At 42.7% G+C, this 52,804-nt stretch overlaps 2 protein-coding genes across 2 annotated transcripts in view; one reads left to right on the forward strand and one right to left on the reverse strand.

Annotated features, from left to right (window-relative positions):
* The first annotated feature begins 11,306 nt into the window (after window positions 1–11,306).
* NOX1 (NADPH oxidase 1) lies at window positions 11,307–48,682 on the forward strand. The gene is made up of 13 exons (XM_073600716.1): window positions 11,307–11,569; window positions 16,840–16,935; window positions 18,417–18,527; window positions 24,108–24,192; window positions 25,071–25,204; window positions 28,592–28,773; window positions 30,596–30,755; window positions 32,177–32,269; window positions 34,588–34,823; window positions 36,611–36,773; window positions 40,122–40,268; window positions 43,497–43,621; window positions 46,476–48,682. Exons 1-13 carry the CDS (start codon window positions 11,525–11,527, stop codon window positions 46,600–46,602), a joined length of 1,704 nt encoding a protein of 567 aa, XP_073456817.1. The 5' UTR covers window positions 11,307–11,524; the 3' UTR covers window positions 46,603–48,682.
* A 3,922-nt stretch (window positions 48,683–52,604) lies between these two features.
* Window positions 52,605–52,804, reverse strand: part of CSTF2 (cleavage stimulation factor subunit 2) — a gene marked incomplete in the record, with an annotated part of 26,433 nt that continues 26,233 nt past the window's right edge. The window contains 1 exon segment of the mRNA XM_073600717.1: window positions 52,605–52,655.

Consider the following 52,804-nt stretch of genomic DNA (forward strand, 5'->3'; position numbering starts at 1 on the left):
GGACCTCTGTTATGTTCTCGATCTTTGTGACTCCATTGGGGAGACTTGCTTCACTTATTACCCCAGTGGCACCAACACGTGAAATGAATGTAACTGAGGTCACCAGGACAGGAAAGGCAAAATGAGCAGTAAAACCCAGAATGAGGTTCTACAGTATATTCAGTCTAGTGTTTTCTTGCTGTTTTTGTAACATCTGGAGTAGTTCCCCATTTTTTTTTTTTTGTCGTTCTGACCCACTGACCCTGAGACAGGAAGCAAAAGGAAATGCTCCCAAGTTAATGTACCTTGGTGAGGGGAGCCTGAGATGATGGTGGCCTCACCTACTGCTCCAGTCCAAGCACTCCCTGAGTAGGAGGACAAGGAGTGCAGGAAAAAAAAAGAGTTGGAGCTACTGTAGTGTCAGTGGATGGTGATGTGACTGATGTCATTGGAACTCAGAGGCACTGTCATGTAGCTGCTAAATGTCAGAGGAGATGTGGATCACCGATGCAAAAGAAGTCAGGAACAGGCCAAGTTTAGTAACAACCAAGCAAGACGGTACGAATATGGCAGGCAGAAATAGTCTAGGACAGGCTGGGTCAGCAAATGGCAGGCACCAGAATTCAAGAATGGCAGGCAAGAATCCTAGTTCGTGAACAAGCCTTGGTCAATACAGGAGCAGATAAGCAGACAGAGGTGAACCACAGATGAGTTGGGGAATAAGGGGAGTCATCTTACTGTCTGCTCCCTGAACTAACCTACTCCATCTATAGGTTTCCAAGTCCTCCAACTGTCCACTACCTGAACCAATCTACTCTATCTACAGCCTTTTTAAGTCCTCCTACTGTCCACTTTCTGAACCAACCTTCTCCATTGACAGACTTTAGAGTCCTCCTACTATCCACTCCCTCAACCAATCTACTCCATCTACCGCCTTCCAAGTCCTCCCACTGTCTCCTTCTTGAACTAACCTTCTCCATCTATAGTCTTCTGAGTGCTCCTACTGTCCACTTCCTGAAACAACCAACTTTATCGACAGACTTCTGAGTCTTCGTACTGTTCGCTTCCTGAAACAACGACTCCAACTATAGCCTCCCGAGCCATCCTACTGTGTGCTCCCTTAATTCACCTAGTCCATCTACAGCTGTCTGAGGCATCCCACTGTCCGCTACCTGAACCAACCTACTCCAATTACAGCTTTCTAAGCCATCCTACTGTCTACCCCCTGAACCAACCTACTCCATTGACAGCTATCCTACTCATCCTACAGTCTGGTCCTTCAACCAACCTACTCTACAGCTATATGGGCCATCCTACCGTCCACTCCCTATACCAATCTATTCCATCTACAGCTACCTGAGTCATCTTACTGTCCGCTACCTGAACCAACCTACCCCATCCACAGCTATCTTACTGTCCACTCCCTCAACCAAACTACTCCATTTACAGTTATGCTACGTATCTTACTGTCCACTCCTTTAATCAACCTACTCCATTTATAGCTATCCGAGATATCCTACTGTCTGCTCTTTTTCATCCAACCTATCTACCTTAGTCATCTCACTGTCCGTAACCCATACCAACCTACTCCAATTACAACTATCTAAGCCACGCTACTGTCTGCTCCTTAAACCAACCTTCTCCATCCACAGCTATCCAAGCCATCCTGTCCGCTCCCTGAACCAGCCTACTCCATCTGCCTTCAAAGTCCTCCCACTGTCTGCTTCCTGAACTAACCTTCTCTATCTATAGTCTTCTGAGTCGTCCTACTGTCCACTTCCAGAACCAACCTACTCCATCTACAGCTATCTGAGCCATCCTACTGTCCACTCCGTCAACCAATCTACTCCATCTAGAGTTATCCATGACATAGACATCCCAGGCGGCAGTTTTCAGGAACTTGCTCATGTGCAGAAAAGTCATGGGGGACTCCCGAAGAGACTCATGGCATGGCCGCACGTGCATGGTATCTGTGTACATCATTCTTGTGTTGGCGAGGTTTATGGGTATGAATGTAAGAAAAAAAGTGCTAACTTATTTTAAAAATTATTTTTTTTGCAATTGTAAGTGGGATGGCACAGGGTAAAGGACCTTAAGAAAGGGGGTGAAGGTCCACTTTACGTAGTTAAAGGGGACTGCTAATCCAGCAGTACATGAATAAAGGACAAGACCCCTACAAGTATGTAGGCCTAGTCACTGAGCACTACAGCCAGCAACAATATAATTAGCAAATAACCACGTGTGAAATAATTTAATTTGCTGATCTGTTCTGTACCAGAAATGGGAAGGGTGAGTACTCCTCTGTTTAAATCTTGCTGCATAGCGCCATCTATTGGTTTCACATGATGAGAAGTCGGAATTTTTTTTGGAATTGCATTTGCAATACACAATATGGCGGCATCTGGGGAACTAAGTGGAAATAAAAGAAATCTACAAATCAAAGTTTTTGGGGGGTTTTTTTGGGTGGAAGTCTCTTCTGCCAACAACTCTTCTTTTGTTTTAATGATTTTTCTGTGTGTGTTCTGTGCCTGTGACCCATGAACAGCATACACTCCACTCACAGCAATTCCCTACATTTAAGGGGGGTGCAAGGGACAGGGATTTGGTTCCAAAAGAGGGATGATGCTGCTATATCGTGTCCTCAGTCTCCCCTTCACTCTTTCCTAAATATTCTTTTCACCATTTCCAAGAGATCAGGGTTGGAGGAGCATTGGATTATGGGTATTGTTGCACCCCTGGGAGTACCCTATCATAGAAAGTCCAATCGGGCATTACATTGTGATGAAACTATTTAAAATATCTGACCCCCATAACACTGATTTCGTTTATTTAGGGCAGAATTTCTTAAACTTTTTGTAAGCTATGGCACCCTGCAAAATCTTGAGGCACCTCAAAAATGTAAACTTGTAAATGTTACTTATCAATGACAAACCTGAGGCTAGGATGATGCGCGCAACCACCTTGGTGAAATTAACTTTGCATCACAAGCTCACCCCCTTCATAATAGAGGTCCCCCATCACATCAGAGACCTCCTTCACATCAGGAGGTTACATCACATCAAAGCCCTCTTTACATCTGAGGCAAATCATCACATCAGAGGTCCACCCTCGCATTAGTGTCCTCCCTTTCTATCAGAGCCCCCTTTACATCAAAGGCCACCCATCACATCAGAGGTCCCCCCCATCACATCAGAGCCCCCCTTTACATCAAAGGCCACCCATCACATCAGAGGTCCCCCATGATGTCAGAGGTCCCTCCATTACATCAGAGCGCCCTTTACATCAAGAGCCACCCATCACAACGGAGGTCCCCCCATCACATCAGAGCACCCATTTACATCAGTGTCCTCTTTACATCAAAAGCCCCCCCATTACATCCGAACCCTCCTTTTACATCAGAGTCTCTTTTAAATCAATGACCACCCATCACATCAGAAGTTCCCCTTACACCAAAGGCCACAGAGCCCCCCTCCCGCCATCACATCAGAGGTCCCCCATCATCTCAGAGGCCCCCCTATTATATCAGATTTCCCCTCGATTTTAGGGTTACCCCCTACTTGTCGATGGCCCCCATCACATCAAAGTGCTTCCTATACATTAGAGTCCCCCCTAATCGTATCAGAAAGCCCCATCACATTAAAGCCATCTTCATGTCAGAGGTCCCCAAAGGCATTAGCGTCCTCCCATTTATATAAAAGTCCCCTTTACATCAAAGGCCACCAATCACATCAGAGGTCCCCCATCATGTCAGGGGTCTCCCATTACATCAAAGGCCACCCATCACATCCGAGGTCCCCCATCATATCAGAGGCCCCCCCATTACTTTAGCGCCCCCTTTGCATCAAAGGCCACCCATCACATCAGAGGTCCCCCCATCATGTCAGGGGTCCCCCATTACATCAAACGTCACACATCACATCAGAGGTCCCACATCATGTCAGGGGTTCCCCTATTACATCAAAGGCCACCCATCCAATCAGAGGTCCCCCATCATGTCAGATGTCCCCCCATTACTTTAGTGCCCCCTTTACATCAAAGGCCACCCATCACGTTAGAGGTCCCCCATCACGTTAGAGGTCCCCAATCGCATTAGCATCCTCCCTTTTATATAAAAGTCCCCTTTACATCAAAGGCCACCCATCTCATCAGAGATCCCCCATCATGTCAGTTGTCCCCCATTACATCATAGGCCACCCATCACATCAGAGGTCCCCCATCATGTCAGATGTCCCCCCATTACTTTAGTGCCCCCTTTGCATCAAATGCCACCCATCACATCAGAGGTCCCCCCATCATGTCAGAGGTCCCCCATTACATCAAAGGCCACCCATCACATCAGAGGTCCCCCATCATGTCAGCTGTCCCCCCATTACTTTAGTGCCCCCTTTACATCAAATACCACCCAGCACATCAGAGGTCCCCCATCATGTCAGAGGTCCCTCATCACATCAAAGACCACCCATCACATCAGAGGTCCCCCATCATGTCAGAAGTCCTTCATCACATCAAAGGCCACCCATCACATCAGAGGTCCCCCATCATGTCAGAAGTCCTTCATCACATCAAAGGCCACCCATCACATCAGAGGTCCCCCATCATGTCAGAGGCCCCCCCAATACTTTAGCGCCGCCTTTACATCAAAGGCCACTCATCACATCAGACATCCTCCCATCATGTCAGAGGTCCCTCATCACATCAAAGGCCACCCATCACATCAGAGGTCCCTCCATCATGTAGGAGGTCCCCCCAATACATTCAGAGCCCCGCTTTACATCAAAGGTCACCCATCAGATCAGAGATCCCCCATCATGTAGTTGTCCACCCCCCCAATACATTCAGAGCCCTGCTTTACATCAAAGGCCACCCATCACATCAGAGGTCCTCCCATCATGTAAGAGATACCCCGTCACATCAAAGGCCACCGATCACATCAGAGATTCCCCTCGTCATGTAAGAGGTCCCCCCCTCAATACATTCAGAGTCCCCCTTTACATCAAAGACCATCCATCACATCAGAGGTCCTCCGTCCTGTCAGAGGTCCCCCCCAATATATTCAAAGCCCCTCTTTACATCAAAGACCACTCATCACATCAGAGGTCCCACCATCCGGTCAGAAGTCCCCCCCTCCCTGCACCACATCAGATTCCCAATTCATGTTAGGTCACCCCTCCATGTTGGAGGCCCCCATCACATCAGAGCCACCCCCACCCCCCTAATCACATCAGATAATTAATCCGCCCCGACTCTCCTCCTCTGCATGACATAAAAAATTGCAGCAGCCACCATTTTATTCTCCAGGGCTCCTGCTACAATTTTATAGCTCAGAATGCTGATTTTAACACGTGTACAAAACAATTGTAAAAATTGCCCCGTTAGACAAGTCGTTAAAGGAGATTGTATAGTCTATGGGCAGCTTTAGGCTATTTTAAGCGTGACAAGGGAAATCCCATTTCCCGTAACCGTGGGTGTTTTCCATTCTCTCTAGGAACCTGTTCTCCCGGTGTGACTTTTATAGGAGGACTAACCCTTGAAATGTCAGGCGGTTGCAACACTTTGGGTAGAAAGAGCAATGTGTACATGGCTGCCAAAACAAAGTGTCAATAAAGGTTGAAACAAACATAACAATTGTATCTTCTGGTCAATAAAACTAAAATAAATACAATCGCAAACCAAACCAACTCCCATCCACATCGAAAACCCCGTCCAATTCTAGGCCAGGTTTTTGTTCCGACGAGAGCGGGAGTTGGTTTCACGTTAGTATTAAAGGCTTAAATCATTGATTCAATTATGATAAATACCGCATTTGGCCACTAGATGGAGATGACGATATAGGAAAATTCCTATGAGACTTCACGCCATCTAGAGGCCAAATGTGGTATTTTCCATTTTAAAGCAATGACTTACTTTCTTACAGCACAGGACATAACCCGATTTTACGTTTGTTTTTGGTCCTGTGTGTGTGCTTTCACTAGGCACATGGCTATGCAGATTCTTTATAAATTGACCTCTTGGTATAATGGTGCTCTTCAGATTAAAATCCACTTAAATACTAGATACCCTGTTTCCCCGAAAATAAGACCTAGCGTGAGTGTCGGTGATGGCTGCAATATAAGCCCTACCCCCCAAATAAGCCCTAGTTAAAGTCCTTGTAGGTCTTTTCAGGGTAGGGCTTATTTTCGGGGGAAAAGGGTAGGGCTTATTTGGGGGGTAGGGCTTATATTGCAGCCATCACTGACAATCACGCTAGGTCTTATTTTCGGAGAAACAGGGTAATATAATGAAATTTTCTTTTACTGTGCCTAAATTCTTATTTTTTTTTTTTTTGTGCTGTCAGTTTTCCCACTCCTAGGCCCCTCCATTCATTGCCTCCCCAAACGTCCGAAACTTCTGTTCCCCGATCTCCATCGATAATGAAGGACCCAAGAAGCGATAATGATTTTGTCACTTCTGGTTTAAGACTGTCATTCCCTGGCTGACCATTCCCAGCTAACCAAGCATGATCTGTACCTGATCAGCTGCTTTTGGAGGGTCTTAGACCCCTGATGTCTCCATAAAGACTATCCGTGGACATGCTGTAGGTACCGATCTCCCAGTACAAAGTGGAAACGGGGAGGGGAAACAACTTGGGAGCATGGGAACACCTGATGTAAAGGGGGACTCTATTGGGGACACCTGATGTAAAGAGGGACTCTATTGGGGACACCTGATGTAAAGAGGGACTCTATTGGGGACACCTGATGTAAAGGGGGACTCTATTGGGCACACCTGATGTAAAGGGGGATGCTATTGGGGACACCTGATGTAAAGGGGGACTCTATTGAGGATACCTGATGTAAGGGGGGACTCTACTGGGGACACCTGATGGGGGCAATCTGCCATCTTTGCTCTGGGCACTGGATTACCTTGCCCTGGCACTGCTGTCACCTGCCCAAAGCTATCACAAGGGTGCTTGATTAGCTGCTTTTGGAGGGTCTTAGACCCCTGATGTCTCCACAAAGACTATCTGTGGACATGCTGTAAGTATCAATCTCCCAGTAGGAAATGGAAATGGGGAGGGAAAACAACTTGTGAGCATGGGGGCACCTGATGTAAAGGGGGACTCTACTGAGGACACCTGATGTAAATGGGGACTCTATTGAGGATACCTGATGTAGAGGGGGACTCTATTTAGGACACCTGATGTAGAGGGGGACACTATTGGGAACACCTGGTTAAGAGGGGGGCTCTGTTGAGGATACCTGATGTAAAGGGAAACTCTACTGAGGACACCTGATGTAAAAGGGGACGCTATTGGGAACACCTGATGTAAAGGGGACTCTATTTAGTACACCTGATGTAAAGGGGGACGCTATTGGGAACACCTGATTTAAATGGGACTCTATTGAGGATACCTGATGTAAAGGAGGACTCTATTTAGTACACCTGATGTAAAGAGGGACTCTATTTAGTTCGACCCCCTTGTGATAGCAATAAAATAAAATGTAATAAAAATATTTAAAACAAAGTTAAAAGCACCCCCCCACACACACACACATACACACACACACGCATACACGCAAATGCAAGCGTAGGTCCGGCACGCATATGTAAGTAGTGGCTGCACCGCACATGTGAGGTATCAACACAAACCTTGGAGTGAGAGCAATAATTCTAGGGCCATAATTCTAGACTGATAACCTGTAAAGGAGTGCGCAATGCAAAATCAAATTTGGTATCTGTTTACTCCACACAAAATCACCTTTTTTTTTATTCTACCCCAAAAATTTGATATTATATTATGCTTGCATGCAATAAAATTAATTTATGTGCATTTTTTTTTTCCTAAAAAATTAGCATTTGGTAAATAGCTGCGCAAATATCACGTGACTTAAAAAAAAATATATATATATATATATATCGCAACGCCCACCATTTTATTCTTCAGGGCCTGTGCTTTCATCTCCCATCTCTCTGCTCACAGGTTTTGCTTGACAGCAGCAGGCGCCAATGGCAAGCCTCCAGGGAGGAGAAGGAGAAGAAGAGCAGTGCTGCAGATGGGCACAGTGATGGATCCAGATTGTGGTCAGGTAAGTATAAGGGGGGGGGGGGTGAGCTGGGGGTTGCTGACATGGGAAGGTGTTTGAAAAACCTTTTACGTTTACAACCACTTTAAGTTACTGACACAGTGGGGTGGATTTACTGCTTAGTAACCAATCGGCTTCCAGGTTCTGTTGTCCATGCTCAATTGAACAACGTGAAGTTAGAAGCTGATTGGTTACCATGCACCCATACCAACCAACCAATCACACCAACCATACAGACCCCCGATATCTCCATAAAGAGGACCTGTCACCTCCTATTACTGTCACATGGGATGTTTACATTCATTATAGACCCCAGATCCCTCCATAAAGAGGACCTGTCACCACCTATTACTGTCACATGGGATGTTTACATTCATTATAGACCCCAGATCTCTCCATAAAGAGGACCTGTCACCACCTATTACTGTCACATGGGATGTTTACATTCAGTATAGACCCCAGATCTCTCCATAAAGAGGACCTGTCACCTCCTATTACTGTCACATGGGATGTTTACATTCATTATAGACCCCAGATCCCTCCATAAAGAGGACCTGTCACCTCCTATTACTGTCACATGGGATGTTTACATTTATTATAGACCCCAGATCTCTCCATAAAGAGGACCTGTCACTGTCTATTACTGTCACATGGGATGTTTACATTCATTATAGATCCCAGATCCCTCCATAAAGAGGACCTGTCACCTCCTATTACTGTCACATGGGATGTTTACATTCATTATAGACCCCAGATCTCTCCATAAAGAGGACCTGTCACCTCCTATTACTGTCACATGGGATGTTTACATTCATTATAGACCCCAGATCTCTCCATAAAGAGGACCTGTCACCTCCTATTACTGTCACATGGGATGTTTACATTCATTATAGACCCCAGATCTCTCCATAAAGAGGACCTGTCACCTCCTATTACTGTCACATGGGATGTTTACATTCATTATAGACCCCAGATCTCTCCATAAAGAGGACCTGTCACCTCCTATTACTGTCACATGGGATGTTTACATTCATTATAGACCCCAGATCTCTCCATAAAGAGGACCTGTCACCTCCTATTACTGTCACATGGGATGTTTACATTCATTATAGACCCCAGATCTCTCCATAAAGAGGACCTGTCACCTCCTATTACTGTCACATGGGATGTTTACATTCATTATAGACCCCAGATCTCTCCATAAAGAGGACCTGTCACCACCTATTACTGTCACATGGGATGTTTACATTCATTATAGACCCCAGATCTCTCCATAAAGAGGACCTGTCACCCCCTATTACTGTCACATGGGATGTTTACATTCATTATAGACCCCAGATCTCTCCATAAAGAGGACCTGTCACCCCCTATTACTGTCACATGGGATGTTTACATTCATTATAGACCCCAGATCTCTCCATAAAGAGGACCTGTTACCACCTATTACTGTCACATGAGATGTTTACATTCATTATAGACCCCAGATCTCTCCTTAAAGAGGACCTGTCACCGTCTATTACTGTCAGATGGGATGTTTACATTCCTTGTGACAGCAATAAAAGTGATCAATTTTTTTTTAAACACAATTTAATAATATAAAAATAAATAAAATAAATAAGGAAAAAAATTTTTTTTTAACGCGCCCCGTCCCCGCGAGCTTGCGCCGAAAAGAAAACGCATACGGAAGCCACGCCGCATATGTAAACAGTGTTCAAATCACACATGTGAGGTATCGCCGCGATCATCAGAGCGAGAGCAATAATTCTAGCCCTAGACCTCCTATGTAACTCTAACCTGGTAACCGTAAAAAAAAAAAAAAAAAAATTTAAAGCGTCGCCTATGGAGATTTTTAGGTACAGTAGTTTGTCGCCATTCCACGAGTGTGTGCAATTATAAAGCGTGACATGTTTGGTATCTATTTATTCGGCGTAATGTCATCTTTCACATTATACAAAAAAATTGGGCTAGCTTTTACTGTTTTCGTTTTTTTTTTAATTCATGAAAGTGTCCCTTTTCCCAAAAAGTTGCGTTTAAAACACTGCTGCGCAAATACCGCGTGACATAAAATATTGCAACAATCGCCATTTTATTCTCTAGATTCCCTGCTAAATATATATATAGATATATATATATATCTATATATATATATAGATATATATATATATCTATATATAAAATGTTTGGGGGGCTCTAAGTAATTTTCTAGCAAAAAATACAGATTTTAACTTGTAAACACCAAATGTCAGAAATAGGCTAATGCCCCATACACACGGTCGGACATTCCGACAACAAAATCCATCAGATTTTTTTCCGACGGATGTTGGCTCAAACTTGTCTTGCATACACACGGTCGCACAGAGTTGTCGGAAAATCCGATCGTTCCCGAACGCGGTGGCGTAAAAAACACGTACGTCGGGCACTATAAACGGGGCAGTGGCCAATAGCTTTCGTCTCTTAATTTATTCTTAGCATGCGTGGCACTTTGTGCGTCCGGGATTTGTGTACACACGATCGGAATTTAACCGATCGGATTTTGTTGTCGGAAATTTTTTTTAGCCTGCTCTCAAACTTTGTGTGTCGGAAATTCCGACAGGAAAAAGTCAGATGGAGCCCACACAGGGTCGGAATTTCCGACAGCACAATCCGATCGCACTCTTTCCCGTCGGAAAATCCGACCGTGTGTACAGGGCATTAGGCATGAAAGGGATAAATACTAGTAATACGTCTTTATTATTATTATTATTATTATCAATAATTTGTTACATTCCATTCGTTTAGATGCGTCATTCGTTATTTTCGAATAATTCGTAACTTCGGATAGATTAGCTACACCTATTGGAGTTTACAAGTCATTTTTAGGTGGAGGGGGGTGATCTGTTTTTCAACTCGGCGATTTCTGTTTTTGATTTTGATTTATTTTTTTTTCCTGACGTGTTGGTGTTAGATCTTTCACTTGGGTGTTGTAGTAAATACATTTGGATAAAACAAAAACTGTGTCTGTCTTCATTTCAGGCTGCAAAGCAACAAAATGTGATTATTTTAAAAGGGGCGTGGGGTGGGGGGTGGGGGTGATACTTTTCTATACCCCACTGTATTTACATTGTCAAGTCAAGAGTTTAACATTTAGAAATGTAAATTCAGGAATTATTTCCTGTAGAGTATTGCCGGGATTTTACCTGTTTGGAGAGTGAAGGAGTGACTAAGAGATGCGGCATGCTTACAATGTGGTTCTACACTCGGCGTCCACGAGTCGAGGGCAGGGCCAGCCTTTGGAAATATCGGGTTGCATCACTTTGGAGTAAGAGACTCGGTGATAAATACCTGCAGACTTCCTCCACTGCCATACTGGGGACTCTACCTGTCAAAGTGGACTAGTGCAGAATCAGGATAGAAAGACTAGAAAGCGGCAGTTGATAGCAGCAGTTGGTTCTGCATAAAGAACAGGAAACCTACCAAGAGAGCCCAAAGAGAAAGGCGCCACGATGGGAAACTGGATCGTTAACCATTGGTTCTCTGCTGTAGTTCTGGTAAGAAATTATCTCTCTTTATTTTTTTATTCTTTTTAACATGCTAAAAGTGTATCTAAAGCCATAGGTAAGGGTCTGTTTTTTGCTTGCAAAAAAAAAAAAAAAATTATGTATCTTTTATACCTTGAATTTTTTAATTTTTTTTTTTTTTTTTTTTTTTTTGCATCTATGACCTCACTAAAACATTTAAAGTCTTATTTTATTTTTTAAAGTCTGAACTCTTGCAGATGTATTTATAAAAATATCAATTCACCTGTTTTGTGCGAATGAGGCAAATGAAAAAAATCGGTATTCACTCTCTGCTGTAGTTCTGTTTAAGAAATGATCTCTCTTTTTTTTTTTTTTTTTTTTTATCTATGTCCAAAACTTGCAGAAGATGCCAAATGTATCTAAAGCCATTTATTATATTTTTATTATTTATTTATTTGTTTATTTTAGGGCCCATTCACACCTGAGCGTTTTCAGCTCGTAAAAAAAAAAAAAAACGCTGGGAAAACGCCCATCTCAAAAGTTCCAAACTGCCCAACAAGCAAAATCCCATTCGTTTCAATGGCCCCTGTTCACATCCGAATGTTCTGTCGCCCGAAGCTCAAAAAAGCATGCAAGCTTCTTTTTAGGCAGGTTGCAGGCATTTTTTTTTCCGCTTTTTACATTGGTGACCTTTTGACCTGTACAAAAACACAGCAAAAAACGCCCAAAAAGAAGCGCTAAAAAACATTTGAAAACGATACGCTCAGGTGTGAATGTAAGCCTTAAGCTTAGGACACACAATGCGATTGTTGGCAGGGGATTGTGTGATGACAGACTGTTGGCCTAAAATCTGACCGTTAGTGCACTCCTTCAGACAAGGATTTTAGATTATATTTTTAATATGCACTCATTTGATTTTTTTATTTTATGTACTCATTTTTATATATTTTTTTTAATATGCATTATTTTTTTATTATCTTTTGAGTTTGTACTACTGTTTTATACATTTGTTTAAATATGTATTCATTTTATATTATTTTTTGACTATGTATTTATTTTTGATTTATTTTTTTATGTAGTAATTTTTATATATTTTTTTTTTTTTAATTTGTACTATTTTTTTTATTAGAAACAAAAATATCAGTAACAGGATGTCAGAATAGATAAAAAAATTATATCACGTTGCACCATAAGCTGCTGCTATAAATCATATAAGTCCATATATATCCAATGGTAAAAAATAAACTCATGATTATTTCAGCATTAGCATCGCTCTCCCAGTGCCAAACACACTGTGTGCTTAAAACAGTTCAATGGGTGTTGCTCCTTCTAAGAGTTCATATCCGGGAGATGGGTTATACAGCATGCATCCACCAAAGTGTTTAGGAAAGATGAGATCTCTAAATTCCATCACCACCACACCTTGTGAGCTCCGCTCCCCTAAGGTAATGAACTCACCACAAATGCCAATACAAAACGCCTTGTATCTCCAAACTCTTTTGTTTGCATGTAGTCACCCCTTGTATGGGATCCTCCTCCAATCGCATTTATTCATCAAACATGAAAAGAGTGGGGAAAAACTACATAGCTTAATCCGTTTAAATTTTTTATTCCAAACACTTCCCTAACGTGTTTCGTCAGGGACGCCAGAGACGCGATGACGAAACGCGTTAGGGCTTGACCACGTGGCTCTTCTACACTGTCGGCAGCTTGTGACTCGATAGCTTGTGACCGCAATTCAGGATTACCAGGGTAGCGGTGAGAGTACACATGCGGGCTGAACAGTACTACCTTATGATACCTAATGCGAGTTGTCTTTTTATGCTTATAAGCACATTTTAAGTACGGGGGGAGGTTGGAATACATTTTTTAAACAGGATTACGCTATGTAGTTTGTTCCCACTCTTTTCATGTTTAATGGATAAATGCGATTGGAGGAGGTTCCCGTACAAGGGGGGACTACATGCAAACAAGAGTTTGGAGATTTAAGGAGTTGCAACCCTGCCGAAAAAAGTGCATCACTTGGCTCTGAATGGAGCATATCTCAGATGTTTGGATCCATACTGGTAAAACTCTAAATAAATATGTCTGAAGACCTGTAGATCAAGGAGGAGCCGATCCGTCATTGTCTTTTTCGTTGATTTACGAGTTCCTGATCCGACCGGGGCAACAGGGTATGAGCTTGGGTTCCTTTCAAAATGGGAATCAGACCTTGAAACCAAATTTACTGACGCACAGAGGGAGAAGATTCTTCACTTTTCCCAGAAGTCCTCCATGGCTACTAAAATCCAAGAGACTGGCTACAAGAATATGACTCGCTGGTGCAGGGTCCCTGACGCTCTGCACCGTTTTTACCCTCCGGTCCCCAGTACATGCTGGTGGTGTGGCAATGTGAACAATGCTCCACATCTTTTGGGATTGTCCCAAACTTAGACCCTTTTGGCAAGAGGTGATCGGTGTTATCAAGCACCTGACTAACGTCGACCTGGAGGGGAACCACGCGGCTTGCCTGTTGCATCTCTTAAACCGCCCAAACCGCCCAATCAAGAAATATAAGGCTTCTCTCACAATTCAGTTACTGAATGCGGCTAATGCATGCATCCCCTTATGCTGGAGATCCGAGAACCCGCCATCACAATCCTTGTGGTTTTCCATAGTTAATGAACTTGGGGACATGGAGGATATCACTGCTGCTTTGCATAACCGAGAGGAGACCTTCCGCGACACCTGGAGACCATGGCAACATTTTGTCTTTACTGAAGACCTGTAGATGCTGACAGCATCTTCCACATGGAGTGGAATGTGGCCTAGCCGGTCCGAACCCAATGGGGAGGCTTTCTAGGAGAGGTTGGCGTAGTCCCTGTACTTTCCCTACTCATCCGGAACCCGGAGGCTTCCTAGAAGAGGCTTACCTACTCATCCGGAACCTTTCCCTGACTCAAAGTACTGTCTTTGACACACGGGGTCCTCTCTCTACACTAGCCACTCCCAAAATGTGTGCCAAGCCTGGGAACCAGGGCCTAAATAAGTTCTGCCCTCACCCGAAACGGCCACCAAAGTCTCATGGGGCATCAACATCCAATCGTAGCAGTCTCCCTGTGACCAAGAAAATCATTGAGGAACCAAGTTCCTTATAACTTCCTCCCCCATCTGAATAGTAGCAGTCTCCCTGTGACCGAGAAAATCATAGAGGAACCAAGCTCCTTAAAACTTCCTCCCCCCCCATCTGCATTGCCGCTAAGGTCGAGCGCCACCTGCAGTGGAGAACATAGACTGCACCTGCCTACAAGTAGAGCGATGTAGGTAGGTATATCATTTTGCTATAGGATAGGTTGTAGGCAGTCCAGTTGTGCGAAGGTTTCATCATCAGGTTTAGTTATACATTAATAGTTAGTGGATTATTAATAGGAGTACATGGGGACATCACCCCAGAGAGAAGAACCAGGAAGTTCAGGAAAATGTCTCTGATGGTGTCACATGGAGTGGAATGTAGCCGGTCCGACCCCAATGGGGAGGCTTCCTAGGAGAGGCTTCCCTACTCATCCGGAAACCTTTCCCTGACTCAAAGTACTGTCTTTGACACACGGGGTCCTCTCTCTACACTAGCCACTCCCAAAATGTGTGCCAAGCCTGGGAACCAGGGCCTAAATAAGCTCTGCCCTCACCCGAAACGGCCACCAAAGTCTCATGGGGCATCAACATCCAATCGTAGCAGTCTACCTGTGACCAAGAAAATCATTGAGGGATTAAGTTCCTTACAACTTCCTCCCCATCTGCAATCGTAGCAGTCTCCCTGTGACCAAGAAAATCGTAGAGGAACCAAGTTCCTTACAACTTCCTCCCCCCATCTGCATTGCCGCTAAGGTCGAGCGCCACCTGCAGTGTAGAACATAGACGGCACCTGCCTACAAGTGGAGCAATGTAGGTAAGTATATCATTTTGCTATAGGATAGGTTGTAGGTAGTCCATTTGTGCAGAAGACATTCAAGTCTTCGAAGTAGTGTGGGTAGTTAGAGTCAAAGAGGGCGGAGCAATTATTCATCAGATTGACACCCAGGAACTCTTGGTTATGATGCTTCCATTGATATTGGAAATTTTGCTGAAGTGTGTGGAGACGTTTTTTCTATTTTTAATACTGCCCTTTGCATGCGAAGGTTTCATCATCAGGTTTAGTTACACATTAATAGTTATTGTATTCTTAATAGGAGTACATGCGGACATCACCCCAGAGAGAAGAACCAGGAAGTTCAGGGCAAAGCAGGAAAATGTCTCTGATGGTGTCACCGTGGTGGGGGAATTCCCCTGATTAGATGCAGCAGGAAATTAAATCTTGTTTTACTCCACCTAACACTGAAATACTTGAGAGTTCAGTGATGTATGACTAATGTTACTGAAAAGGAATAATAGTTAGAGTGGAAAAAAAAGACAAGTCCATCTAATTCAACCAATAGAAAAAGAAAATAGAAAACTTCCATATACAGAATCCTATACCCTACTTTACAGTAGATCCAAAGGGAGGTAAAACAGAAAAAAAATAAAATCGGTACATCTCTGCAATATGTACACAAAGCTACATGGATAGTCAGGTTAAAGAAAGGCACACGTTTATCTAGTTCAACCAGTAAAAAAAAAAAAAAAAAAAAAATAGAATAGAGAAGCTCTGTACCTACAGTTGATCCAGAGCAGGGGTCTCCATCTGTGGTATCAGTTGGAGGAATAGTGCCCCATCATTGGTATCAGTGGGAGGAATAGTACCCCATCATTGGTATCAGTGAGAGGAATAGTGTCCCATCATTGGTATGAGTAGGAGGAATAATGCCCCATCATTGGTGTCAGTGGAAGGAATAGTGCCCCATCATTGGTATCAGTGGGAGGAATAGTGCCCCATCATTGGTGTCAGTGGGAGGAATAGTGCCCCATCATTGGTATCAGTGGGAGGAATAGTGCCCCATCATTGGTGTCAGTGGGAGGAATAGTGCCCCATCATTGGTGTCAGTGGGAGGAATAGTGCCCCATCATTGGTGTCAGTGGAAGGAATAGTGCCCCATCATTGGTGTCAGTGGGAGGAATATTTAATCGACCAAGTGAGAGGCTGAGAGCAAATAAGAGAAGTTCATTGTTCGGATTTTCATACACTTTAACTTCTCATCTGTCTATATACGAACATAAATTATGAGAAACATAGGAATGTGGTTTCCTTTTATTCTTTTATGTCACTTAAAAAAAGAAATAATATATATATACAGTGTATATTGAGAGAGAAAGAGATCATTTATATCTTCTTTTTTTTTGTCTTCCAGTTTGCCTGGTTGGGATTGAACATCTTCTTGTTTACTTATTACTTCTTAATATATGAAAAAGGGGCGTCATTTGCATACACAAGAGTTATACTAGGGGTAAGTAAGTATAGATACATACTTCCTGTAACTAACAGTAGATTATTGTAAAAATCAGACATCAAAAAACTCTAATATGGGTCTTAAGACAAGTTAGAACTATAACTAGTACAGTAATGGAAGAATATGTACATATTGTATGTGTGACAGCTACAGTATAGCTCCCTCCATAGATACAGTGGAGGAATGCGTGTAGAAACCCAGGAACAGGAAGCGTGTTATTCATTGTATTACCAGGTAAAAAAAACGGGCTGAAAAAGAACACTAATACATCCACCAACAACCAACACACTTTCAGTAGAAGGCAAAGCAATGCAGCAAAGAGCAACTGAGAAGATCTGGAGGTGCTCATTTTAGATGTGCAGACAGTGAAAATTCTGGGGTGCATCACTAGAGGGGTCACCAGCAGGAGGAAGGAGGTCCCGATCCCTCTATACGAGTATAGATCTTTTTATATGACTGGAGGGATCACCAGCAGGAGGTCCTGATTCTTCTATATAGATCTTTATATCACTAGAGGGATCTCCAGCAGGAGGGAGGAGGTCCTAATTCCTCTATATAGATCTTAATATCACTGGAGGGATCACCAGCAGAAGGAAGGAGGTCCTGATTCCTCTATATAGTTCTTTATATCACTGGAGGGATCACCAGCAGAAGGAAGGAGGTCCTGATTCCTCTATATAGATCTTTATATCACTAGAGGGGTCACCAGCAGGAGGAAGGAGGTCCCGATTCCTCTATTTAGATCTTTAAATTACTAGAGGGGTCACCAGCAGGAGGAAGGAGGTCCTGATTCCTCTATATAGAACTTTATATCACTAGAGGGGTCACCAGCAGGAGGAAGAAGGTCCTGATTCCTCTATATAGAACTTTATATCACTAGAGGGGTCACCAGCAGGAGGAAGGAGGTCCCGATTCCTCTATTTAGATCTTTAAATTACTAGAGGGGTCACCAGCAGGAGGAAGGAGGTCCTGATTCCTCTATATAGATCTTTATATCACTAGAGGGATCACCAGCAGGAGGAAGGAGGTCCTGATTCCTCCTCATAGATCTTTTAGTGAGACTTCATTTAGAATACTGTGTCCAGTTCTGGAGACCTCACTTACAAATAGATAATGTAATGAGATGGAACAAAAATGGTGAAAGGTATGAGAGATAAAATATATTAGGAGACATTGCAGGAACATAATATGTACAGATACGCCAGGTTAGGTCTTGTCCAAGCCCAGTAGTAGTTAAAAAGACCCTGTCATGCAAAGCTCATTCCAAAACCCAACTCCCTCTTGGATCCCACATCCGTATCCATTATTCCCCTGTGATGGATTCAACCCCCTTTCTGAGGTACAGCCCATGAGGAGTTGTTTACTATGGAGATCCACCACCTGGTGACCTGCTCTGAAACACAGAATCAATCATTGTGTAACACAATCTTAATGGACAGAAAATATAACTAACCTTACCCATTTCTCATCATTTGTAGTCTGCTCTTGCATGGGCTCGAGGATCTGCCGCTTGCCTCAATTTTAATTGTTTGCTTATCCTGTTACCCGTCTGCAGAAATCTCTTGTCGTTTTTGAGAGGGACCTTCTCAGTAAGTGGAAATGTTTTTTTTTTTGTGTGTGTAAAAATATACATTTTCTTTATTTATTACAAGTATTTAATTTAAAATTGTGATCTTAAAAGTTCTCATTTCCAAGAAATTTTGGCATAAAATCAGGTTCCACCAATTTAGTCAAATTATTTGGAGTCGATGGGAAACACTAAAGTTAAGGTGCTTTTTAATGGGTTTTCAAGGGTGCGGTGGGCTTTCCCCCCCCGAAGATCACAGAGGATCCTTTCAGCTATCGTGGACTTATTTTTGTGCCAAAAAAAATACCCCTTATTAGCCTCATTATTTTGCCTTTTTATTCTCCAAAACTAAAACAGACAACAAAAACAAATAAAAATATATATATATAAAATAGAATAAAAGATTAAATTAAATTGGTGGTCAGTGGGAAGAATGTTCCTTACATTGGGGATCAGTGAGAAGAATGTTCCTTACATTGGTGATCAGTGGGAAGAATGTTCCTTACATTGGAGGTCAGTGAGAAGAATGTTCCTTACATTGGTGATCAGTGAGAAGAATGCTCCTTACAATGGTGATCAGTGAGAAGAATGCTCCTTACATTGGTGATCAGTGAGAAGAATGTCCCTTACATTGGTGATCAGTGAGAAGAATGTTCCTTACATTGGTGATCAGTGAGAAGAATGTTCCTTACATTGGGGATCAGTGGGAAGAATGTTCCTTACATTGGTGATCAGTGAGAAGAATGTTCCTTACATTGGGGATCAGTGAGAAGAATGTTCCTTACATTGGTGATCAGTGAGAAGAATGCTCCTTACAATGGTGATCAGTGAGAAGAATGCTCCTTACATTGGTGATCAGTGAGAAGAATGTCCCTTACATTGGTGATCAGTGAGAAGAATGTTCCTTACATTGGTGATCAGTGAGAAGAATGTTCCTTACATTGGGGATCAGTGGGAAGAATGTTCCTTACATTGGTGATCAGTGAGAAGAATGTTCCTTACATTGGTGATCAGTGAGAAGAATGTTCCTTACATTGGGGATCAGTGAGAAGAATGTTCCTTACATTGGGGATCAGTGGGAAGAATGTTCCTTACATTGGTGATCAGTGGGAAGAATGTCCCTTACATTGGTGATCAGTGAGAAGAATGTTCCTTACATTGGTGATCAGTGGGAAGAATGTTCCTTACATTGGTGATCAGTGAGAAGAATGTCCCTTACATTGGTGATCAGTGGGAAGAATGCTCCTTACATTGGTGATCAGTGAGAAGAATGTTCCTTACATTGGTGATCAGTGGGAAGAATGTTCCTTACATTGGTGATCAGTGAGAAGAATGTTCCTTACATTGGTGATCAGTGAGAAGAATGTTCCTTACATTGGTGATCAGTGAGAAGAATGTTCCTTACATTGGTGATCAGTGAGAAGAATGCTCCTTACATTGGTGATCAGTCTGAAGAATGCTCCTTACATTGGTGATCAGTGAGAAGAATGTTCCTTACATTGGTGATCAGTGAGAAGAACGTTCCTTACATTGGTGATCAGTGAGAAGAATGTTCCTTACATTGGTGATCAGTGAGAAGAACGTTCCTTACATTGGTGATCAGTGAGAAGAATGTTCCTTACATTGGTGATCAGTGAGAAGAATGCTCCTTACATTGGTGATCAGTCTGAAGAATGCTCCTTACATTGGTGATCAGTGAGAAGAATGTTCCTTACATTGGTGATCAGTGAGAAGAATGTTCCTTACATTGGTGATCAGTGGGAAGAATGCTCCTTACATTGGTGATCAGTGAGAAGAATGTTCCTTACATTGGTGATCAGTGAGAAGAATGTTCCTTACATTGGTGATCAGTGAGAAGAATGTTCCTTACATTGGTGATCAGTGGGAAGAATGTTCCTTACATTGGTGATCAGTGAGAAGAATGTTCCTTACATTGGTGATCAGTGAGAAGAATGTTCCTTACATTGGTGATCAGTGAGAAGAATGTTCCTTACATTGGTGATCAGTGAGAAGAATGTTCCTTACATTGGTGATCAGTGAGAAGAATGTTCCTTACATTGGTGATCAGTGAGAAGAATGTTCCTTACATTGGTGATCAGTGAGAAGAATGTTCCTTACATTGGTGATCAGTGAGAAGAATGTTCCTTACATTGGTGATCAGTGAGAAGAATGTTCCTTACATTGGTGATCAGTGAGAAGAATGTTCCTTACATTGGTGATCAGTGAGAAGAATGCTCCTTACATTGGTGATCAGTGAGAAGAATGTTCCTTACATTGGTGATCAGTGGGAAATCACTGAAGCAGGCAGCTATGAAATCCTTGATGCATTTCTTAGACCAAAGGGTCTTCTTCAGGAGAGGAGAAGGATCTGGACGTTAGTATTCTAGTTTGCTTATGAAATCATTAAAAACAGTCATGGGTGCGGCCATTCAAAAAATTCCCAGAGGAGGGATTTCCCGATGTGGTTAGTATCTGGACAATATAGAGGCAAAACGCTGAATGTTCAGGGATACCTAATTACTTGGTAGCTGTTGAAACCTTTTAACGAATGTCCCGCTCTTTGTTACATTCTTGCCATTGTTTAAAAAAATTGAAAGCGACGATACAAAAACAACAATGAATACGCGCTGAGAAAAGAAAACAATAAATGAAACTAAAATACCTTAAATATGCCTACAATGCAAAAAATGCTCTTTAAACAAACAAAGAAAAATGAAAATACAACATTTTTCGTTTCCCTCCAAGCACGCCTTGCTTAAGCAGCTCAATAAATAAACTGGGAACTTTCCCCAACCGTGAAATCGCTCAGAGGTCCTGTGCCGCTCCCCTTTAAAGCTGCGGGTACCGGCAGCCTCTGGGTTCCAAAGAATAGAGAGTATAACAGAAAAGGTTAGGGCGCCCATATAGGTCACATTTTAGACTCTCAATGGCGTCATCCCGTATAACAACAAAATATATCAATCTACAGCAAAAGTTTAAAGTTCAACTTTAGTTTAGGTCAGCGGCCTCCAAACTGCGGCCCAGGAGCTGGATACGGCACTTTGCTTGCCTTTATCTGGCCCTTGGAGCACTATTCCTCCCACTGATACCAATGATGGGACACTATTCCTCCCACTGACACCAATAATGGGACACTATTCCTCACACTGACACCAATGATGGGACACTATTCCTCCCACTGACACCAATAATGGGACACTATTCCTCCCACTGACACCAATAATGGGACACTATTCCTCACACTGACACCAATAATGGGACACTATTCCTCACACTGACACCAATGATGGGACACTATTCCTCCCACTAATACCAATGATGGGACACTATTCCTCCCACTGATACATATGATGGGGCACTATTCTTCCCACTGATACCAGTGATGGAGCACTATTCCTCCCACTGACACCAATGATGGAGAACTATTCCTCCCACTGACACCAATGATGGAGCACTATTCCTCCCACTGACACCAATGATGGAGAACTATTCCTCCCACTGATACCAATGATGGGACACTATTCCTCCCACTGACACCAATGATGGAGAACTATTCCTCCCACTGACACCAATGATGGGGCACTATTCCTCCCACTGATACCAATGATGGGACACTATTCCTCCTACTGATACCAATGATGGGACACTATTCCTCCCACTGATACATATGATGGGGCACTATTCCTCCCACTGATACCAATGATGGGACACTATTCCTTCCATTGACACCAATGATGGGGCACTATTCCTCCCACTGATACCAATGATGGGGCACTATTCCTCCCACTGATACATATGATGGGGTACTATTCCTCCCACTGACACCAATGATGGGGCACTATTCTTCCCACTGATACCAGTGATGGGACACTATTCCTCCCACTGATACCAATGATGGGACACTATTCCTTCCATTGACACCAATGATGGGGCACTATTCCTCCCACTGATACCAATGATGGGGCACTATTCCTCCCACTGATACATATGATGGGGTACTATTCCTTCCACTGACACCAATGATGGGGCACTATTCTTCCCACTGATACCAGTGATGGGACACTATTCCTCCCACTGACACCAATGATGGGGCACTATTCCTCCCGCTGATACCAATGATGGGGCACTATTCCTTCCACTAACACCAATGATGGGGCACTGTTGAGCCAGTGGAAGAGTGAAGAAAATGCTGTGAGTTGTAACTAGGGGGAAAACTTCACCACCTTTAAAATTTTAAATAATATATATATATATATATATATATATATATATATATATATATATATATATATATACACACACTGCTCAAACAAAAATAAAAGATACACTTTGAAAACACACCAGATCTCAATGGGAAAAAAATCTCATGCTGGATATTTATACTGGTATGGACTGGGTAATGTGTTAGGATCTATACTGGTATGAACTGGGTAATGTATGGGGAACTATACTGGTATGAACTGGTAATGTGTTAGGATCTATACTGGTATGGACTGGTAATGGGTTAGGATCTATACTGGTATGGATTGGGTAATGGGTTAGGATCTATACTGGTATGGACTGGGTAATGTGTTAGGATCTATACTGATATGGACTGGGTAATGTATGGGGAACTATACTGGTATGAACTGGTAATGTGTTAGGATCTATACTGGTATGGACTGGTAATGGGTTAGGATCTATACTGGTATGGATTGGGTAATGGGTTAGGATCTATACTGGTATGGACTGGGTAATGTGTTAAGATCTATACTGGTATGGACTGGGTAATGTGTTAGGATCTATACTGGTATGGACTGGGTAATGTGTTCGGATCTATACTGATATGGACTGGGTAATGTGTTGAGATTTATACTGGTATGGACTGGGTAATGTGTTGGGAACTAAAGGATGCCACATCGTTTGATGGAAATTAAAGTGATCACCCTACAGAGGGCTGAATTCAAAGAAACCCCGAAAATCAAAGTGAAAAAATGATGCAGCATTGTCGTGCACCAGGAGGAACCCAGGACCCACTGCACCAGCGCTGGGTCTGATAATGGGTCCAAGGATTTCATCCTGATATCTAATGGCAGTCATAGAGGTCTGTAGAGGTCTGTGCGTTCCTCCATGGATATGCCTCCCCAGACCATCACTGACCCACCACCAAACCATGCTGAATGCTGTTAGAGGCAGCATAACGTTCCCCATGGCTTCTCCAGACCCTTTCACGTCCATCACATGTGTTCAGGCTCTCATTCAACCTGCTCTCATTTGTGAAAAGCACAGGGCTCCAGTGGCAGACCTGCCAATTCCGGTGTTCAGTGGCAAATGCCAATCGGGCTCCGTGGTGCTCTCAGGCCACCTCGGGGACTACAGGTAACAGGTCAAGTTGGTTGGTCGCAGACTTTGAATTTTCCATGGATTTTTCCTTGGCCTTTTATTGACTTATGTTGCCCTCCAATGCTCCTTGCTGCAAAGGCCAGTTATAGGTGGGGGCAGTGGGTAACATTTTGTAAAGAGGATGACACAGACAGGAAGATTTCAAGGAGGCAAATCCAAGAGCTGCCCAAGCTTTGAAACTTATTTGTAATTCAACAAAATTATATTTTTCCCCTTGCAGTGCTGTCGACGTTCAGTGAGGAAGCAGCTTGATCATAATATTGCTTTCCATAAGCTTCTGGGTTATACCATTGCCCTTATGACAGGTAAGACCACCACAATTAAGCTCAACCTCTTACTTCCTGGTTCAAATGTCCTAACATCACCAGCTCCGCTCTTACGCGTTGCGTCACAATTATTATAATCTTATATTTCATACACATGCAATAGGATTAATTGGTTGTATCATTCTTATTATTATTATTTTATTTTCAAAAAGGTGATCCTTTTGTATTCTTCAATTGATGCTCAGGAGGTGAATTGAAACAATCAGTGTTTTTCCATCATTTAAATTTTTATTAAAATATTAATAATACACCCACATTTGTTTGTGCACAACACTGGCGCACCACAGATAAAAAGCGTATACGCTTTCCCCTTAAGAGATAATTCAGCGGTAGTGCTCTGGACAAAAAAAAACTCTTCCTGGTTCAGATGTCCTGGCATCACCAGCTCCGTCCTTACGCGTTGCATTACACAATTATTATAATCGCTTATCTTTTATACACATGCATTAGGATTTATGGTTTATTGTTTGCTTGTATTATTATTATTATTTTACAAAAAGGTGCTACTTTGTATTCTCCAATTGTTTCTCAGAAAGAGCATTGAAACAACCACAGTTCCCATTAAAAATTTTCCAGTTTTAATAAAATATTAAAAATACATTTGTGCACGACACTGCGGCACCACAGATAAAAAGCGCATACACTTTACCCTTTAAGAGATAATTCAGCGCTCATGCTCTGGACAAAAAAAGGCCTTACTTTCTGGTTCAGACGTCCTGACGTCACCGACTCCGCCCTAATGCGTTGCATCACAATTATTATAATAGCTAGGATTTATGATTTATTTATTGGTTGTTTTATAATTATTATTATTTTATTTCCCTTTTTTCCTTACATGTACACCACACTATCTTCAGCTATCCACACCATTGCACACTTGTTCAACGTCGAAAGATTTTACGATGCTGCAATATCTAAGAACACCACCCTTGAAGGAATGTTATCGAGCATTAATGATGGCTGGGTCAACCCTGTCAGATCCGAGAAACAGGTACTTCATATGTTGCGGAGGGGGGATCCAATCCGTGGAAGTTCAATTTCTGTGTGGAACTCCGCTTTGAAGACATAGCGTTGGATAAGTTGAGCTGTTCCCGAGAAGACAATGTAGCCTAGAGTCACCTTAGTGTGAGTTTAGCATTAAGGCTGCTCCCTGATGGGGGAGGGGGTGTAAGACTTTTAGCATTCCTCCTCATTGTAAGGGATGCCAGGACATGATCTGACCAATGGTGGTGGGTCTCCTTTTATCTAACTTCTCCAAGGGCATTTGGAACCTATTCTACTAATCCTCTACCGTATTCAGCTTGTATGTCTGTTACTCTATTATCATTCCTTTTTCTGCATGAAGTCCCTGTCTTCTTCTTCAGGAGGGTATTTCTTGAGTTGGCCACATTACTGCCTGGGTGATGGGGATGTAATGGAGTCAATGGTCTTTTTCAGGTTATCACCTTCTGGAGGAATTTCTTTTTTCGCACTAATGTGGGGCTACTCTGGGGCATGGACTTGGGTCTGGGCAGAGAACAGGTCCCGTTTTGCAGGGTAAAGGGGGCTCAAAGAAGGTAGTCCTGAAGTCTTCTCCCAGGGGTGATGTCTGCACTTTGCTGCCTCGATATGGAGTCTCTGGGAGAGCCCATGCTAGGGAACACCACAAGGCAGTCCGAACGAAATACTGAAAGAGTTAACATCCCTGCATATATTCACGCTACATGAACACTTCCTATTGGCTAAGAAAAGGTGTATGTCAGGTGCTGGACTCTTTGGCAGTTCTACCATAAAAGTGGTCCTCCCCCCCCCCCCACCATAAGGGAAAAAGCCTCCACTGGGAAATGCAAGTGAACTCTGCAAAGAAGGACACCAAGGTCATCTTAAGAGTCCATAATCATTTATGGCTGATAAAACTGAGACAAGAGGAAGGTAAAAACTTATTGGCCATCCATGTTGGGGTCCTTTAAAGTTCTGAAGACCACAGCGGTGTAATGAGTGACTTCACGAAAAGGCAACCGGTCTAGGAAGCCACAGAATGCAGAGCTGGTTCCAGGGGCCATTTTAAGAGCATCATGAGCCCCTGGGCAAAGTGATGTACTGGAGCCCCCACCAGCCTACCCCCAACTGACACACCTACTGTAAAGAATTAAAGTATAAATAGTTGATAGAATTAAACATATATTTATTAGTAATTTCAATAAAATAAATTCTAAACAATAAGAAAACATGCCATAAATCAAAGACCAATGAACACAAAGGGCACAGTACGGGGGGGGGGGGGGGGGGGGTTAATCAGAAGGGAACAGTTCAGGTTCTGGGATGCTCCAGGGACAGCTTACTAAAAACCGTAACTGTCCCAGCAAATCCGGGATAGTTGGCAAGTATGATGTGATGCAAGATAATCATGGGGCCCCAATGCACCTGGGGCCCCCGGGCAGTGCCCAGGGGTATCCATGCATTAAGATGGCCCTGGCTGAATCCACAGTATGGCACACCCAGGAGCGGTCTTGTCAAGAGAGACAAATAGTGGAGTTAAAAAAGCAAACAGCATTTCAAAATTGCATTGTCAAGAATGATGATAAAACTGGAGATTTGAAAAGATTGAAAATTTGTTTTGAAAAGACATCAACGTGTTACTGAGATTTTAGTAATTAGTTTTACATCTACATTAATGAGCACGGACTTTATTTCATAGAATTGCAACATTTTGGTGTATATCTATACTATGTTTGGTGTATATGTATACTATGTTTGGTGTATATGTATACTATTTTTGGTGTATATCTATACTATGTTTGGTGTATATCTATACAATGTTTGGTGTATATGTATACTATTTTTGGTGTATATGTATACTATTTTTGGTGTATTTGTATACTATGTTTGGTGTATATCTATACTATGTTTTGGTGCCGATGTATACAATACTTTGGTATAGTTCTATGTAGCAACCTCCTAGTTCAGAGTCGGCCTCGAGGTAAATTTAGTTGGCTCCTCTAACAGTGGAGCAAAGTGTTGATTACTTAGGGCTGTTCAATGTCTCACAGGCTGCTGATCTGCTACTTCCCCCCCATCTTCTTCTAGAGACTTCTAGAAGTATAGTGGGAGGGAGAGCAGGACGGAGCCTGAATATTTGTGCAACTCTGGCCAATCCCTGGCAAAGTGTTCCCAGAAGGTGGCGGGAGAGCCCATAAATATTGGGAGGGCTGGAGGTCTGGGTCAGAGTTCCTAGGTCCAGTCCTTCAAGAGGAGACCCCTGCGCTGGGGGCTATGCCCCTGAGGCAGAGAGAGGAAGCCAGAGGAGCCTTTGAAGACATTGAGGTCCCAGCTAGGCTTAGCAGGGGGGACCTACTGAAGCAGGGCCAGATTAACATAGAGGCTATTGGAGCTGCAGCTCCAGGCTAGTACCTTTAAATGTAGGCCCAGCCACCCAAAAAGAAAAGGCCGCGCACAGAAAGCGATAGGGGGGACATAGATGGGGTGGGGGTTCAGACCAGAGCAGAGTTACCGACTGTCCGTTATAGAGAATATTTGTGAAAAACAGGACGCTTTACTCCCATCTGTAATTGTCAATGAACAGGAACAATGCATTTGCAGTTCTTATATCAGCCGTTTTCTGATTGGGAACTCTAATATAAGGGGGAACTCGGCAAACTCTGATATTAAGGGGGGGGGGGCTCTGGTGACCAGCGACCCCCTTACATCAGAGTTCCTCTTTACACCAGAGTCTGCAGTGTTCCCCCTTAAATTACGGTACGCAGGATTTCCTTTTATATTAGGGTCTGCAGAGTTCCCCCTTGCTGCACTGTAAGGGGGAACCCTGTAGACTCTGATGTAAAGGGAAACTTTGGGGACTCTGACGTAAGGGGGAACTCTGTGGACTCTGATGTGAGGAGGAACTCTGTGGACTCTGATCTAATGGAGAACTCTGTGGACTTTCCATAAAAAGGCCCAAGATCCTCAGGACCAGGCCCATGATGCTCTTAATCCAGCCTTGCACTGAAGAGCGGAAGACTAAGACTAAGAGACTAAGCAGAGCAGCCAGAAGCCAAGCAGTCCTCAAGTTGTTCTACAGTCCCGGGGTATCGTGACCCTCATCCCTATCATAAAAAAACCCTCAGAGAAACCCCTAGACTGGTCTTTGAGAAGAATTCTGAAAATGCTGTGTGCCTGGCTGCGCATGCTGTGAGTGCCGAAAATAGACCCAAATTACCAATGGCTCCTGTGGGGGGGTGGGGGGTAGCACTACAAGCTATACAAATGTGTATAGAAAACTTGTATATTACTGTCTGAATAGGTTATGATTGTCCTAGGATTGTCCAATTCTTTAAAACAATGAATGCACAGCTATTGTTACTTATATTGTCACTTATACTCCGTTTTCTTTCTCTCCCAGATACAGTTATATATCTGCTTTACAACCATTGCTGGAGTTACGGGTGTGGTGATCACACTGGCTTTGATTTTAATGATTACGTCCTCCACGGAGTTCATTCGCAGATGCTACTTTGAAGTTTTCTGGTATACGCATCACCTCTTTGTCATCTTCTTCGCCGGTCTCCTGATTCATGGAGTAGGGTGAGTATCTATCTATATGATACAGGATTCTGATACAGGTCACAAACTCTTTTTGTAAGATTTCAATGATAGAAGTTCAGGAGCAGAATATTTTATCCATGTGGCTCGGGTTGTGTTGGTGGGTAAAAATAGGAATTTGGTCTGAAAACCAACATATCGCTTTCAGTAACTGTCACAGTTGCCAGATGAAGGGAACCCTGTGAGCTGACCTAAAATGTTCCCGTATTTTATTTTGACTGAATTAAAGTGGTTTTTGCACTATTACCTTGGTGTGCGAAAAACCAACCCTTGTCACGTTAGGGGTCAAGCTTGGAGAACAGTAGTTATTGCAGTAGAGAGGCTCCCACCAACCAGTGGCAGGTATACAAGAAGGTCACCCTGGCGGATGACATGGGCTCACCCGAGGTGCGGGGTCTAAGCACTAACCTGATGGTGGAGTGGTGGAGATGGATTTTGCTGTGTGTTAGTACCAGGTCTTGGTCCTCAAGATCGCCCCACCAGGAGGTGAGCAAGCCGTGGTCCAGTGGAAGATATAGCAGATAGGGATCAAGCAGAAGCGTAGTCAGTAAACAAGACAAAGGTCAGCAACAAGTGGTTGCAGGTTGGGATCAAGCAGAAGCATACCTCCCAACTTTTTGAGATGGGAATGAGGGACACCTATCAGCAAAAGCATGCAGGCATAGGACACACCCCCTGCTACGCCCCCTTAAAGGAGAATTGCACAAAAAAAAAAACAAGATTGGTTAAACCCACAATTGCTTTTTTACCACTGCTATTCCTTTATATTGGCTTTTGGAATTAACAAATGCAGCAATTTAGAAATCAGATGAAATGTTTAGTGCTGTAAAACACTTTTTGATAGATAAAAAGTGCATTTTAAAAACATCCTATATAAATTGGACCAAAATAAGGGACAAATGAGGAATGAGGGATAGAGGGACATTGCTCCAAATCAGTCCCTCGTAATCAGGGACAGTTGGGAGCTATGCAGAAGCATAGTCACTAAACAAGCCAAAGGTCAGTAACGAGTGGTTGCAGGTTGAGATCAAGCAGAAGCGTAGTCAATAAACAAGACAAAGGTTGGTAACAAGTGGTTGCAGGTTGGGATCAAGCAGAAGCGTAGTCAATAAACAAGACAAAGGTTGGTAACAAGTGGTTGCAGGTTGGGATCAAGGGGAAGCATAGTCGAGCAACAAGCCCAAGGTCGGTAACCAATGATAGCGTAAATACGGACAGCAGCTGGAGTCATAACAGTGAGATATTGGCTGGAATGAGCACAAAAATCTGGCAAACAGGACATGCAAAGGCATGGCTTAAGAAAGAAGGAAGTGGGAGGGGCAAAGGGTTCGAGGTTCAAGAGAAACAAGGCAAGGTTGTCTAAGAAATCAGGCAGGGAGCTGTGCAGGATCGTAGGTGGCTCCGCAAGAATAGATACCACCCAATACAGCAGAGGTTGCGGGTTCAGATCTGGGTCCTGACAGCCTTACTTGCATCTGCAATTTGGTTGGTACCAGCCCAGTCAGGCATTTTAAAGTGTATGCTTAGTGATTAGCACTTCTGCTTTGGAGTTTGAAATCCGGCCATAACATATCTGCATGAAGTCTGCATGTTCTCCCTGTGCTTGTGTTGGATTTATCCAGTACTCCAAAGACATGCTTCAGGCCCATGGCAAATTTTTTGTTCATTTCCTCCAATATGAGATACCCAGCATAGCAATAGTACACGAAGGCCCTCAAAAAAGATCAACCTGTGTGTCACAATGTGATCATATCGATCGCTTTCGCCTGCACATTACATTTATTATGTACTATTACATTTGCAGGCGTATAGTGAGAGGACAGACACCTGATAGCATGAAGCACAATAATTATGACTCCTGCCATGATAAATTTGGGACATGGAAGGTAAAAAATGGAGGAAGCAGAGATGATGATGAAGAAGATGAATGCCTTATGCCCAGTTTTCAGGGCAATGAACCTATGGTAAGAAATACAATTGACATTTCTATTCGTTTCACTTGATTTTGACTGTAGCACTAAGTTGGAGCAGTGAGCTTATACTATACTCCTTTATGGATCCTAAATTAAGATGGTCCTGGACTGAAAAAATGGAGATTTACTATGTTAAAGTGAACGTTTAGAAATGGTAACTTTGCCTAAGCTTTACCCCGAACTACTATATGTATCTTGTGTCTTGAATTCCTCCTGAGAAATAGCAGCCCACTTCCTGGTATGTGATTGTGCCTAGGCACTCCTGTTCTGTATAGCTGTATATCTGCAGTGTGAGATCTAAGGCACTGCTGCTTCTGACTGCTAGTTTCATGAAATTTGGAGTGAGATTTGGTGAGGGTACTACTGTGTTGCTCACTGTTCTGGAGGCTCCTGAGTACTTTTTGGAGTCTCTGACGTGAGAAAACAAAGCCCTGCCTCTTCCAAGATGGCTCGGCCTCTGCCACAATAGCTCTGCCCTGCTTTTGCCAAGATGGCCTTGCCTCTGCCAAGATGGCCATGTCTCTGCAAAGATGGCTCTGCCTCTTCAAAGATGGCCCTGCCTCTACCAAGATGACTCTGCCAATATGGCTCTGTCCTGTCTCTGCCAAGATGGCTCTCCCTCTGCCAAGATGGTGCTGGCTGTTCCAAGATGGCCCTGCCTCTGCCAAGATGGCTTTGCCTCTGCCAAGATGGCCCTGCCTCTGCCAAAATCAGAGACACAGTGCAGAACAAAGCAATGCTGGCGATTAGTCCCATGCCCGCTGCCTGCATTTTCTTTGAGCACAGCTTTCAGAATTCAGTTCCTCTTTAAAGTTCATGTCCGAGCATGACAAATGTACCCCCATAAATCCCTCTCCCACTCTATTGAGCAAGTTAAAGCGTCATATTTTCTTTACTTTGTTCCTGTAGCAAGAAACATTAAATCCTGTGATATCATCATAAAAATTCTTGCATGGAGAGCTCAGTTCCTATTGATGTAGGCACCCCCTCCCCCCACAGGAACTACATCTCCCAAGACCCCTTTTCCTATACTCAGGCTCTTGTGAGTCAATGCAACAGCTTTGTTTTGCTAGAAAGGAAATCAGTGGGTGCATGTGGAGAAGAACGAGGGTGGAGCGGTGACCAAACCGGTTGGGTTTTTAGGGCAGTAAAGGCCTAGTGTTGTCACCCCAAGCAGGAAGTCGGGAGCACACTGGATTTTTGGTAGATCTAAAGGTGTTTTTTGTATTTGCAACAATTGTAAAGGGAAAAAAGAAGGAAATGTCCATGTATTGCAGAGATATACTAAATATATATATATATATTATTCAATTATAATTATATTATTTTTTGTCCTGACATTCCTGATGAGGTTTAGTGTATAGGTTCTTATTTTTACTTTAACTTAATTGATTTATTTGTTATCTTTCTAGACCTGGAAGTGGATCTTGGCACCAATAATCTTGTATGTTTTTGAAAGACTTCTGAGATTTTATCGTTCACAACAGAAAGTTGTTGTCATAAAGGTGAGCGCAAATATATATAAGCTAAGATTTACCTCCGTATGATGCCAATAACATTGTCTTTGGGATTATACCCTATACGGCTAAAGAATTTTGGACACCCCATCAAATGTTTCCAGTTGCAAGACATCTTGGGCATGTTCAAAGGAGCCTGATAGGTTGAAAGGGTTATAAACACGATGAGAACTCTTGAGTTATGAAACAAAATCTGCATGTCCCCCTTTTCTTGGTCATTATATTCTACCAACACTGGACCTTTAGAGTGGCTGTAAGAATTGGGGACCAATAAGAAACCAGTTGCTCTTGCTCTGGTATTCTCTTGACTGGTTCCAGTACGGTTGTCGTCCCCTCTTGTCTGGGCATACCGTTTCCAAATGCTGATACATCTTCCAGTCAAAATTTTGTAGCACAGTGTTTCGAGATAAGGGGTGTCAAATTCAATTTCATTGCAGGCTGCATTAGCATTATGGTTGCTCTTAAAGGACTGGTTGCATCTGTAAGACCAGATGTCCAGTGCACCCTCCCCCCTTTTAAATCAGATGTCAAGATCTCCGTAGACGGGAGGATGCTGCGGCTGCACAGAGAGGTGCAGGACCTGTAGAAGGAATTCTGTCCTCAATGTCGCAATGGTAGACACAACTAAACCTGAGTAGAGACCAAAGGAAACATAACATTGGAAGCCAATGTTGTGTTCCTATTTGTTTCTAAGTGCAAAAGTTGGTTGTGGTCCTTTAAGGTGTTTTTCTGTCTACCATTAGTGTTGTTAATTTGGTCACAATATTGGTCCCTGATTTGTGAATTGCTTTGCATGTCTGCTGTGGTCATAATGTCATTATGATCTAAGCCAGCCATTGTCAACCAGGGTTTTGTGGAACCCTAGGGTTCCTCCAGGGTTGGTTGGGGGTTCCTTGAGCTGTTCCTAACTCTCCCTCCATCTGATGGTGCCTGCAAAGTTCCAGGTCCAATGACACTTGGTAGAGCCAGCAGCATGACTACAGGGGTGTCATTCTAGCCCCCCCTCTATCGGCAGTATTCTTCAGACTTGCCACCACCAACGTAAGGGGCATTTTCCCAATGACCCCCGATGGACTAATCTTACCAGGGGTTCCCTGATTCCCAGATTTGGGTGTGCTTCATGGAGAATGGGAAAATTGTGTCTACATTGTTTGGCCTAAAACCAAATAAGTATAAAAGTGTTGGGTGGTTAAGGAAGTGAAGGTAAGCAATAAAAAAATGTTTACCTTGAAGCATGAACTTTAAGTTGGCATGTTTTCCAGCAAATTACGCAATGGAATTTTTATGAAAATGTCTAATGCACTTTATTACCAAGAGTGTGTGGAGGACATCTCCCAAATCTATTGAGGTCCACTGAAGGGTGCAGTCATTGCTACATCATACATAGGCAAGTTAGACAATTGTGCTTATTAGACATGTGCAAGTCGTTTATTTACAAATCGAAGTTCGGACAAAATCCGACTTTCCAACTAGAATAAAACAAATAAAGCCATCTTCTGAAACTCAAATTTCAAATCGATTTGAAAATAACGAATATACAAAACTAATTCTGAAAATGAATCATTCTAACATAACGAATATGACGAAGCTAAATATTTAACTTAACGAACGAATCTGAAATGAAACAAATGTTTCCGTCGTGCGCATCTTTTATGGCTCTTCCAACCTTGTGAAGGTCCTTTTCCGCTCCAACATGACTGTGTCCCAAAGCCAGCTCCATAAAGACGTAGTTTTTGATGAGTTTGGTGTGGAGGTCTCCACAGAACCCTGACCCTCAACCCTACTGAACACCTCTGGGATGAATTGGAATTTGTGAGCCAGGTCTTCTCATCCAATATCGGTCCTGACCCTCATAAATCGCCCACCAATTCCCACAGACACCCTCCAAAATCTTGTAGAAACCTTTCCTAGAAGAGTGAAAGCTGTTATAGCCTCAAATGGGAAACCAACTCTAAATGAATGACAATGGTTTGGGGGATGGAATGGCCAACAAACTCATAGGTGGTGATGGTCAGATCTCCACCAGTCTTCATTTCGTTGGTGAAATGAACACTGGTACTGGAGATTTTAGTCGACTAAAACTAATAAAATACGATTAAAACTAATATGGCCTTTCAGTCAAAAGACTATGACTAAAACTAAATTGAAATTTGACGTCAGAAATTAACACTGATCTCCACAAACATTTGGCCATGTAGTCTATGCCATTCAATCAAATGTTTACTTTAATCTCTAAACTAGTGATTTAGCTGCTATAGGTTAACAAGTTTACCTGTTTTATTACAGTATTTTTGTTCTTTTTCAAGACTGTCAGTCACCCATCCAAAGTCTTAGAAATACAAATGAAAAAACGTGGATTCAAAATGGAAGTTGGCCAGTACATATTCATCAACTGCCCATTGATTTCGGCCCTGGAATGGCACCCGTTTACTCTCACCTCTGCTCCAGAAGAAGACTTCTTCTCTGTACATATCCGATCTGCGGGGGATTGGACGGATAGACTCATTCAAGTTTTTCAGGATCAAGATCAGAAAACACCTTGGTGAGAATTACCATTGACAGAAAGGTCTTCTCAAAGATCAAACCATTTGTACACTCTTCCACTGCCAAGTACTATTATTTCATGTATTATCCTTTATCACCCATTGATGTTGAGGGGTTTCCTCGAACATAGGTACACCACTCATAAGATGTTCTATAATCCCACATATAGTTCGGTATGTGCACCAATAGATCAATGTTTGAGTAGATTTTCCAAGATTTTTCTGCTACTAGGAGGCATTGTTAAGTGATAACGAAACCCTAAGCTCATTGGTGTTTGTGTGTGTCCTCGCAAGGTAGATTCATTCCCTTAACTTGACCATTGTCGAAATTGTTGGGAAATCCAAAATTTTACATTTAAAGAGGAGGATGAGACGTTGGACAAGGGTCTCCAACCAATACAAACAGAGGTCCTTACCTCAGCCCAATGGCTTAGGTTTGGCCACTCTTCACAAAACCAGGACCCCTCCAAAAGGGAGGAAGGACTGAAGAGTAATAATTTATAGAGTATCACTAAGAGTCTGCAGGGGCTGCTGACATCACATCCAAGATGGCGGCCCCCAACCACAGTCTCAGGACTTTTGGATGTCTATACATGGGAGGCTTTGACAAGGAAATAACACGCCTAAAAAGCACATACAATCTTATGGGAGGATTATTGTTGAATTGAATGGTCTGGCGACAGGGTCACTTTAATCACTTGCCGTCCGCTGTATAGCAAAATGATGACGGCAAAGTGGTTGTGTTATCCTGACAGGACGTCATATGACGCGATCAGGATAACAGAGCTGGCTCGCCCACCCGCAGGGGAAGGGGGGGTGCGCAGCGCGGCGATCGGAGGTGCTGTGTGTCAGTCTGACACACAGCAACTCCGATCATGGTATGGAGCCTCTGACAGAGGCTTCTTACCACGTGTTCAGCTGTGACCAATCACAGCTGATCATCGCGTGAACCAGGAGGTGACGGTAAACGGCTTTCCTCGAATCACGCTGACAGAGAGAGCCGATCGGCGGACCATTCAGACCATTCATTGGCAGACCATTCATTTCAACAATAATACTCCCATAAGATTGTATGCGTTTTTTAGGCGTGTTATTCCTTGTCAAAGCCTCCCTTGTTTAGACATTCAAAAGTCCTGAGACTGCGGCTGGGTGCCGCCATCTTGGATGTGATGTCGGCAGCCCCTGCAGACTCTTAGTGATACTCTATAATATTCCCCTTCACTCCTTCCTCCCTTTTGGAGGGGTCCTCGTTTTGTAAAGAGTGGCCAAACCTAAGCCATTGGGCTGAGGTAAGGACCTCTATTTGTATTGGTTGGAGACCCTTGTCCAACGACTCATCCTCCTCTTTAAATATAAAATTTTGGATTTCCCAACAATTTCTGTCTCGGTGACAATGGTCGAGTAATCAGCACAGCCCCTATCAAAAGGTGCCCATCTCCTGCCGGCCTGTCCCCCTCTATAAACGCCCATAAAAGTGCCAATCAGTGCCCAAAAAACTGCCAATCAGTGCCCCATCAGTAATGCCTGTCAGTAGCTCCTCATCAGTGCTGCCTATCCAGTGCCGCCTATCAGTGCCGTCAGTGCTGCCTATCAGTGCCCATCCGTTTTTTTTCTTTTCAAAATTGTCGGTCTTTTTTCGTTTATAGCGCAAAAATTTAAAACTGCAGAGGTGATCAAATACCACCAAAAGGAGAGTGACGCAACACCTAATTTTATATTGAATACGAGATCAGAGACAAGAGTATTCAATTTTCTTCATTTCCTCCACATTGTTTTTCCCTATTAGTCTGAAGGTTGATGGACCATTCGGGACAGCTAGTGAAGACGTCTTTAAGTACGAAGTCAGCATGCTAGTAGGGGCCGGTATCGGGATCACCCCCTTCGCCTCCATCCTGAAATCCATATGGTACAAGTTTCAGCATGAAGATGAAAGGCTGAAAACCAAAAAGGTAACAGAGATTCATTTTGGGGTTGTTTGTCTTCCTTATTTTCCTTGTTAGCCAATTAACCAGGAATTGCTCACGAACCTGAAGAACTGAGGTCTGAGTGAATCACAACCGACATGTTGCCTAAGTGATCGGATTATTGTGACATGAAATTTAAAAGCCAAGAGACAGATATAGTCTGTATTACTGGCTGCATGTGCCCCTTCCCTCCAGTCTTGTTGCCCCCCCCCCCCACTGTGAGTCTTTATGACCTTGTGAGGACCCCATCAATAGACCTAATGAGAAGTGTTCACGTCACCAGGTAGTGACATGGGCACCCATTGAAGAACCTTCCCACTCTGCGGTGAAGAAGAAAAAAGATGTAAGACAACCCCTCCCCCTTCTAATCACATGACTGTAGAATTAGGGAAGTAATTGGGAAATGTCAGATTTTTTTTTTTTTTTTTTTGGTGCATTAGCTAGAGCAGGGGTCTCCAAACTTCAACCAACGGTCAGTTTACTGTCCTTCAGACAGATTGGGCCCAGTGGGGGTAGAAAATGTATCAGGCCCGGCATCAGTGGGATTAATTATGGCCTCAGTGTTGGTGGTCAGTAGGAGGAAGAAGAGTGCCCCATCATTGGTATCAATGGGAAGAATAAGTACCCCATTATTGGTATCAGTGGGAGGAATAGTGTCCTATCATTGGTATCACTGGGAGGAATAGTGTCCCATCATTGGTATCAGTGGGAGGAATAGTGCCCCATCATTGGTATTAGTAGGAGGAATAGTGTCCCATCATTGGTATCAGTGGGAGGAATAGTGCCCCATCATTGGTATCAGTGGGAGGAATAGTGCCCCATCATTGGTATCAGTGGGAGGAATAGTGTCCCATCATTGGTATCAGTGGGAGGAATAGTGTCCCATCATTGGTATCAGTGGGAGGAATAGTGTCCCATCATTGGTATCAGTGGGAGGAATAGTGACCCATCATTGGTATTAGTAGGAGGAATAGTGTCCTATCATTGGTATCAGTCGGAGGAATAGTTCCCCCCATCATTGGTGTCAGTGGGAGGAGTAGTACCCTATTAATGGTGTCAGTGGGAGGAATAGTGGCCCATCATTGGTATCAGTGGAAGAAAAGGTGCCCCATTGTGGGTGTCAGTGGGTGGAATACTGCCCCAAGGGCCAGATAAACGCTAGAAAAGCGCTGCACCCAGCCATCTGGACAGTTTTGTGACCACTGATCTAGAGGAAATGGAAGTATTGTCTGTGCTGGGTCTTTCCTTGCTGGACCTCAGATTTAACAAACCCTCCAACACAAAGGACCCTCGCACTCTGCATTAGAGAAAGAAGAAGACTCAGCCCCCCCCCCCCCCCCCCCCCAACATCATATGATCACAAATTTAGGGTTTGGGAAGGACAAAAATAGTCAACTGACAGCACCACATCCCATAATTATCTGTGAAGTAAGGACAAAGGCTAAATTGGCCTAACGGGGATAGGGGAAAAAAGAGACAAATTCCCTTTTCCCCTGGGACTTTTAAGGTGCTTCTTAACTTAATGATTGAACAATAATTTCCGTACCAGTTATAAAATTATTATTTTTATTTAATAAAGATTAAAAATATCTATGTCTCACACAGAAAGAAAGAGACATAAAAAAGCGCTTAAACATAAATAATTGGAACATAAAGTCATTAACATTATACAATGCTACATAAAGCAGCTACTTATAGGTGCCATAACAATCTGCCACTTGCTCGACATGTTTCGCTCAAATGTGAGCTTCTTCAGGAGTATTTAAAGGCAAATGATTGTGGTGGACTCTAAATAATGAAAGAATAAGCAAAGATCAATACATCAAAAATTCAAATATATACAAAATATATACAAAGCATAACCCAAGATATTAGACTTGGTTGATACACTGGTACAGAACACTGGAGTATATATACATAGATCTAAAAAAAAACCCACATAAACTAAATAGTTATAAGTAAAAGAGATTTAAATTGCATATCTTACCAAGCTGCAGTACAACCCTGTAGCATAAGTGCCCGCATAGAATAGAGCTGGTGCCAACTTTAAAAGTAGGGGATTCTCATGGGGGAGGGGACCTCAATGTCAAAAAGGTGACCACAGGAGTATATAATCTTTATAATCTGCACTGGCTGGGAGACCTTTATGGTCCCGATCAGGTTTAGCAATTGGTTCTATTTAAGGTAATACACTCTTAAATATATGGGTGTTTTGGTATCAAAGTGATATCCTATGCGATCCCTTCATTTAATCCATACTTTATCTCTTATTCCTTTAAGGGCCTGTTCAAGTACTTTATTATACTCCTGTGGTCACCTTTTTGACATTGAGGTCCCCTCCCCCATGAGAATCCCCTACTTTTAAAGTTGGCACCAGCTCTATTCTATGCGGGCACTTATGCTACAGGGTTGTACTGCAGCTTGGTAAGATATGCAATTTAAATCTCTTTTACTTATAACTATTTAGTTTATGTGGGTTTTGTTTTAGATCTATGTATATATACTCCAGTGTTCTGTACCAGTGTATCAACCAAGTCTAATATCTTGGGTTATGCTTTGTATATATTTTGTATATATTTGAATTTTTGATGTATTGATCTTTGCTTATTCTTTCATTATTTAGAGTCCACCACAATCATTTGCCTTTAAATACTCCTGAAGAAGCTCACATTTGAGCGAAACATGTCGAGCAAGTGGCAGATTGTTATGGCACCTATAAGTAGCTGCTTTATGTAGCATTGTATAATGTTAATGACTTTATGTTCCAATTATTTATGTTTAAGCGCTTTTTTATGTCTCTTTCTTTCTGTGTGAGACATAGATATTTTTAATCTTTATTAAATAAAAATAATAATTTTATAACTGGTACGGAAATTATTGTTCAATCATTAAGTTAAGAAGCACCCTAAAAGTCCCAGGGGAAAAGGGAATTTGTCTCTTTTTTCCCCTATCCCCGTTAGGCCAATTTAGCCTTTGTCCTTACTTCACAAATTTAGGGTATTTGGGTATTTTACTTGTGTTTTTATTGTAATTATAAGAGCAATTAGCTAGAGGGAAGCATGGTTATTGTCTGTGTGGTGAGTCTTTCCTGGCCAAACTTGAGCCTCTCAAAACCACATTAATTTTATCTTACTTGTTGACTGCAAAACATTGAACCAATATAGCAAATGTGCTGAAATTTCAGCAAAGAATTTCATCCCGATTTAGAAAAATTTCATGCTGTGCTCAAAAAACAATGACACACTGAAATACATTTCCGAGTCAATAAAAAAAGTCACCCAAGTCCCTGAAACATTGATTTGAAAACTCCTAATCCTTCTTTCACTCTTGCAGATATATCTGTACTGGATCTGTCGGGAGACCGGAGCTTTTGCCTGGTTTGCTGATCTTCTCCACTCTCTGGAACAGGAGATGATGTCCTCTGGAAAGGATGGATTCCTGAACTATCGACTCTTCCTAACCAGCTGGGACAGCAGCATTGTATGTGTGGGGTTATCTCTTACTGATACATTTTATTTATTAGGAATTCACTAAAGCAACCTTCCTCAACCTTTTTAACCCAGTGGAGCCCTTTAAATTACTTTTAAGGTCTCCTGGAACCACTACACAAGTCAATTCACTAGGGGTTAATGGCAAGAATGTTCCTTACATTGGTGATCAGTGAGAAGAATGTCCCTTACATTGGTGATCAGTGGGAAGAATGTTCCTTACATTGGTGATCAGTAGAAGAATGTTCCTTACATTGGTGATCAGTGAGAAGAATGTTCCTTACATTGGTGATCAGTGAGAAGAATGCTCCTTACATTGGTGATCAGTGGGAAGAATGTTCCTTACATTGGTGGTCAGTGAGAAGAATGTTCCTTACATTGGTGATCAGTGAGAAGAATGTTCCTTACATTGGTGATCAGTGAGAAGAATGTCCCTTACATTGGTGATCAGTGAGAAGAATGTCCCTTACATTGGTGATCAGTCGGAAGAATGTTCCTTACATTGGTGATCAGTGAGAAGAATGTTCCTTACATTGGTGATCAGTGAGAAGAATGTTCGTTACATTGGTGATCAGTGAGAAGAATGTTCCTTACATTGGTGATCAGTGAGAAGAATGTTCCTTACATTGGTGATCAGTGAGAAGAATGTTCCTTACATTGGTGATCAGTGAGAAGAATGTTCCTTACATTGGTAATCGGTGAGAAGAATGTCCCTTACATTGGTGATCGGTGAGAAGAATGTTCCTTACATTGGTGATCAGTGAGAAGAATGTTCCTTACATTGGTGATCAGTGAGAAGAATGTTCCTTACATTGGTGATCAGTGAGAAGAATGTTCCTTACATTGGTGATCAGTGGGAAGAATGTTCCTTACATTGGTGATCAGTGAGAAGAATGTCCCTTACATTGGTGATCAGTGAGAAGAATGTCCCTTACATTGGTGATCAGTGAGAAGAATGCTCCTTACATTGGTGATCAGTGAGAAGAATGTTCCTTACATTGGTGATTAGGGGAAGAATGTTCCTTACATTGGTGATCAGGGGAAGAATGTTCCTTACATTGGTGATCAGGGGAAGAATGTTCCTTACATTGGTGATCAGTAGGAAGAATGTTCCTTACATTGGTGATCAGTGAGAAGAATGTTCCTTACATTGGTGATCAGTGAGAAGAATGTTCCTTACATTGGTGATCAGTGGGAAGAATGTTCCTTACATTGGTGATCAGTGAGAAGAATGTTCCTTACATTGGTGATCAGTGAGAAGAATGTTCCTTACATTGGTGATCAGTGAGAAGAATGTTCCTTACATTGGTGATCAGTGAGAAGAATGTTCCTTACATTGGTGATCAGTGAGAAGAATGTTACTTACATTGGTGATCATTGAGAAGAATGTTCCTTACATTGGTGATCAGTGAGAAGAATGTTCCTTACATTGGTGATCAGTGAGAAGAATGTTCCTTACATTGGTGATCAGTGAGAAGAATGTTCCTTACATTGGTGATCAGTGAGAAGAATGTTCCTTACATTGGTGATCAGTGAGAAGAATGTTCCTTACATTGGTGATCAGTGGGAAGAATGTTCCTTACATTGGTGATCAGTGGGAAGAATGTTCCTTACATTGGTGATCAGTGAGAATAATGTTCCTTACATTGGTGATCAGTGAGAAGAATGTTCCTTACATTGGTGATCAGTGAGAAGAACGTTCCTTACATTGGTGATCAGTCAGAAGAATGCTCCTTACATTGGTGATCAGTGAGAAGAACGTTCCTTACATTGGTGATCAGTCAGAAGAATGCTCCTTACATTGGTGATCAGTGAGAAGAATGCTCCTTACATTGGTGATCAGTGGGAAGAATGTCCCTTACATTGGTGATCAGTGAGAAGAATGTTCCTTACATTGGTGATCAGTGAGAAGAATGCTCCTTACATTGGTGATCAGTGAGAAGAATGTTCCTTACATTGGTGATCAGTGAGAAGAATGTTCCTTACATTGGTGATCAGTGAGAAGAATGTTCCTTACATTGGTGATTAGTGAGAAGAATGTTCCTTACATTGGTGATCAGTGAGAAGAATGTTCCTTACATTGGTGATCAGTGAGAAGAATGTCCCTTACATTGGTGGTCAGTGAGAAGAATGTTCCTTACACTGGTGATCAGTGAGAAGAATGTTCCTTACATTGGTGGTCAGTGAGAAGAATGTTCCTTACATTGGTGATCAGTGAGAAGAATGTTCCTTACATTGGTGGTCAGTGAGAAGAATGTCCCTTACATTGGTGATCAGTGAGAAGAATGTTCCTTACATTGGTGATCAGTGAGAAGAATGTTCCTTACATTGGTGATCAGTGAGAAGAATGTTCCTTACATTGGTGATCAGTGAGAAGAATGTTCCTTACATTGGTGATCAGTGGGAAGAATGTTCCTTACATTGGTGATCAGTGAGAAGAATGTTCCTTACATTGGTGGTCAGTGAGAAGAATGTCCCTTACATTGGTGATCAGTGAGAAGAATGTTCCTTACATTGGTGATCAGTGAGAAGAATGTTCCTTACATTGGTGATCAGTGAGAAGAATGTTCCTTACATTGGTGATCAGTGAGAAGAATGTTCCTTACATTGGTGATCAGTGAGAAGAATGTTCCTTACATTGGTGATCAGTGAGAAGAATGTTCCTTACATTGGTGATCAGTGAGAAGAATGTTCCTTACATTGGTGATCAGTGGGAAGAATGTTCCTTACATTGGTGATCAGTGAGAAGAATGTTCCTTACATTGGTGATCAGTGAGAAGAATGTTCCTTACATTGGTGATCAGTGAGAAGAATGTTCCTTACATTGGTGATCAGTGAGAAGAATGTTCCTTACATTGGTGATCAGTGAGAAGAATGTTCCTTACATTGGTGATCAGTGAGAAGAATGTTCCTTACATTGGTGATCAGTGAGAAGAATGTTCCTTACATTGGTGATCAGTGAGAAGAATGTTCCTTACATTGGTGATCAGTGAGAAGAATGTTCCTTACATTGGTGATCAGTGAGAAGAATGTTCCTTACATTGGTGATCAGTGAGAAGAATGTTCCTTACATTGGTGATCAGTGAGAAGAATGCTCCTTACATTGGTGATCAGTGAGAAGAATGTTCCTTACATTGGTGATCAGTGGGAAGAATGTCGTAGCAGTTTATTAAGCGTTTACTTTGTTTCAGTCTTGTAACCAACTTGTTTCTTCTCTCAGGCTGGACACGCGATTATTAACTTTGATGTGGAAACCGACGCGGTGACGGGGCTGAAACAGAAAACCTGTTATGGACGACCGATATGGGAGAACGAGTTTTCAAATGTGGCTGATGCACATCCCAGGTCTGTCTTCACCTTATATAGTATATGTGAACCCGCCCCCTTGTAAAACAAACCATAGAAATGAAAGGAAAAACATTTTTGTACATATATATGTATATATAAAACCATTTGAACACCCCCCCCTCAGGCGTTTTCTGGCACTTTTTCTTTACATGTAGCAATCTGTATTTTTTGCTAGAAAATTACTTAGCACTCCCAAACACTATATCATTATATATATTTTTTAAAGCAGAGGCCTTGGAGAATAAATTGGTGGGTGTTGCAATGCGGTATTCACGCAGCGGGTTTTTCAAATGCAGATTTTTTTTTTTTTTTTTTTTAAATACACTTTTTTTGAATTTTAATGCAAAAAAAAAAAAAACAATACATAACCTAATTATTTTTTTTTGTCAAAATGTAAAAAAAGATGATGTTACGCTGAGTAAATAGATGCCAAACATGTCACGCTTTAAAATTGCGCGCGCTCGTGCAACTGCGAAAATGTACATTTTACTATCCGTAGGCAACACTTTAAAAGCCTTTAGATGTACAGAGGAGGTCTGGTGATAGAATTATTGCCCATGATCTGACGTTCACGGCGATAACCCACGCGCGCGGGACTCCTTTGCGCGCGAGTATGAGAGGAGGGTGGGGGGGGTACTTTAAATTGTTTTTTTTTTAATTATTTATTTATTTTTATTTTTACACTGTCGCCTAAATTTTTTATATATATATGCCATATCAGCCATACTATCTGTACATCGCATGTGATTTGCACTGCAGTGCGAATCACATGCGATCTCGCAGAGCACACGGGTGTGAATCGGCACTAACCTACTCCTCGATCACCCCTATGGCCTTGGAGGACCAGTCGCTTCCGCTCCAGGCTGGAAGCAAAAGATCAAAAAAAATTATTTTCTTTTTTTTTAAAAGCAATAGATCAAAAAAAAATTGATTTTCTTTTTTTTTATTTATTTTTTTTAAAGCAAGAGATCAAAAACAAAATGTTTTTTTTTTTTTAAAAGCAAAAGATAAAAAAAAATGATTTTTTAAATTTTTTTAAAGCGAAAGATCAAAAAAAAAAAAAGTTTTTTTTTTTTAAAGCAAAAGATCAAAAAAATGTTTTTTGATTTTTTTTTTTTTTAAAGCAAAAGATCAATTTGGTTTGATCTTTTGCTTTTTAAATAAAAAAAAAAAAAAAAAAAAAGATTTAATTTCACCCTTGAACCAGAAGTGATGACGTCGCTCCAGTCCTTCAAGGCCATAGAGGCTTGTTGTGGTTGGCAAGTAGCTAGAGATTCCCCAAACCACCCCCCCAATCTTATGATGGAGATGATTCTGTTTTCCCCAAGTACCCACCCCCCGTGCCTAAACAATTACCACAGCCGTTTTCATCTGAGGGAAATCCTGAAAACATGACCTGTTGTGGGGGGTACTTGAGGACTGGAGTTAAGAAACATTGGTGTAGGCCAGTGGCTCTCAACCCCTGTCCTCAAGTAGAAAGACAGGATTTGCTGAATATCTGAGAGTCATCAGCACCACATCCCTTGTTTAAACCTTATATGACAAGAACCAAGAAATGGGATTTTAAAAGGTGCCAAAACAATACCATACAAAAAGATAAATTAATATCAAAATTTTATTTAGAAACATCTAAAAATCAACACAATGTTGTCAGAAATAACCATACATAAAACAGATGCAACTGATTGGATCTCCACATGTTTCGTCCAGACGTTGGCTTCCTCAGGAGAACTTTTATCAGGCACTGCATATATGGTCACTGCATGTTGATAAGTATTTAGCATTAAAATCCAGCAGATATATGGCTCTAAATTCACAGGGTTGGACAAAAATGGATAATTTGGTGAAATAACATAAAAACGCCCCATATTGGCCCATCAGTAAAAAAAAAAAAAATCAGTGGGCAGTAATAGATCCCATTTTGGAGGGCAACCCAATTGTTATCTTTTGCCAAAGTAAAGAGGAAAGCCACGGAAGGTTTTCAAACGGGCTCAAGCAATCCCAAAGAGCCACAATAGATCTTGTAAGGCCAGTGGTCATCAACCCTGTCCTCAGGGCCCACTGCTGACCACTGCTGTAGGTAGGGTTGCCACCTCATCCCTTTAAACCCGAACACATATTAATTACACAGGTTCTGTGGCTGATTAAGGTGGTAATTAAACTCAATTGGTGCCTTATCTGCTTTTAATTAGCCTCAGAACCTGTGTAATTCAAAGGTGTTTGGGTTTAAAGGGATCAGGTGGCAACTCTAGCTGTAGGATATCGTGAAGAAAACGACCTCTCCTGTTGGGGGTACTTGAGGACTGGAGATGAGAAACATTGGTGTAGGCCAGTGGTTCTCAACTAGGGTTGCCACCTCATGCCTTTCAAACCGAACACATATGAATTACGCAGGTTCTGAGGCTAATTTAATACAGGTAAGGCACCAAGTGAGATTAATTACCACCTTAATCACCCACAGAACCTGTCTAATTAATATGTGTTTGGGTTTAAAGGGATGAGGTGGCAACTCTATTCTCAACCCCTTTTCTCAAGTACCCCCAACAGGCCATGTTTTGGGAATTTCTCTTGGCTAAAATAGCTGTCCAAAATGCCAAGCCACTGACTCTGATTTAAAGCACCTGCGCAAGATAAAAGGAAAACCTGCAAACATGGCCTGTTGGGGGTACTTGAGGACTGGAGTTGAGAACCACTGGTGTAGACAATCATGTCTACATATTACCCCTCGTAATATAGATGTAAAATAAAACTCATGGCCACTAAGAGGAACAGTGCTGATCTTTAAAAAAAAAATCATTATGTAACAATATGTTCATATTTCATTCAACGAGATTGTTTTCTGTCTTCGTAGGTCTACCGTTGGCGTGTTCCTTTGTGGCCCCCAAGCGCTGGGGAAGAGCCTACAGCAGTGCTGCCATCAGTACTCCAATATGGACCCCAGAAAAGTTCAGTTCTACTTCAACAAGGAGAACTTCTGAGTCGGTGCGATGGACAAGCGCGGTGACGGAGGCTGGACTGCTGCAAGACACGGAGAGACAAAGAACAGATATGGAGGGACACAAACACATGTCAGAAGTGATGGATTCCTCGGGAATATAAAACAACTCAGACTTCTGTCTTTTTCCTTTGGTTTCCTGGTCTCTTCCGGAAAAGAGATGAAGACTTGGCAGTTCCTGTCCCGACTTGTCATCTAAAGTGTTTTGTGCACTAATTCACCTGATGTCAGTCATATGGTGGGGATCAGAAATGACCTGCTTATGGAAAGTAATATTTACAATAGTAGAGCCTAGCCTCAAAAAATGTTACAAAACCTCACCACCATGACATGAGATATGATATGGGATTCCATCCTGGGGTTAGATATGGTAAGGGATTCCGGTCCCATGGCTAGAGGTGGTGAGATCTCTCATCCCATGGCTAGATATGATATGGGATCCTATCCAAGGGCTAGATACTGTATATGAGATCCCCATCCCATGGCTCGATGTGGTGAGGAATCACATCCAATGGCTGGCTATGACACGGGATCCAATTCCACAGCTAAATATGATACAGAATCCCATCCAATGCCTTTACATGATACGGGGCCTAATGCTGTGGCCAAATGTGATGTGGAATCCCAATGTATGGATGGACATGAGGGGATTCCATCCCATGGCTAGATATGATATGGGATCAAATTCCACAGCTAGATATGATACAGAATCTCATCCAATGCTGTGGCTACATAAGACATGGAATCCCATCCTATGGTTGGACATAAGGGGATCCCATCTTATGGCTAGACGTGATAGAGGATCCAATCCCATCCCATGGTTAGATATGAGACGGCATACAATCCTATGGATAAATAAGATATACAGGGTCCCATCCCATACCTAGATACAATATGAGATCCCATACTATGGCTAGATACAACAGTAAATCCCCCCCATCCCATGGCTAGAGGTGGTGGGGGATCCTGTCCCATGGCTAAAGGTGGTGAGGGATCCCATCCCATGGCTGGATATGATATGGGATCCAATTCCACAGCCAAATATGACATGGAATCCCATCCAATGCCTATACATGATACGGGGCCCAATGCTGTGGCCAAATATGACGTGGAATCCCATCCTATGGATGAACATAAGGGGACCCAATCTTATGGCTAGACATGATAGACAGAGGATCCAATCCCATCCCATGGTTAGATATGAGACATCATACCCTCCTATGGATAAATACGATATACAGGGTCTCATTCCATACCTAGATACAATATGAGATTCCATCCTATGGCTAGAGGTGGTGGGGGATCCTGTCCCATGGTTAGAGGTGGTGAGGGATCCTGTCCCATGGCTAGGGGTGGTGGGAGATCCTGTCCCATGGCTAGGGGCGGTGGGGGATCCTGTCCCATGGCTAGGGGCGGTGAGGGATCCTGCCCCATGGCTAGGGGCGGTGAGGGATCCTGCCCCATGGCTAGAGGTGGTGAGGGATCCTGTCCCATGGCGAGATATGATATGGGATCCAATTCCACAGCCAAATATGACATGGAATCCCATCCAATGCCTATACACGATACGGGGCCCGATGCTGTGGCCAAATAAGACATGGAATCCCATCCTATGGATGAACATAAGGGGATCCCATCTTATGGCTAGACATGATAGAAGATCCAATCCCGTCCCATGGTTAGATATGAGACATCATACCATCCTATGGATAAATACGATATACAGGGTCCATCCCATGACTAGACTTGGTGAGGGATCCCATCCCATGGCTGGATACAACAGTAGATCCCCATCCCATGCTTAGATATATGGGGTCCCTATCTGGCAGACTACCTCTGGGGCTGGGCCAATCCGATGTATACAAAGTACATATCTTATAACACTCTCAATGTTGTTATTGTGTATTATATTATTATTATTATGATGTTATTTTTCTCAGATCTCTACTTTAATGGGGAGCGTCATATGTATGTGTGTGGATGCGAATGTATTACTGCTTTGTTCATTTTAAATGTTTGTAGAACTTAAAAATGCAAAAATAAAAAAAACCCCGAAGTGATCATCAGTCATAATGCTTGTAATAGCAAGCCCTCATTGGTCAGCAGAAGGGTGGGCCAGGATTTTTTGCAGTTAGTTCACCTTTTCATTTTAAGTGATACAGGATATGGAAATACAATTATTTTAGTGAAGATAAACTGCTAAATACGTTTTCTCATCTGCAGTATATAGCAGTCCTATGACTTCTATCAGTGTCTGGTTAAAGCTTGTAGGAAGAGTTTTCATTCTTCTCTGACTGTGCTATGAGGCTGCACGACCCCCTGACCTTCTGTCTGGACAGTGCACCCTCCCAAGAAAAAAAAAAAAAAAAGCCTGTGATTCTTATGGACAGGGGAGGAGCCTGTGATTCTTATGGACAGGGGAGGAGCCTGTGATTCTTATGGACAGGGGAGGAGCCTGTGATTCTTATGGACAGGGGAGGAGCCTGTGATTCTTATGGACAGGGGAGGAGCCTGTGATTCTTATGGACAGGGGAGGAGCCTGTGATTCTTATGGACAGGGGAGGAGCCTGTGATTCTTATGGACAGGGGATTTTATTTTTTAAAAAGTTGCAAAGACTTCAAACAAACTTCTCTCACATTGTCATTATGGGGGATTGTTTGTAGAATTTTGAGGAAAATAATTGAATCCATTTTGGAATAAGGCTGTAACATGACAAAATGTGGAAAAAGTGAAGCGCTGTGAATACTTTCCGGATGCTCTGTATATGGGTGGGTAATAATCCTTATTAACGGGATTAAATATTAAGGAGGAATTAAAAAACAAAAAGAAGGAATTACAAACCACAGAATACATAATTTCAGGTCCAAAATACCTTTTATTTTGAAATGTACATCAGTCGTCCATACAGGCCGGCCTCACTGATCGGCATCGTTCAATATATTAGAAAGAGCTGAACTCCAGGCAGAGCAAATACACCAATTCATTAAAATTATTGTGCATTAAAAAAAAAAAAAAAAAAAAAAACTATTTGTGAAGGCTTGGCATCAGCCTCTGGCAGCAACCTGTACAGCAGAGCTTAGCCTGAGAGAGGGAGAAGCTGCACAACGAGCCAGTCGGTCATGTGTTAATGAGACAGGAGGAGAGGGTAGAGTAAAAAAAAAAAAAAAAAAAAAAAAAATAATGATGAGTTCATCAGTCTGCTGCTTCTCCTACACTGTCCAATCACAAGTTTGGGGGTGGGACAAGACCTTGTGGTAATACTTAAACTGCAGCACAGCTAAGTCGGGTCAAAAATCAGGACTGGATAGACAGGAAAAAATCTGGCAGGGGAAACAACTCATCCTAAATGCAATTCATGTGTGTGCTTACCTGCCTGGAGTTCAGCTTTAACCCGTTCCCTGCCGACCCTTCAAGAAATCCCTGTGCCTGATTGGCTGCCAATGTGATCATGTGATTAGGAGCCTATCCTACCTGCACCTGATCATCACTGTGTGACCACTGGAGGGGAGGGGAACACTAAGCGCCCTGCCCCAGCACAAAAACAGGGGCCTTGGCGGTAAGCAGCAAAGAATAAAGCCCGCCTCTGTGATGTCCTGTGATGTCACATATATGGGGGGCGGGAAGGGGTTAAAGGGTTAGTTCACTTTTACCAAAAAGCTGTCTCTGCCGGTAAGGAGTGCCTGTAGATAAAAACACAAACTGTGCAGCTTTAACAAAAGTTGAATAATGCCTTTGCTATAGGTGTAGGCCATTTATGTAACCCCCCCTCAAAGCCTGGCCAGAAAATTCCCAGAGATGATGTCATCCCATCCTGCCTTGTATGGCCAAAAAAGCCATTTAAGCATGGACAGAAAATTCCCAGAGATGATATCATCGTATCCTGCCTTGTTATGGGTGTAGACCATTTAATTACCTCCTGAAGCCTGGATAAAAAATTCCCAGGGATGACGTTATTCCATCCAGCCTTGTTGCTATAGGTGTAGGTCATTTGTGTACCTCCCAAAGCCTGGCCAAAAAATTCCCAGAAATATCATCCAATCCTGCCCTGTTGCTATAGGTGTAGATCATTTACGTAGCTCCCGAAACCTGGCCAAAACACTCCCAGAGATGACGTCACTCCATCCTGCCTTGTTGCTGTAGATGTAGGTCATCCCATCCTGCCTTGTTGCTATGGGTGCAGGCCATTTATGTACCTCTCGAAGCCTGGCCAAAAAACTCCCAGAGACAATATCATACCATCCTGCCTTGTTGCTATAGGTGTAGACCACTGACATGCCACCCGAAGCCTGGCCAAAAAATTCCCAGAAATATCATCCAATCCTGCCTTGTTGCTACAGGTGTAGACCATTTACGTAGCTCCCGAAGCCTGGTCAAAAAAACTCCCAGAGAGGACGTCATCCCCATCCTGCCTTGTTGCTATAGGTGTGGACCATTTAAGTACCTCCCGCCCAAAGCCTGGCCAAGAAATTCCCAGAGATGACGTCACTCCATCCTGCCTTGTTGCTGTAGGTCATCCTATCCTGGCTTGTTGCTATGGGTGTAGGCCACGGACATACCTCCCGAAGCCTGGCCAAAATATTCCCAGAAATATCATCCAATACTGCCTTGTTGCTATAGGTGTAGACCATTTACGTAGGTCCAGAAGCCTGGCCAAAAAAACTCCCAGAGAGGACATCATCCCCATCCTGCCTTGTTGCTATAGGTGTGGACCATTTAAGTACCTCCTGCCCAAAGCCTGGCCAAGAAATTTCCAGAGATGATGCCACCCCATCCTGCCTTGTTTCTTTAGGTGTAGGCCATTTAGGTATCTCCCAAAAGCCTGGCCAAAAGATTCCCAGAGATGATATCATCCCAATCCTGCCTGGTTGCTATAGGTCATCCCATCCTGCCATGTTGCTATAGGTGAAGACCATTGACATACCTCCCGAAGCCTGGCCCAAAAATTCCCAGAAATATCATCCAATCCTGCCTTGTTGCCATAGGTGTAGACCATTCACGTAGCTCCCGAAGCCTGGCCAAAAAAAAAAAAAAATACTCCCAGAGAAGATATCATCCCCATCCTGCCTTTTTGATAGGGGTTTGGACCATTTAAGTATCTCCTGGCCAAAGCCTGGCCAAGAAATTCCCAGAGATGATGCCACCCCCATCCTGCCTTGTTTCTTTAGGTGTAGGCCATTTAGGTATCTCCCGAAAGCCTGGCCAAAATATTCCCAGAGATGATATCACCCCATCTTGCCTTGTTGCTACAGGTGTAGGCCATTTACAATCTTCACCAAAGCCTGGCCAAAAAATTCCCAGAGATATAATTCCATTCTGCGTTCTTGCTATAGGTGTAGGCCATTTACAATCTTCACCAAAGCCTGTCCAAAAAATGTCCAGAAATTATGTCATCCCATCCTGCCTTCTTGCTATATGTGTAGACCATTTACGTACCTCCTGAAGCCTAAATGAAAAACTCCCAGAGATGGCGGCATCCTTGTTGCTAGGATGTTGCTAAAACACTGTCAACCATTACTGCTCACCCCCTACCATCGCAGGAGCGAGCTCTTAAACCCCCCACGCATGCGTGGTCCACTGCCTCCTCCGTCACAGCATTGCTGAACTCAGAGGGACTACGACAGGGAAGACAGAACGCATGTGAGGGGTGGGTTGAAACAACTGGGAGTGTCTTAGCAACGTCCTAGCAACAAGGCACGATGGGGCTGCTGCCATCTCTAGGAGTGTTCCAGTTGGGCTTCAGGAGGTACATGAATGGCCTACACTCATAACAAGGAAGGATGGGATGATATCATCTTTGGAAATTTTTTGGTTAGGCTTCGGAGGTACATAAATGACCTACACCTATAGCAAAGGCACTTTGGTTAAAGCTGCACACTTTGTTTTTATCTACAGGCGCCTCTCAGTTTTTAGTAAAGGTGAATTAACCCTTTAAACACCGGTTGAGGAAAAAACTAGAACAAAAATGAAGCTACTAATGTAACAGGTTAGGTCGATAAAGGAGTACTCCGCCTTTAATGTGCACACATTCCTCATAGGTGTATGGGGGGGTTGGGTGTAATACAAAAAATGTAAAGTCTTTAGTAGGAGAGATTGGAGGAGATAACCGCAAAACAGCGTTCTTCATCCGTTCGCTGCGGACAACTTTACCGCCATGTTTTCCGCCTTTTCTGATTGATTTCTTCAG

The sequence above is a fragment of the Aquarana catesbeiana genome, linkage group LG09 (genome assembly GCF_042186555.1).
Source record: "Aquarana catesbeiana isolate 2022-GZ linkage group LG09, ASM4218655v1, whole genome shotgun sequence".
Classification (NCBI taxonomy): domain Eukaryota; kingdom Metazoa; phylum Chordata; class Amphibia; order Anura; family Ranidae; genus Aquarana; species Aquarana catesbeiana.

Bases quoted from the DNA above. Each gene is read 5' to 3' on its own strand.
- NOX1 (XM_073600716.1), top strand. From the start codon at position 11,525: ATGGGAAACTGGATCGTTAACCATTGGTTCTCTGCTGTAGTTCTG. The intron at 16,936-18,416 runs GTAAGTAAGTAT...CATCATTTGTAG, and splicing joins ACACAAGAGTTATACTAGGG to TCTGCTCTTGCATGGGCTCG. The intron at 32,270-34,587 runs GTGAGCGCAAAT...TTCTTTTTCAAG, and splicing joins AGAAAGTTGTTGTCATAAAG to ACTGTCAGTCACCCATCCAA.